The sequence below is a fragment of the Sorex araneus genome, chromosome 5 (assembly GCF_027595985.1).
Source record: "Sorex araneus isolate mSorAra2 chromosome 5, mSorAra2.pri, whole genome shotgun sequence".
NCBI lineage: Eukaryota > Metazoa > Chordata > Mammalia > Eulipotyphla > Soricidae > Sorex > Sorex araneus.
The window spans coordinates 193,439,472-193,511,560 of NC_073306.1; the positions used below are offsets into that span (position 1 = coordinate 193,439,472).

The window sequence follows — 72,089 nt, forward strand, 5'->3', positions numbered from 1 at the left end:
TGCTTGCCTTGCATGAGGCTAAGCCATGTACACATACACACAATGGATGTAGGAAAAGGAAATCATGCAACTTGCTACCCTGTGGATGGAATTGGAAGATATCATGCTGAGTAAATCAAGCCAAAAAGAGTGGGGCAGATAAAGAAGAAACGCTCCTGTCTTTGAGACGGCCTCCCAGAACCAAACCCAGCCAGTGTCGCCGCTGCCAGTAGAGGAGCCAGGCCCAGTTCAGCAGGAGCTGATGACCCTCCTGATGTTTGGTGACAAAGGCATTTTGCATTTACCGAGTCTGACAACCTTTTCAATTGGAAGGGAGATATCCATGGGACCTCCAGCATGGTCTCTGAGGACCTGAGGTCGAAGCTTTCCCAGAGTTCCCCGGCAGCTACCCCTACTTCGAGCCTGCGGTTTAGTGTCTCACACCCTGCGATGACCCCAAATGTTTACCCAAGGCAACATCTGCCTGGACACCCGGAAAGACAAGTGGCCCGCCCTTTATGCATCAGGACCATTCTGCCCTCCATCCAGAGCCTGCTTGGAGAGTCCAACATTGATGCCCCTTTGATCATGCATGCTGCTGAGCTCTGGAAAACTCCAGCCTTTAGGAAGTACCTGCAGAATTTCTTCTTTGAGGAAGTTCCTGTTCAATTATTTTCCCCATTTTTGATGGGGTTGAATATTTTATTCTTTTAAAGTTCTACCAGTGCCTTGTATATCTTTGATATTAACTCCTTATCAAATGGGTCACTGTCACTGTCATCCTGTTGCTCATTGATTTGCTCGAGTGGGCACCAGTAACGTCTCCATTGTGAGACTTGTTACTGTTTTTGGCATAACGCATACACCACGGATATCTTGCCAGTCTCTGCTCTGCGTGCGAGATACTCTCGATAGCTTGCTGGGCTCTCCAAAAGGGATGGAGGAATTAAACCCGGTCGGCCGCATGCAAGGCTAACACCCTACCTGCTACCCTATTGCTCCAGTCCTTGGATTAATAGTTTTCCCATTCCAGGGATGTCTTTATATCCTGGTTACTGCTTCTTTTGAGTTTCAGAAGCTTCTTAGTTTAATGTAGTCCTATTTGTTAATCTTTGCTTTCCCTTGCTTGGTCAGTGGTGTTTCACCCTTGAAGATGCCTTTAGCTTCAATGCCACAAAGTTTTGTCTACATTTTTTTCCATGTCTCTTATGGATCCAGTTTTGATGCTGAGGTCTTTTATCTATTTTGATCTGACTTTTGTGCATGATATTAGATATCACTAATCATCAGGGAGATGCAGATCAAAACCGATGAGATATCATCTCCCACCACAGAGACTGGCACACATAAAAATGAACAAGAAGAACTAGGGCTGGCACAGATGAAGTGAGAAAGGGGCCCACATTCATTGCTTGTGGGAATATCAACTGGTATAGCCTTTCTGGAAAATAATATGGACATTCCTCAACAACTAGAAATTGAACTTCCATTTGATGCAGATATATCACTTCTGGGAATATAACCAGGGGGCCAAAAACACACCTCAGAAACACCATCTCACTTCTATGTTCATTGCAGCACTACTCACAATAGCCAGAATCTGGAAACAACCTGACTGCCCAAGAACAGATGATTGGATAAGGAAACAATGGTACTTCTATACAATGAAATACTACACAGCTGTTAGCAAAAATGAGATCATGAAATTTGCCTATAAATGGATGGACTTGGAGAGTATCGATGCTGAGTGAAATGAGTCAGAAGGAGAGGGACAGAAATAAAATGACTGCATTCATTTTTGGGATATTAAAAAACAGTATGAAGCTAATATCCAAGGCTAGGGAAATCAGGCCAGGAAGATTGGACAATAGTTGGAAATTACCATAAGGGTGGAGGGTAGTTAATATAGGGGAGGATATGGAAACATTAGTTGATGATAACTCTGGACAAGAACAGAGGTTGAAAGTAGGTAAAGGGATATATATGATAACCCTTCAGCATCTGTATTGCAAACCATAGTGCCTAAAATGAGAGAAGGTTAAAGAGAGAGAAGGGGAAGAGAGAGAGAGAGAAAGAGAGAGAGAGAGAAAGAGAGAGAGAGAGAGAAAAGAGAGGTGTCTGCTATAGAGGCAGGATGGGGGAGGGGTGTGTATTATGGAGGGGTGGAAGAGGGAAATGGGACATTAGTTCTGAAAAATTACACTAGTGGTGGGATGGGTGTTGGAACTTGCATGACGGAAACCTAATCATGAACAACTTTGTAATGCTCTATCTCACAATGATTCAATAAAATAAATGATTTATATTAAATATAGAAGAAGTACTGGCAGGAAACCCACACCAAGCACATGTCCAGCCAAGAGCCTTGACCATTGATTCCACCCTGTTTCCTGTCAGAGTCTGGACTTGACCTTCAAAGGTCTGTTTGCCTCCTTCTCCTCTGTCTCTGTACAGGACAATATCTCTTAAACTATGATGTTCTTTGTGTTCAGTTTTGTTGTTGTTTTAAGTTATTTTGTTATTTTGTTATTCAGTGGGTAGGGCATTTGCCTTGCATGAGGTCGACCTAGGTTCAATTCTTCTATTCCTCTCGGAGAGCCTGGCAAGCTACAGAGGCTGGGCGAGGGGTGGGAAGTGGGGAGTTACTGGGGTTCTTGGTGGTGGAAGATGTGCAATGGTGGAGGGTCAGGTGATTGATCATTGTATGACTGAAACTCAAACAGGAAAGCTTTGTAACTGCATCTTATGGTGATTAAAAAAAATAAAAATTTAGCATTTTGAATAAAAATAAAAGTAATGTACGTTAAAATAAAAAAAATAAGTAGGCAGTAAAATGGTAAACCAGTTTGCCATCAAATTTAAATTTTTCTCAGTATAAAATTGGCAGGTATATCCATGAGAAGTTTTATATTAATCTCATGATAATCACAATGCAAAAACCTGTCAGATTTAGAAAATCTCAAAGCCAGAATATCAGAGCAATTCATCATTAAAAAGTAAGCAAGCTTCTTATGAAGTAAGGCAACAAAAGAGGGTACAAGGAATGAAAAAGAATTAGACATACACGAGAAGATGGCATTAGACTTGACATTATATGAAAATTAATTAGATATCTGATTAAATGTCATACAAAAGATTCTGTCTGACTAGATGATTACGAGTTAAAATTCTAGTATTAGCTAAACACTGCCTAAAAGAAACTTAATTAAAATATAAAGGCATACTAATCAACAGAGGAGGAATAGGAGGGGTCAGGGCGATATGAGTTTTTCCATAATAGAAGATTTGAGTCATTGATGAGGTCACCGGATAAGGCAGACTTGTTCTCCATTGGAGTATCATCACTGAAAGAGCTAGAAGTGATTTTATCCTGGAGGGATAAACCCAGCTAATTCAGGATATTACTTAAGTTTCACAGCCATGGAAGTGCTCAGGATAACTTGGTAAGTTCCTTCCAGTTAGGCAACAATTTATTTGAAGACGATCCGGCCTTCCAAGTTTTTCGGATGGCCCAGCTCCGAGGATGAATTTTATCTGGAGGTAATTCTTTATTTGGATGAGGCAGACCTCCATTCCCATATTCCTGAATTGCTTTGTGCACTTGTCCCAGAATAACAATATCCTTTGTTTGTTCAAAATTTTGAGTCCAATAAGAAAGCTATGGTTAAGAGGGCCTGCCATTTAGCAGGGCAATAACTGCTATGGGGGCCTGCACTGTCTCCAACAGTTTGTGAATTTCTTTCCCATATTTTATTTGAGAAGTATGGCTACTAAATATCTTCTGTTATTTCTAAATGACTGCATGTGCATCTAGAACTAAGAGAGGCATATTTACAACCAGTTTAGATTATAAAAAAAATCACTCTGGTTTACATCTCCATCTTTCTCTTTTCATTACCTACTGTAACTTCTGCAATGAGCCTTTAATCCCGTCAAGTTTCCAGGAAGCATTGCCACTGAATTCCCTGTCAAAGGAGCACTCTAAGTTGCAGGAGTGGATGCCACTCCTTAGCTTGACCGGGGTCTCTAAAAGTTGTCAGATCATCCATCAGAGATCTCTGCGTGCACCCCAGGTGTCCCTGGGGTCTTACCTGGCCTAGCTCATGTTCACAGCTGTGTGCTAAACCTAATCTAGAGTGCTGTGGCTTTGGAAGAATTTGCTTTTGAATGAGTAGATTAGGAACTAGTGCCGCACTAACTTTTTCTTTTCCTAGTTCTTTTTAAAACATCTGAAATGGGTTTAGACCAGAGCCCTCCAGCACTGAGAGCAGATAGAGGGGAAGGACTCGGCCTGTGGGTTTATGCCATAGACCCACAGAATCTTCAAGTTTTTTTTGCTAGTGGGTTTTCCTCGTGTCCCTTCCATTGTGGTTGGTGACACAGGAGACATAGAGGGAGTAGGGGCCTGCTCAGAGAGACATGCATTCACAGAGGTTAAATAGTACAGTTAACAGAATGAGAGATTTTCCCCAGAAGATGTAGCTGCTGATCCACTTTGGCCACAGGAAACAGCTGGGGAAACAGCTGGGGAAAAGTGTCCGATAAGAGACTTCCATGAGCCTTGCTCCTTGCAGAAAAGGGAAGTCAGCCCTAGACTTCACCCTCCCCTTGCCCTCACAGAAAAGAGTTTCAGGAGTAGATAAAAACTAAGTCAAAATAGGTTTTATTTTTTCACTTGGAAGTTTTGTGGGAGCGGGCGGGAGGGGAGACAGTGATAGATAGATAGATAGATAGGGAGAGAGAGAGAGAGAGAGACAGAGAGAGAGAGAGAGAGAGAGAGAGAGAGAGAGGAGAGTAAGAGAGAACAAGAGCCTTTACCGTGTGGAGAGAGAACCCCAGTACATATCCCAGCACTAGATGTAGAAGTATATGATTATTTGTTTGTAGAAATATCACTTTCAATCTATCACTGTCTTCCTGTTGTTCATTGATTTACTCAAGTGGGCACCAGTAACGTATCTACTCCTCCCAGGCCTGAGTTTTTACCAGCCTCTCCTTACTCGTCTTTCCCAATGATTGGAGGCTCATTCAGGGTCAGGGACTGAGACCTATCATTACTGCTTTTGGCATATCGAATACACCATGGGTAGCTTGCCAGGCTCTGCCATGTGGGTGGGATACCTTTGGTACCTTGCTGAGCTCTATGAGAAGTGTGTATATGTATATAGATATACATATATAAAATATATGTGTGTATATATATATATGTATATATATTTTATATATGTGTGAATGTATATATATACATACCCATATATTTTATATATATGTGAGGTCAGAGAGTTTCTTGCCCACATACCTGGCTGTCTTCCCTGAGGCCCCTTTTAGGGGATGGGGTCCAGCTTCTCTCCCCACCCCGAGCAGAGCTCTTGGTGGCAGAAAACCACCAGAACCTAGCCAGAGCCATGCTCAAGTCCCCTCTCCACACGTTTGGACAAGCCGAACACATGAAGGTACCAGCAGAGGAACCCAGGTGTGTATAATCCCATCAATGGCCAACATCCAGAGACTTAAAAGCAAGCTCCCAGAAGCGTGTGGCCGCCTTGCGGCCGCGCAATACCTTATAACCTACTTTTCCCTCTGGGAGTAACTCACAAGCTACTGAGAGCTTCCTGCCTACATGGGACAGCCTCGCAAGCTTCCCAAGGTGTATCTATATGTCAAAGCCAGTAACCAGCTGAATCTCATTCCCCAGACCCTGAAAGAGCCTCCAATGCGGCATCATTGGGAAGACCAAAAAGAGAGAGGCTTCTAAAATCTCAGGGATAGGACGAATGTAGAGGTTATAGAGACCACCCAAGAACTTGACGGTCAATGGGATTTTGTGATTCTTGATATATGTGAGACTATAATTTTTGCCTACTGTCTGAACTCCATCAAATATGGTGTGGAAATTATGGAGAATGGCTAGGAAGTGTCTTATAATGTGTTGGGTAGTGGAGGTCAACTGCTGGGGCTGGGTCCCTTGGGGTGAGGAGGGTTCTCACCTGGCCCCCTCTGGGGTGCCCCGAGTGAAAACAGCCTGATACAGAGTCTGGTTTATGAAATAATGAAAATTAATTCTGAAAAGTTAAAACAAATTGAATTATATAAATAACTCAATTCATATTACACGTAAAGTACATTTTATTTTCCTACTTGGAATGACATATTTAGAACTCTAATTGATAGTAAATTATTGATAAACAGATTTTAAAAATAAGAAAATAATTCTGAAGAGCAATTTTTGTCAGAGAAGAAACAAATCCAGACCCTTCAGCTTCTTTCTGGGAAAAAAACAGAGGGGTCCTGTCTATGAGAGAGAGCAGCTTTGGGCCTCACATGCAACTAGTGCCTCTTTTCCTTCTTCCCTGCTTTAGAAAACACCTGGCAACAGCACAGGCAGCATTTGGTGATGAGCCACAGGGCAGCTGCCACGCAGGCCAGCAGGAAGCCGATGACGTCCAGAGAGTGGTACTGGAGCAGGGTGAGGCCGTGGGAGGCGGGCCGCAGGTGTTTGGCTCCTTTGTGGCGCATGACGAACTCGATCCAGAAGGCCGCCCTGTCCAGAGGCTTCATTGGCTGATCTCGTTGAATTGCCCTTAGTTTCATGGCATTCTCCTTATACCTAAGGAAGAGCCCCAAAGGGCACATTGAGAGAAGTGAGATTGCTGAAGTGTTCCCTTGAGGGATTTTAAGTGTACCCCTATAATGAAGCTGATGTCATAGGATTATGGATGCAGCAGTGTATTGGGTGGCCTTCACTGGCAGTTTAGTGTTTAACAGGAATTTTTCAACCTACAACAATTTTACAATGAATAAGGAGTATAAAATAAATATTAAAACTCTCTTCGTAGAAGAAATTGTATACACTCTTATTGAAGCTAGATCTGCCACAGAGGAAATAAATTTTTAAGTAATCTTCTCGAAGTATACATTTAGAGGTGAATGATGTCAATATGCATGAGAAGACTCTTCACTAGACCTTATGTATTTACTTTTTTGTCCTTGCACATTTATTATCTGTCCTGGAACCAGTAATTACTTTGTTGTGGCTATTTAGTGAAGAGTGGAACTCACACCCTGTGTGCTTTGTGGTACTCTAGACTTGGTGCTGGGGCATCACTCCAAGTGGTACCCGGGATTCCATCTAGTGCTGGCATTGAACCCAGGGCCTCACCTTCACCCTTGTTCTCCTCTTTTGCAACACAAGTGCTTCTTTGTTTCTTTGTTCTACAGATTCACACATGAATATTCCAGGTATGAAAGATGAACAAAAGAACAAGTGCGCATATTCAATTAAAGGATGATAATCTCAAAGAGAGTTAGAAAGTTACTTGAAGTGACTATAATGCTAAAACTACGAGGTACTGTTAAGCACATCCTTATGTTGAAGCTTTTTAATCACTAATATTATAGGACTTGATTGTTCTAATAGCGTTTAACAGCATAGGTTTGCTTGTATTCTCTTGTTGATTCTATAGTACAAACTCAATTGTGCTCTTTGTATATACCATGCTCTTTATTTACTTTTATATTTCATTTTACTTGCATAAAATAGCATATATTTTCCTTTGTGACATGAACACTTAATTTTGTGCATCAAAAAGTGTTTTGTGTGTTTGAACCAAAGTTGTTAAATTTTATTCCACACAAGTTTAGGTTTACATTTATTTCTCTTGCCTATATGGCAAATAAAGGGAATTGCAGCATTGATATTCATGTGAGTAAAACTTCATTATTACCGTTGATGATATTTCCTAAACTTGTTATTATGCCCGTTGTCCCCACTTCACTCACTCCTATCCCTAGGTGTCCTCGAAAGTTTCAGTAGCAAGAGAAGCACTGAGGGCCATTTCTTGTTGATGAGCTTAGGCAGGTATATTTTAAGAGGGGTGCTGAGTAATTTCCCTCTGAGAAGTGGATGGTAAGCCACACGAGTTTGGGAACTTCTGATTTAAATGTACATATACTTGAATATATTGAGAAAATTAACTATTGCCCATTTATCAGTTTTAGAAACAAATTAGGTTCTCAACTACTTTATATCATATAGATTACATTCTCTATTTTGCAAAAATTTTAGGACAATTTCATGATTCTGGCAAATCTTATGCTACTGAGAATTCATTAAAGTTTTCTCTTATGACTAATGATTTTACGTTGATTTTATCTTTTGAGCAGTTTTTCTATTGTTACCAGATATAAGTGTATCTTCTGAAGTAGATTAGTTGCCATTATGAAATATTTGCATTTATTTTAGTAACTATTCCTGCTGGGCTGGTGCAATAGTACAGCGGGTAGGGCATTTGCCTTGCACCTGCTGACTCGAGTTGGATTCCTCCTTCCCTCTCAGATAGCCTGGCAATCTACCGAGAATATCCCTCCCGCACAGCAGAGCCTGGCAGGCTACCCGTGGTGTATTCGACATGCCAAAAACAGTAACAAGTCACACAATGGATTAGTTACTGGTGCCCGCTCCAGCAAATTGATGAGCAATGGGATTCCAGTGATTCAGTGATACAATAATTCTTGCCTAAGGTGTTCTAGATTTGTGTAGTGTAACATTGTTCTACAGTGATTCTGAAGTTGATAATTTTCCACTTTAGCTCTACTTTGAAATGCATCTTAAATTGATGGATACTCTACAGAAAGTACAAAACAATATTTTGTATGATTCTTTAAATATGTATGTGCTCATATTTAGAATATGTATTACCAATTGCATATAAGTGTATTTTAAGATTCCACTGTGGCAGTTTTGGAATTTTTATGGAATTTATTCTAGAAAGATTTAATGAAAGTATTTGCCGATTTAAACATACAATACGTTTGTAGTTCTCTTGGTATCGCCAATCTTCTTTATGTTTTTTAGTACTAGTCCTTGTTTCCTTAACATTTTAAATAATTAAAACTTTATTCCAGAAAATAAGTTTTCAAGAATTTTTCTGTTGCAGCAATAAGATGAGAATAGAAATACATTTCAAATTGATGGATATTGAATAAAAAAATTACAAATTCACCACATTATATTCCTTTAAGGTTAGAAAAACCTTAGCCTTTATGTTTTCATCCATAAAAGCACATCTGCGTTTATGGATACAGTATAATTATCAACTTGCTCACAATGGAAAAATTCTTTAAAATCATATATGGACTCTGTAATTACTTCATTGTATAGATCGAAGATTTTTTGTTTTGTTTTGTTTTTGTTTTTGGATTTTTGGGTCACAATCAGCGATGCTCAGGGATTACCCCTGGCTCTGCACTCAGGAATCACTCCTGGTGGTGCTGGGGGACCATATGGAATGCTGGGAATTGATTCCAGGTTGGCCACGTGCAAGGCAACCACTCTACTCCTGTGCTTTCGCTCCAGCCCCCAGATTCAAATTTTGATGCTCACTATTAAGAACAAATACTGGGTTTGAAGTTTGTAAAAATTTGGAATATGTATTTATTCTGAGGACAGTATATGATGCCTCAATCAAATGAAAAGACGTTTAGTAATATTTAGTAATATCTAGTAAATGATGTAAAAAATTGAATCAGTACTACAACTGGAGACCAATATATGCGTACTTGGATTATGCTAATATAAAGACCTATGAAGAAACACTGTGGTTACAGAGTGGAGAAATCTCAAACTAACGTTTAGAATGTCAGAAACACTCTGGATTTCCGATTGACATTTTGTTGTAAATGTTACCATATATCCAAGGAAAACTGCTCTCAGAAATATGCCCAGAGAAATTAAATCACTTATTGAACAAAAAATAAATGCACGAAAATGTTCATGAAATGGGCTTCCTATATGCAAACAATGAGACAGAGGAAAGGGACATGAAAAAAGCAATCCCATTCAAAATTGTGCCCCAGAAAATCAAATATCTTGGAATCAGCTTAACTAAAGAAGTAAAGGACCTCTACAAAGAAAACTATATAACTCTACTCCATGAAATAAAAGAGGACATGAGGAAATGGAAACATATCCCCTGCTCATGGATAGGGAGAATAAACATTGTCAAAACGGCAATACTCCCAAAAGCATTATACAGATTTAACGCGATCCCTATAGGGATACCCATGGCATTCTTCAAAGAAGCGGAGCAAGCAATCCTGAAATTTATATGGAACAATAAACGCCCACGGATAGCTAAAACAATTCTTGGGAAAAAGATGATGGGAGGCATCACCCTCCCCAACCTTAAACTCTACTACAAAGTGGTAACAATTAAAACAGCAGGGGACTGGAACAAAGGCAGAGCTGCAGACCAATGGAACAGGGTGGAATATCCCCACACACAACCTCAAATGTATGATCATCTAATCTTTGATAAAGGAGCAAGAGATGTGAAGTGGAGCAAGGAAAGTCTCTTTAACAAATGGTGCTGGCACAACTGGACAATCACATGCAAAACAATGGGCTTAGAACTCGACCTGACACCATGCACAAAAGTCAGATCAAAATGGATTAAAGACCTCAACATCAGACCACAAACCATAAGGTACATTGTAGACAAGGTTGGCAAAACCCTCCAGGATATTGAAGATAAAGGTATCTTCAAAGATGACAAGGAACTAAGCAATCTAGTAAAACCAGAGATCAACAAATGGGACTACATTAAACTAAAAAGCTTCTGCACCGCAAAAGATACAGTGACTAGAATACAAAGACTATCTACAGAATGGGAAAGGATATTTATATAATACCCATCAGATAAGGGGTTGATATCAAGGGTATATAAAGCACTGGTTGAACTCTACAAGAAGAAAACATCCAACCCCATCAAAAAATGGGGCGAAGAAATGAACAGAAACTTTACCAAGGAAGAGATACGAATGGCCAAAAGGTACATGAAAAAGTGCTCTACATCACTAGTCGTCAGAGAGATGCAGATCAAAACAACCATGAGATACCACCTCACACCACAGAGACTAGCACACATCCAAAAGAACAAAAGCAACCGCTGTTGGAGAGGATGTGCGGAGAAAGGGACCCTTCTACACTGCTGGTGGGAATGCCGGCTAGTTCAGCCCTTTTGGAAAACAGTATGGACGATTCTCAAAAAACTAGAAGTTGAGCTCCCATTTGACCCAAGCAATACCACTGCTGGGAATATATCCCAGAAAAGCCAAAAGGTATAGTCGAAGTGACATATGCACTTATATGTTCACCGCAGCACTGTTTACAATAGGCAGAATCTGGAAAAAACCCGAGTGCCCTAGAACAGATGACTGGTTGAAGAAACTCTGGTACATCTATACAATGGAATACTATGCATCTGTTAGAAAAAATGAGGTCATGACGTTTGCATATAAGTGGATCAACAAGGAAAGTATCATGCTAAGTGAAATGAGTCAGAAAGAGAGAGACAGACATAGAAAGATTGCACTCATCTGTGGAATATAGAATAATAGACTATAAGACTAACGCCCAATAATAGTAGAAATAAGTACCAGGAGATTGTTTCCATGGCTTGGAGGCTGGTCTCTCATTCTGGGTAACTCAGGGAAGGGACCACCAAGTAAAATGTGGTTGGAGGTCATGTGGGGGAAGGGTGAGGCGGGCGGAATACAGACTAGAGACTGAACACAATGGCCACTCAACACCTCTATTGCAAACCACAACACCTAATCAGAGAGAGAGAACAAAAGGGAATTCCCTGCCATAGTGGCAGGGTGGGGTGGGGGGAGACGGGACTGGGGAGGGGGGGAGGGATGTTGGGTTTACAGGTGGTGGAGAATGGGCACTGGTGAAGGGATGGGTTATTGAACTTTGTATGGGGGAAGCATGAGCACAAAGATGTATGGATCTGTAACTGTACCCTCACGATGACTCTCTAATTAAAAATAATCTAATAAAAAAAAAGAAAATGTTCATGAAAGTCATAGTGGAAGAAAAGAAAAGTTTGTGTACGATTAATGGATAAGTTATATGAGATAGCCAAGCCAAAGGCTACTTTTCAGCTGTACAAAATTATCACATGAATGAAGCAATAAGTAACAAGTAGCAAGTAGCACTGTTGTCCCATTGTTCATCAAATTGCTGGAGCGGGCACCAGTAACATCTCCATTGTGATAATTGTTACTGTTTTTTTGCATATTGAATAAACCACGAAGAGCTTGTCAGGCTCTATTATGCGGGCGAGATACTCTCGGTAGCTTGCCGGACTCTCAGAGAGGGATGGAGGAATCAAACCAGTGTTGGCCGCATGCAAGGCAAACGCCCCACCTGCTGTGCTATCACTCCAGAATGAAGCAATAAAGTATATTATGTTACATGAAGAAAGCTAGGTGTATGACTATATATGTGACATGATTTCATTCTTATGAAATGTTCATATTTGAATAACTGATAAACATAGACTATAGATTGATGTTTGATTAGAGTGGGATAGTGCTAAGTATCCTACAGTGTGTGTAAAATATTCTTTGTGTGTTTGTTTTGTTCATTTTTCAGACAGCCCGGAGTGCTCAGGGCTTACTCCTACTCTGAGCTTAGAAATGAATTGCTCTTGCCAACGCTCAGGGAACCATGTATGGGATTCTGGAGATTAGAACCAAGTCAGCTGTGTGCAAACAAGACTCCTACTCACCACGATTTCTTGCCGACCCCAAGTTTGGGAGAATTTTTTAATGTCTTACATTTTAATATTGTAAGGGTTTCAAAACCCTTTAACATGCTGCAGTTATTTAAAATATATACTTTAGGTAAATGTTATCAAGTAACTCTCTGTATTAGGAAAACACTATTATGTAAGCAAACCATTAGATGTTATTTATTATGATGGACCGTATATACATTTCAGAATTTGACTCTGACTAGAAGTAGTTATGGAAATTTAAGCTCTTCATTCTCAACTTCTGAGATTTCTAGGAATATTTTTCAATTTCTTATAAATCTTTACATGGCTTAAGCTGCAAGCTTTATGGTAATCTGTTGCATTATAACTTAATGGGTGAAAACTACTCTTAAGTAAATGGTTGAAATATTAATGAGATGGACTTAATCATCTTATTCATTGCACATCTAATCGTCTAAATGGCATCAAAATATACATTGACCAAAGTCCCTATGCATCGATATTTGTTAAAATATTGTGATACTCACGAAGGATCATTGATGACTGTCTTCAATGCATTGAGCAAATCTGAGCTTGACATTGTTTCAAAGTCCACCCTGACAGCTGCTCCCTTGGCCTGCATATGAGCGATGTTATCGGGCTGATCCGCAAACAGGGGAATGCCCACCATAGGCACCCCGTGGTAAATTGCCTCATAGATGCCGTTGGTCCCACCATGAGTGATGAAAGCTTTGGTTTTGGGATGACCTAAAATCAAGTAAATTTTAGGAAACTGATTTACTAAACTGAAGTGGCAAATTAAGGAACTGATATAATCATTATACTCTAGAAAACATAGTCTAATGAAAATAAATGTTTTTGGATCTCAGAACCAGTATACTTTAGTTCTTCTAGAGAAATAGGCAAAGAACACTGAGTATTTTGTATCAGAAATGAAAACAAATTTTCCTGATGAACTAATTAAGAGAAAACATTTTCTGTAACTGAAAACACCTAGAAATGATGATGACAGGAGAGTAAATTTAACTTCAGAGTAATAAAACAATGGAAAGAATGATGAGGTGAATTTCATGGTGAAGTTAATGCAGTCATGTCATCGCGATTTTCAGAAATGCACTAGGGAGACTTCTATATTGTAATATTCTATTCTATATTGTAATTATCATAATTATTGTATTTATTGTAATAATTTTAAAGCCTGTATTAGTGTTACTGGACCGGAACGATAGCACAGCGGGTAGGGCATTTGCCTTGTATATGGCCGACCCCGGTTTAATTCCTCTGTTCATCTTGGAGAGCTCGACAAGCTACCGATTATCCTCCCTGCATGTGAAAGCCTGGCAAGCTACCCGTGGCATATTTGATATGCCAAAAACAGTTAACAACAAGTCTCACAACCGCGATGTTACTGGTGCCTGCTCAAGCAAATCGATGAATAAACGGATTACAGTGCTACAGTTACAGTGCATTTTATATTGTAATATTTATAGTGTAATATCCACCCCATTCTGCCTCTGTGGCAGGGTATTCCCTTTTGCTCCCTCTATCCTTTTGGGTTTTGTGGTTAGCAATGGAGGTATTGAGTGGCCATCATGTTCTGTATATAGTCTACTTTCAGCCAGCATGACGCATCCCGAGTGGGGCCTCCTAGCACCCTTTACTTGGTGGCCCCATCTCTAACTCAACTGCCTTTTGCCCCAGCATGTGTGGCCAGCTTCTAAACTGTGGAGTAATCCTCATGGTGTACTTATCTCTGCTTTCTTTGATGTTAGTCTCCCATTTTATTACTTTATATTCCGCAAATGAATGCAATCTTTCTATGTCTGTCCTTCTCTTTCTGACTCATTTCACTTAACATGATACTTTCCATGTTGATCCACCTATAAGCAAATTTCATCTTTTCTAACAGCGGCATAGTATTCCATTATGTAGATGTACCAAAGTTCTTTACCCAGTCATCTGTTCTCTGGCACTTGTTTTTTTCCCCAGATTTTGGCTATTGTAACCTCATTTCTGCAAGTTTGAGTGACTTTTTAGCCAGATAAACTATTCTTGGCGAGGCCATCATTTCATTGAGTTTTTTCACTATATCCCACGATTGTCTTCGTGCTGGAGAGTTTCCTCTGATAGGTCTGCAGTAAGTCTAAGGGGTGCTCCTTTGTATGTGATTTCCTTCTTTCACCTTACTGTTTGCAATTTTGTGTCTCTATCTGTGGCATCCATCATGCTGAGTGTGCAATGTCTTTTTATTAGAGTCTTTTTATTAGGGTCTCTTTTAGCTGACACTCTTAGTGCTCATTGGATCTGGATGCCTGAATTTTTCAGCTCTGGGAGCTTTTCAGCCATGATATTTTTAACTCTGGTTTTTCCATTGGGATTATCTCCCTTTCCTTCTGGTACTCCGATGATTCTAGTGTTGTTCTTGAAATCATCCCTTAAGTCTATGATTCACTAAGAGCTATTTTGAGGTCTTTCCCCATTGCTTCTTGTTGCCTGTAAACTTCTGTCAAGCTCACTGATTCTGTGTTCGGCTGTAGCTATTCTATTATTGAGGGCGCCCACTGAGTTTTTAATTTCATCTCCAGAGTCCTTTATTCGTGACAGTTCGTTTTGTACCTTTTTTTCTACTCTAATTTTTTCTTGTATTTTCCTGACTGTGCCATTGTTTCTTTCATGTTCTTTTTTAATTTATTGAATGTCTATTGAAACATTTCTTTGAGTTCATTGAACATTTTCAACATTTCATCTCTGAGTTCTTTATTGGAAGAGATCGTATTTGTGGGTAATTCTTATTAAGGCATCTGGACCCTTTTCATGATCTCCTCGTGGTAGGGATTTTTGCTGTTTCTTCATGCTTTTGTAGTAGTAGGGTGGTGGGACCTTCCAGTTCACTATCATTCTTCCGCTCTAGTTGTGAGAAAGAGTACTGCATGAGCTTGGTCGATGGTGGCCACCTTTTCCTCCTTCTAGAGTTTCACCTTCCTCTCAGGGTACCTCAGTGGCTTATGTGAGGTCTCTAGTAAAGCTTGGAGGATGTGTTCTTTCATATTAGACTTGTAGAGTTTTTTGTGATGCCAGTACTATGGTGTGTAGGAATAGGCTACTGGACTATTGGCCTAACGTGTTTGAGATGGCCAGGATATTCTCCAGAGAATTAGGTGATGGAGATCAAGAGGTGAGTCCAGAGTGCCAGGAAAGGGGAAAATAACAGGGCCACAAAAAAGACCATGCCCACTGCAGAGGCCACGCCCCCTACTGCAGGTAGGTGGGGTGCTGGCTGTAGGGGGTCACACACTTGGGACGGGGAGCAAAGACAAGGCCCTGGAGAACAGTGGCATTGCCCATGGGCTCAGGAAGCAGAGGTGGGGAGGGCTCTGGGTTTGAAGGCTTGGGTGCAGGGAGGGGAGCTGGGGTCCTTGACCAACCTGGGATGGGAAGCAAAGATATGGTCATGGAGAATGGTGCACACCTGTGCGTGGGGCAGCAGCCCGAGAAATGGTAGCTACCTTTTATCGATTAAATTTTGTTGCTAGGCTTGGTAATTTTCATTTCTTGTGAATGGATGTCACTGGAGTAGGATATAATCTCATTTCGGTGTGCGTGTTCCAGAATCTTACCAAGAAGGTCGTTCTGGGGGATCCATTTGTACAACCGAGTATTGGCCCCTAAAGTTTCAGGCTTCTTGCCCTCAAACCTCCAGAGAACCTATAAACATTAAGAAAAACATGTCAATCTACTTGTTAAACTTTAAATGTTTTATTTGCATGTTTCATTGTTAAGACCACAAAAGATGATTTAGTTACATTTACAATTCTTCTACAGAAGGTACTTCAATAGACAAGCATTTAGAGTAAATGCTGCTAGAACACTATTATAATAGAAATGCATGCACAGTACTTACTTTATATTCCAAAAAATATATATATCATATGTTTTACATTGACACAATAAGCAATGTGATTAAAATAATCAACAATGCATTTATAAAATTTCAGACTTCCAAAATTTAATGAGGTAGTATAAAATTATTAAGGTACATATATATTTCTTTACAACTATTATAACTGACCATTCATTATTATTTGATATTTAAATTAATTTTTCAGATAAAATATTTTACTTATATCCAAGTGTCAGATCTGTTTTTTTATTATCAACATAAAATCAATTGCTCAATAGAATAAACAATATTTTTATCAATGATATATTATAAACACGCATATATAAATTTTAGAAACTATATTAGCTATCGGTTCTCCTCTAATATCAGACCCATAAAAATATTCAGGAAGTAATTTTTTATATATGCACACTGATACATTACAATTTTTAGAGTTGACAATTGTTGACATATTGAAATTGAGGAGTATTGGCTCAGAAAAAGTGGAGTGGATAGTGAAAGAAATGAAAGATTGTGATAATTGTTTTCCACTGACCGGTAGCACCACTGCAATGCAGCAGAAATGTTCACTGTGTGTTTCTGTCATATGTACAGAAACTTTCTCTGTAATGAGTACGAAATATTCGGATGTGGGCGTTTACCTAGTAACCCTCACTATTGAAATTAGAATGTAGAAATTGTTCATCTCTACTTTCTCTCTTATGTTCACTCCAGATCCTCAGCAATAAAATGAACAGAGAGATTAAAAAGAACTATATAAGTGAATATATACTGATTCTTAGCCAGATATTGTAGGTGCATTCTATCTGACAGAAATTAAGTTATTAGGAATTTTGATAATCTCGAGTGTATCATAATTTTCTCACACAAGCCTCATTTCTTGTTGGCTTCTTATTGTATCCACACTTCCTTTCTCTGGTTCAAAACCATTGTGCGTGTTTTTGGAGTTTGGAGGGAGTTTGCTAATCCAGATAGTACTTTGAACTGCATACTGAAAAGAAATTGAATAGCTTCATTTCAAAATCATAGACAAGGAGTTTATGTTACCATACAGGCACATATTATAGGAGGCCATTTTGCTTTATAGATTCCTGACTAAAGTTACCGTTCAATTATTTTCTGATAATATTTTCAGTGTTTACTCATATTTATATACTGTGCAAGAGTACCAATTCTACCCAGTACAAATGACAGGGTAGAAATTGGTCTTTATGTATCTACACAAATTACTAATATATTAATGATCATATTGTTTCCCTTAAGTATATTTTATTCTCTCTGGATGTTACTGCAGTGTTACTGGTCTTCAGCAGTACCCTTTGTTTTACTTTAGCAACTGACATATAAATTTTGTATTGAATTAATTGGATAAGACAGACGTTATCATTTATATTTACAGTTGTATGTATATATCTACAATCCCAATTCTAGGCCATATAAATTTATGAAACTTTTGTAAAACAGAAATTTGCAAACAATTACAAACTTAACAGACACATCATTAACACTTTTTCTTGATTCTAACCTTTTGTGGAACCTGTGCAAGGGCTGATGCAATCACATTGGCTCTCTCTTCAGGCATGTCACTGACCATTGACCCCAGAGTAAACACCACAATGCCATTTTCTCCAGAGCTCTGGACAAACTCTTCCATTTCCTAGGAAGAAAGAATTTTCTCCTTCATGGGTAGCAAGACCATGTCATACATTATTGGGCCAGAGTTGTGGCTCAGAGATAGAGCTCTTAGAATGAGGGTGTGAGCCTCTTTGTTCAAACCCGGCAACACACAAACACACACACACACACGATATTTAAATGTTTTCTACAGAAAAGTACACAAATAAAACATTTTAATGTTTTTATTAGAGCAAAAGGTATATTTAAAATTATTGCTAAATGCACACATGATTAACATTGTAGACATTTTCTTTCTGATTGATTTAGCATAATTACAGTACTGCATTTATGCTTTTAAGCATACAAGGCTGCTGCCCTTCCTCTTTTGTCAAAGTGCCTGAGACCTTCTACCACTTCCCCAGTGCCACATTAAGTTTGTTCCTCCATCCTCATTCACCAAACGAGAACCTCACTATGTTGACAATTTTCAAGGTTTTGTTGTCATCACACACTTTCCTGAACATGAGTATCATGAATAAAGTAGCTGTGAATATAGGCGTGCATATATATATTTTTAATGAATGAGATTTTTTTTGTTAGGTATGGGCACAGGAACAAAAATCACTGAGTCAAGAGAGTTAAAGTTTCCCCTTGTCAGGGCATGTTCTCTCAAGTGATGCTGAGGAGACCAGGATCTCTTCAGAATGATCTTTGGCCAATGTGGCCAACTGTTCAATGCAAGGGCGTCTGGAAGTGCTCTGCAGTGTGAAGAGTACATGAACCGCCCCAGCTGTGCTCATAAGGACTTCAGGGAATCAGCAGGAGATGCTCAGGATCCTCCAGGGCTGCCCCCAGAGATGTTTCAGAATTAAGTGTTGTCGGTGAGGGTCCGTGCATGCAAAGCATTCACCTCTGCCTCTGTGCTGCATCTCCTGCCCCTTCTGTTTTAATATTTAAAGACATATGTAGACCATTTTCATTAAGCAGGAATCACATAACATTTCTGGCTATAGGGAAGGCTGTAAATATATTCCATCTAGGGGTGCTAACTATATTCCCCTTTATTGTGCAAATAATATGTAGAACTTTATTTTATTTTTTAAAATTAAATGGAATTTTCTAAAATCTGTAAAACACAGAGCAATACTTTCATTTCACTCTTCCTATTCCCTGACCCTCCAGCTCAAATGAGAGGAAGAGATTTTAGGGGTATAAAGAATTTTGAATTTATTGATTGTAGAAATCCTGGTGAACTTCTTAAACCTTTTTTAAATGTTTCGTTCCAATGAAATTATTTACAGTAAGTAGCTGAACACAGCTCACCTATTCAAGAAAAATAGGTGAGCTGTCTTTGAAGTACGAGAAAAGTATTAAATTTCTGCTGTGTCTGGCAGAAAAGCAGATCAGCCTCTTCCAAAGATCATCTGACTACCATCACTGTCACTGTCACTGTCATTGTCATCCCATTGCTCATCTATTTGCTCGAGGGGGCACCAGTAATGTCTCCATCTTGAGACTTGTTACTGTTCTTGGCATATTGAGTACGTCATGGGGAGCTTGCCAGGCTCTGCTGTGCGGGCCCGATATCTGAGTAGCTTGCGGGGCTCTCTGAGAGGGGTGGTGGAATCAAACACAGGTCAGCCGAGTGTAAGCCGAATGCCCTAGCACTGTTCTATTGCTCCAGTCCATCATCTGACTAATAGCAAGTAAGTCCCAGTGTTAAGCACAAAACATTTCCTGCATTTCTCCTCCCTGAAGGATTCAGTAAAGGGCTCCTGTAGGGTAAAGGGGTTTTCTCTTTTCCACCTTGCCACAGGAAGTTTATTGGGTTACTCCCACCACAGTGCTCCCATTCCTCTGTATTTATTTGTAACGTCTTTCCTTGTGCTCTGTTAACTTGTAAATATTGTTTTTCTGTTCTCCTTAAGTCCTTTGCATAATTAATACAGAGCAATGTCCTTTTTGTATGGACACAAGAAAACAGTAAATGCTATGCGTTTGTAACTTGGGTGTTAATGAACTCTCAGTGATATTTACCTCCTGGGCATCTGTTCTCTCGACCTTAACCTAAGTTGTCCTTACTTCCTGCACCCTAGAGCAGGATCCCGATTAGGTATTGGATGGATCCAAGGAAGCAGTGAGCTATGTGTTATCCTGGCACTGAAATGGGCTGGCCAAAGTGCCATGATGCTTAACTATAAGTTAAGAGCTTGGTCATGGACAGATGGTATCATGATCCAAAAAGCAATAACTAGATTCGGACCCTGCTAAGGTTAGGAAAGATTAATCTGGCCTGAGCACTGTAGTCTGAGTCTGTGCAAAGATGTTCCCAGGAAAGCCACCCTACAAGCATCAGTATATCTCTTACTGTGTCCATACAAAATTAAAGAATATTAAGAAGTAGAATTAAGATGTTAATTAAGATGTTAATTCAGTTATTGGACTGAGGAAAGGCGAAAAACACCTTAAGTGGCGGTTTGCCATAGAGCAAAGGAAGGGCTTTCTTATGTTGATTTTGCTGCTGGACTGGGCAGAGCATCTACCCCCAGTGTGAGGGAGTCAGAGAGACAAGAGAGTTGGAGGGACAAGAGAGCAAGATGCAGTGTGGAGAGATGAGTGGGAGTAGACGGGAATGAGGCACAATGTGAGACTAGAACGGGGGCGGGGGGACTCAGAGAGACTGGAACTGGCGCATGATGAGAGATTGAATAAACGACAACTTATCAACAACCAGCTTGTCCCTGGGTGTTTCCTCCTCCATCTGCCCAATGGCCTGAGCCACCCTAAATGGGGGAGGAGCAAGGGACCACCCCCAACCTGGGCGGCAAGGGGGAGAGCTGTCAGGGCCTTTCCTGGCCACCTGGGGATTATACAGGTTCCCATTAAAATGTGTCCTCACATAGTTTCAGAGTTTGTGATTCTCTCTGTGTGCAAGTTTTGTAGTGCATTCAATTTTTACCAGACTGAAGCTCTAATTTCCTCTTACTGCTGCTGGATTTCTCTGCAACCATCGCCACCTAGTGGAAACGGAATACTCGTGCTCAAACCCCCCTCAGCCTGCTAACCTTGAAACACAGCTTCAGGAAGCTGTCCGTAAGCTCTCTAAGCACAGGAGTTGTGTGTGACTTCATCAAGACTGTTTGTGATTGGAGTCAGGGTCCTTGTCCAGACTCCACTGTGTTGGGTGAGACTTGGACTCTAGTTCGAGCTAGTAATAAAGTTCCTTTGCTTTTGCATTATCGTGTGTGAACTTAGTCTCTCCACAAAAGGGGATCTGAAATTCGGACCTAATACCGCCACCCCTGTATGTTTATGACAGTGAATTCTCGGTCATTTTCAAGACCAGATATATTCTCTTGTTGGCAAATGGCCAGCCCGACTTGCTTCTGCATGTTTGGCGTGGGCTTTTGAACCAATGCCAACCCCAACCAGTGGTGATCAGGGGTTTCATTCAGAGATTTCTGTTGGCTCTTTATTCAGAGCTATTCCAGACATTTCTCAGAAGATGATAATCAAATGTGGTCCAAGAGTTTGAAGCTAGACAAACAACTCATGCCTATCCTTGCTGTCTGCTCCCCCAGTGTTTTGTGCTTGTGCCTGAATGCATGCACCATCTAGAGACCCTTATCTCTTCAAGGTCCAAAATACACCATCTCTGGGTTCACAAAGAAGCAAACTAACAAATCAATGAGGCATGTGTTAGATAATTAAAAGAGAGAAACTTTCATGCAATATTTGACTCAAACCATCAGGAATATGCTTTAAGGCTAATAGAATTTTATATATTAACTCTTTTTTAAGGAAATAGTATTTTGAAGACTATCTTTAGTTTGATGTTGCTGTCAATATGATATAGACCATGTCTTAAAATATTATAAAATAATTTGGTAATGGATACTGATTTAAAATTATATCTTAAAGGAATAGTTTTAGGTCCGGAATGATAGTGCTGTGGGGAAACCATTTGCCTTGCATGTGGCTGACCCAGGTTCGATCCCCAGTATCCCATATGGTCCCCTGAGCACCACCAGGAGTAATTCCTGAGTGCAGAGCTGGGATTAACTCTTGAGCTTCACTGGTGTGACCCCAAAAGCCAGGAAATAAAAGGAATGATTTCACTTTAGACCATTTAGATTTTTTTTTCCATCAGAAATCATCTCATACTATGTGGTCACAAATTTATCTTCTTGCCATTATTATGTGATGAGCAGTTTTTGAACATAGAGAAATTATTAAACTTGTATATTATAACACAATGAAAAGTCTTTATACATATTTATATATATGTATTCATATATATTGTGTACTTTACCCCATGTATTCTTTTATATCCCATATAATGCTAAAAGGCATGTTATGGAAACATTGGTATGAGATTACTAAGATTTGGTGCATGACTGAAAATAGTCACCCAAATGGTTATAGGTAGCGTCAAATTCAGTTTTTTAAAAAAATATTAAAGAGAAAAGCAAAGTTTGCTTTGTGTTTCAATTAATTTAAGAATTTTTAAAAAATAAGCTCTCCTGCTAGCTTGATTTCTAATGATGAAATTCAAAGTGAGCAGGGCCAGGTTACCTTAGGCAAGGGCTTGGCAGGCTTGCAGTGCAGTCCTCCAACAAACTCAAAATTTGGTAAGATGGGGTGGGGAAACTGAAAATCCCAGTATGTTCTAATGAGCCAGAAATCAGCTTTCCCCATTAATTCGTATATCTTCACGGGTCTTCCTGAAAGATAACAAAACAAAGCAAAGTAATTCATAAATGTTTAGGTAATAAAAATAAGGAATGAATAGTCCAAGAAATTTTCTGCCATGGTTATATAATGGAGTCAAAGGTACAATATTACCTGTGGTTTGATAATGCAAATTTTCTTTTTTATCTTGTCATCTACCATCAAATGTATACTTGTGATGCAACTCTAAAGTATGTATATAACTTACGTGTTCTAAGCATGTGTTTTACACATCTTTAGATAGGATAAAACAGAAAAAAAGTTATTTCTTTTTTTTTTTAATTTATTTTATTGAATCACCAAGTGGAAAGTTACAAAGTTCTCAGGCTTATATCTCAGTTATACAATGCTCAAACACCCATCCCTTCATCAGTGCCCATATTCCACCACCAATAAAAACAAAAACAAAACAAAAACAAAAACAACAGTATACATCCCACACCTCACCCCCCAAACCCCCCCATGAGTGAATGATACTTTCACTTCCTTTTCTCATTACCTTGATTACATTCCAGATTCAACACTGAACTCACTATTGTTGTTGGAGTTTCCAAACAGACTCACTATTTTTATTGGAATTTATTCCCCAAGAATACAGCTCTATTAACAAGGAAATATTTGATAATAAGTTTTCCACTGATGAGAATGAAGAGATAAAATGTCACGTGGCCGCTACCGCGGTTTACAATTTCTGTATTATAGTAATTAAGTCCGCGAAGATTTAAGTTTGAAAATGAATCATTTCCCTTCCTGGAACAGCATGTAGCAAAAATTTAGTTCACAGGGTCCATACATGGGTGCAAGCACTTGCTGGAACCCCAAATCCTAAAGCTGTCTCTGGTTCCTGCTCGTTCCACATCCAGAGGGTGTGCAGAGGCATGGGCACCCGGGTCGAAACTCGGCCAGAGCCGAGCACCAGGCCCTGCTGGGACTGCGCCGGTATCCCGCGGCTGTTTCAAGTTCAAAGCACTTTTTTTTTTCTGCGCCAAAAGTTCATACCTGCTCAAAGGACCCACAAAATGTTGGACACCACGCCTTCTCCCGGAGGGGAGAGAGACCAAGAAGGAAGGATATTTCCTCCGTTAGCCGGCGTGGGGCAAAAGCTTAGTTCACAGTCTCCATACATGGTTGCAAGCACTTGCTGGAACCCCACATCCTAAAGCTGTCTCTGGTTCCCGCTCGTTCCACATCCACCGGCTGTGCAGAGGCATGGGCACCCGGGTCGAAACTCGGCCAGAGCCGAGCACCGGCCCTGGCTGGGACTCAGAAAAAAAGATATTTCAAAAGACTCTCAATAAATCTCCTTTTAAAAATGTTTATGAGTCAAGACCAGAGATATATAGCAGGTAAGGCACTTGTTTTGAACACACACAATCAATTCTATCCCTGCAATCCCATATATTTCAACCCCTTGAAAATCTCATGGAAAAATCCCTGGACCCGGGCTCAGGAATAAACCCTAGACACTGATGTTCGTGAACTCAAATCCAATAAATAAAATGTGCTCTTATGGGACTTGAAAGAGTATGCCCTGAAATTGTGAGCTAACAAAGAACAAGACTTAATGGGTCATGCATTCTTTAGGAGTTGATGATCTTTATCCTTCTCAAGATTGAGAGTCCGCTAAATTATATGAGGAGTTTCTAACCCAGATTCAGGAATGAGAATGTGGTTCTATCCAAGAATGCACTCTTCACTTTACTTTACTTTTGTTTCAAAATAAAATAGTTTTATTGCTGAAATGAGTTCTTAATTTTGCTGAAGCCTATATGTCTTTACTCAATATACTCAAGAGTCTGAAATGTCTAAATTGAAAAGCCTACTGCAAACAAATAGATAACAATGGACATTTAAATACTTTGACAGTTATAGGTTTTAAAGTTATTTTGTATGTTCATCTAGAAAGTTCTATAGTAACTCTAGGTCATAGAGGTCTAAAATTTATCTTAAGCTCTAAGTCTTTCTAAAATAATAGTGAGAATGACAGACATTTTATGACATGCAATTATTTGTAAAATCTAAATTTTTAAGTGCTTATAGTGATAAAAGTCATTTTCCCGTGTATTATGATATGTAAGACATCTTATAAGCAAGAGAAAACTGACTTACCTAGTACTTCGCTATAAAACTGATCCCATTTCTTCTCATTTAATGTCTGGCTCCAAAAGTCAAAATATAGCACATACATCATATTTTTCACTCTCTCCATGAATGTCATTCGGTCACTTAACTCTGACAAAGTAGCAGGCACATAGGAAGGTGGGAGTGGCAGTCCTCCGGCATACTTTTCAAATGTTGAGCCCATAGTGATGCGGAGACTGTACATTAAAGGAATTTTGAATATTTCTGCTAAAAGTTCCCCACAAGGTCCAGCGGCATCTGCAAGAACGACATCAAATCTTGATTCCTGTAGCTTTTTCATTAGTTTCTTGTTGAAAACTACATCTTTACAAAGCTTTTCAACTACATTCATAAATTCCAAAACCACATCTTGCATTTTTGAATAATATGCGAAAAATGATTGTTTTGGCATATCATATGTCCATAAATTAATGAGTTTCTTGAAAATACCCTCAAAATCATCCTTAGAGAGAGATGTTGGGTAAATCTCAAACTTCATAGTGGATGTTTTGTTGGGATCTACAAGAATGGAAGCTGAAGATGTCAGAACAACCACCTCATGACCTCTTTGGACGAGTTCTTCGAGGATCGTCTTTATGTTGATCCAGTGGCTGTATTCTGCGGGCCACACCAGCACTTTTCCACAACTCCCACAACCAAAGTAACAACCCAGCTCTAGCAGGAGAAGAGTTGATATCCATTTCATAGACATTATGGCAGAAAGAGACGTTTTTTTGAAAACTACTTTTTCCTGTCGCTTTGCTTATATTCTTGTCTGAGCAATAAATCAACAAGGAAGTTAATGTATAACTAATTTCGAAAGCAAGTACATAATTTTCTCAACCAGCACATTTCAAGTGAATAGAAAATTCAAAGTCGAGGTGACCTGGTTTGTGAGTAAATGTATTCAATATCTCTGAAGATTATAAAGAAATGAAGAAATGACCTAGTGTGCAATGTACTAACATTACATAATATTTTTGTGAGACTGTTAAAGGTAATGGTAGTGAGATGACACTGTACCATTTCAAGACACATTAATTTGTGCTGAAAGTAGACTAGAGACTCAACACAATGGCCACTCAACACCCCTATTGCAAACCACAACACCCAATTGGAAAGAGAACAAAAGGGAACACCCTACCACAGAGCCAGGTGGTGTGTGGGGAGATGAGATTCGGGGTTGGGAGGGATACTGGGCTATTGGTGGTGGGGAATGGGCACTGGTGGGGGGATGGGTTCTCAAACATTGTATGAAGAAACATAAGCACAAAAATGTGTAAATTTGTAACTGTACCTCACAGTGATTCACTAATTAATAAATAAGTAAATTTTAAAAACGATACATTAATTCAAGCAAAAGCTGTTTTCTACTTCAATCAGAATATCTGAAAAGTGATGCTTTGAGAACTTGTTTGCTTTGTTTTTATAAACACTGTAGAGGTGCCATGAGATATTGCAGTAGACAAGTGACTGGTCTTGCAAGAAACTGACTCGGGTTTGTTTCTTGGCACTACATCTAGTTGGCCAGGTGTTCTCTGGGGTTTTGTGTTTGTTCTTGTTTTGGGATGCACCTGAAGTTCTAAGGGGCCACTCCTAGATTGGCACTGAAAAGTTACTTTTGTCAATGCTAGGTGGACCAGAGGAGATGCTGTGGCTAGAACTCGGGTTGACTGCAAGAAAATCATATGTCCAATTTCACTGTATTATTCCTTTGGCTCTGGTTAACCTCAGGTACGATATAAGTCCCAGGACAAATCCATAAGAGTTCCCCGAACAACACAGTTTTCTTTTAACATGCCCCCTCCAAATTTGAGATATAAAAAGGTCAAAGTGCACAGAAAAATATTGCACATCAGATCTTATTATAAATGAAATGCAAGTTAAAGACTATGAAATCTCATCTCCCAATTAAGAACAGGCCTTTATGAGTAGTTTATATCAAAAGGACAGAGGAAAGAGATGTGGGCAATAGGAGCACATCTACTTTATTAATATGAATTGGACCTAAAGGGGTGAAAACTATGAAAGGTATAAATATTTCTAAATCACAGGATTCCACAGCTATGTATGCAATCAAAGTTTGCCAAGGACTGCTTTGGTATGTACACAAATATGTTTATTGTAATACTATTTACCTTACAAAAACCTGGAAGCAGCCAGGAGCCAACACAGAGTAGATGAAGAAGTTGTGGAGGCAGGGTCTTGATGGGAGAGAGGCTGTGAAGTGAGACTGTTTCTAATCCCTCAAATGAGAAAATCCCAACTGGGAAGAGAGTTTTGTCCGTTTCCTTGACCAAAGCCAGCTGGAGAGAGTGCTCAGCATCTCTGAGAGTGGAATGTCACTGAAAGGCAGCCAGGTCACAGCTCAGTCACACATTCCCAGGAGGCAGAGGGTAATTCGGATTCTTTAAGCCCCAGAGCTTTCTGGAACAAGGCTATAAGCCTCCTGATTTGACACACTCTGTCAAAGTCTGGGATTTATCCTTGACTGTCTTGCAAGTAGCAGAATATTTCAGTCCCCATCTCAAGTCGTGGGTACATAGTGGCTGGCTTTATCACTTCAGTGTAAAACCCCCAAAGGACTCTCTCCCCTCTGTATGGCTGCCATGTCAACTAGTACCACCTGAAGACACAAGTCTTTACTCTGGGTCGAGTGAGGAGAAAACAGCAGAGAAGCAGAGTGAGAATTACCAATTGTGGCTTCCCTGTACACATGAGAACACATATTGCAGATGAAAGAAACCAGACAGCAGGCAAGGTGTCTGTCATCCCCCAGCTCAGCTGAGTTTGACTCCTGGTTTCATTGAGGATCCTCAAATTTCTGCCAGAGCACAGGTTCAGTAACAACTCTTGAACAGAAGTGGTTTGCCCCCATGATAAAACAACACCCTGAATAAAAACATGTTCTTCAATGTTCATAAAATTCCTATGTGGATGCATTCAAATGATGAATGATGGATAAAGTCCGTATGAGTATAATGCACCAATCTTGTTTTTTCAGCTAAAAGGCCATTTCTAGAAAAATAAAAGACCTAGTTATCTGAAACAAGCTAAGATCAGAAGATTATGTTTTATAAAATTGTGTTATCAGAAATTATCATAATAAGGTAATAGCTTATGCGTGTCCTTGCTGTCTGCTCCCCTAAATGTCTGAATGCACGTACCACTGAGAGACTCTTACATTTTCAAGGTCAAAAGTCCACCACCCATGATGTTCAGAATAAGCTTACAAATCCATGATGTGTGTGTTAGGTAATTAGAAGAGAAGAGAGAAGGATCATGCAGTATTTCACTAAGGTCATCAGGATATATGCTTTAAGGCTATTAGAATTTTATATTTAAGCTCTTATTTTAAGGTAATAACATCTTGAATGCAATCTCAGTTTTATGTTGCTGCTAATCCAAAGTAGACCAATCTTAAAATTTATAAATTTTTTTAATGGATACTGATTTTAAATTATATCTTAACAGAATGTTTTTATAGCTGGAATGATAGGACAGCGGGTAGGGCATGTATTTTGCATGTGGCTGACCAGGTTCAATTCCCGGCATCCCATATGGTTCCCTGAGCACCACCAGGAGAAATTCCTGAGTGCAGAGTCAGGAGTAAACCTGAAGCATCATGGGGTGTGAGTCAAATAGTGAAGAAAAAAAATAATTGGTTTTATTTCAGACCATATTATGTTTTTTCTTTCCATCACAACTCATCTCATCCTTTGCATTCAAAAGTCATCTTCTTGCCATGATATATGATGGGCATTTTTTAAACATAGAAAAATTATAAGACTTTTCTATTACAACATGATTAAAATCTTTATATAAAAATCTATATATCTATATTTTTATCTATTTACCTCTATGTCCAGTAACTTAACCCTTGTATTGTCTTGTGTTCCATAAGATGTTAAAAGCCATGTTCTATAGGCTTGTTTTGAGGGTTGCTAAAGACTTCTTCCATGGCTGAAAATAGCCACTCAAAGGGTAATAGTGTGTGTAAAATCCTAGGGACTCAAATAAAGGGTTTTTTGAATAGGAAAGGGCAAATAAAGTTGATATTTTGTTTCAAATAATTTTGTTGTAGACTTATTTTTAACCGTGGCATAATTGATACGCTAAGATTAGTAACAACAAGTCTCACAAGGGAGACATTACTGGTGCCCTCTTGAGCAAATGACATTACTGGTGCCTGCTTAAGAAAATAGATGAACAAGGGAAGACACTGCTGCAGCGCTGACTTATTTCTTTAAAATAAACTTTCCTTTTTGCTTGATTTCTGTTTTGTTTTGTTTTTTTTTTTGTTTTTGGGTCACACCTGCAATGCTCAGGGGTTACTCCTGCTTTGCACTCAGGAATTACTCCTCGAAGTGCTCGAGGGACAATATGGTATGCTGGGAATTGAACCCATGCCAGCAGCGTGCAAGGCAAATGCCATACCCACTGTGCTATCACTCCAGCCCCTTTGCTTGATTTCTGAAGATGAAATTTAAAGTAAAAAGAAAAAACAGGACCAGGCTTACTTTGGGCAGGGGCTTGGCAGGCTTGCAGTGCAGTCCTCCAACAAACTCAAAATTTGGTAAGATTGGGTGAGGAAACTGAAAATCCCAGTATGTTCTAATGAGCCAGAAATCAGCTTTCCCCCTTAGCTCAGATAACGTAGAGGGTCTTCCTGAAAGATAACAAAACAAAACAACAACAACAAAAAAACACAAAATAAGTCATAAATGTAAAGGTAATGAAAAAAAGGAATGTGAATATCCCAAGAAATTTTCTGCCATGATCTTTCTACAACGGAGTCAAAGGTGCAATATCACTTGTGGTTTGTTGATGCAAATTATCTAGATACATTTAAGTTTTAATTTCATGTCAACTACCATAAAATGTATTGTAGATTATAGTTGCTTGTGATGCAACTGTAATCTATTCATAGAATTTAAATGTTCGAAGCATGTTGTCATATCTTTTAATATAAGATAAAATAGAAAAAAATTAAAAAAAATAATCAATAAATCTCCTTTTAAAATTGTTTATGAATCAGAATCAGGAACAGAGTTATAGGATAGGCACTTGTCTTGAATATAGACAACCAGTTTCTATTCATGCAGCCCCATATGGTCCCCGAGCACTTCAGAGTAATTCCTTAGTACAGACCCAGGAGTATCCTCTTGGCACTGCTCTGCATCAGAAGCAAGAAATCGAGTGTACTGTTTATGGCACTCAAAAGAGCATGTCCTGCAGTGGTGAACTAACAAAAACCAGGACAAAATGGACCATGCATTCTTTTAGGAGTTGGTGATCTTTATTTCTCTCTCCAAATTGAGAGAGCCCTCTAAATTATATGGGGAAGTTTTACCCAGGTCCAGGAGTGAGACTCTGGTTCTTTCCATGAATGCACTCTGCAGCTTTGCTTTTCCTTTGCATCTAAATGAAATAATTTTATTGTTGAAGTAAGTTTATAATTTTTCTTGAAGCTTATATGTCTCTATTCAACATCCCCAAGAGTCTCAAGTGTCTAAATTAAACGGCATCCAGCAAACAAATAATAACGTACATTTATATATTTTGACATGTACAATTATTAATCTTGTTTCGTATCACTCTGTGGAATGTGCTAGAAACTATGGGACATAATGCTCTAACATTCACACTAAATTTGAAATCTTTCCATAATAATTTGTGCATGACAGACATTTTATATGATATTACATTAGTATATAAAATCTAAATCTTTATGCATTTAGAATAGAAATGCATAATAAATCATCAAAACTTTCCCAGGTTTTATTCTATTTTAGAAATCTTATTAAGTGAAATCTGACTTACCTAGTACTTCACTGCAAAATTTATCCCATTTCTTTTCATTTAACTTGTGGCTCCAAAAGTCAAAATATAGCACATAAATCATATTTTTCACTCTCTCCATGAATGTCAGTTTGTCACTTAATTCTGACAAAACAACAGGCACATAGGAAGGTGGGAGTGGGAGTCCTCCAGCATACTTTTCAATTGTAGAGCCAAAGGAGAAACGGAGACTGTACACTAAAGGGGCTTTCAGTACTTCAGCTAGAAGCTCACCACAGGGTCCAACAGCATCTGCCAAAACGACATCAAATCTTGATTCCTGTAGCTTTTTCATCAGTTTCTTGTTGAAAACTACATCTTTACAAAGCTGTTGAAAACTATCAAAATATTCCCAAAGCGCATCTTGAATTTTTGAAAAATATGTAAAAAGTGATTGTTTTGGCATATCATCTGTCCATGAATTAGTGAGTTTATTGAAAATACCCTCAAAATACTCCTGAGATATAGATGTTGGGTAGACCTCAAATTTAATAGTGGATGTTTTGTTGGGATCTAGAAGAATGGAAGCTGAAGATGTCAGAACAATCACCTCAGGCCTCTTTGGATAAGTTCTTCAAGGATCGTCTTTATGTTGATCCAGTGGCTCTATTCCGAGGGCCACACCAGCACTTTTCCACAACTCCCACAACCGAAGTAATAACCGAGCTCTAGCAGGAGAAGAGTTGATATCCATTTCATAGACATTATGTCAGAAAGTGAGCTTTTTGGAAAACTACTTTTTCCTGTCACTTTGCTTATATTCTATTCTGAACAATAAATCAATAAGGAAGATAATATTTAACTTATTTCCAAAGCAAGTACATAATTTCTTCAATCAGCACATTTCAAGTGAATAGAAACTTTAAAGTCTAGATAACCTGGTTTGTGAGTAAATGTATTCAATATTTCTGAGGATTATGAAGAGATGAAGAAATGAAGAAATGACCTGGTGTGCAATTTATCATTACATGATATTTTTGTAAGTGTAATGGTAGTGAGATGACACTGTATCATTTCACGACACATTATTTCAAGCAAAAGCTGTTTTCTACTTTCAATTAAAATGTTTGAAAAGTGGTGCTTTGAGAATTTGTTCGCTTTGTTTTCATGAGCCCTGTAGAGTAGCTCTGAGATATTGTAGTAGGTAAGTGACATGTCTTGCAAGAAGCTAACCCGTGTTTGTTTCTTGGCACTACATGTGGTTGGCCAGGTATACTCTGGGATTTTGTGTTTGTTTTTATTTGGGATACACCTGAATTCTAAGGGGTCACTCCTAGATTGGCACTGAAAAGTTACTTTTGTCAGTTCTAGGAGGATCAGAGGGGATGCTGTGGATTGAACTTGGGTTGACTGCAAGCCAAGTGTCTGTGTGACTTCACTATATTATTCGTTTGGCTCTTATTCAGCTCAGGTACAATATGAATCTCAGGCCAACTCCATAAAAGTTCCTTGAACAATACAGTTTTCTTTCAACATGTCTCCTCTTAATTTGAGATAGACTAAAGGTCAAAGGGCACAGAAAATCAGGTCTTTGATTCTTGGCACTACATGTTGTTTTCCAGTATACTCTGGGATTTTGTGTTTGCTTGGTTTATTCATTTATTTTTTGGCTACAATTTGCATTGCTCCAGTTTCACACCTAGAGTGGCATTTAGAAGTTACTGCTGACAGTGCTAGGGGGACCAGAGGCCATGCTGGGGATAAAACTTGGGTTGACTGCATGCAACTAACCAGTTGACTGTTGACAATGGCCCGGTTTGGCTCAGGTGCCATATGATTCGCAGAGTAACTCCATAAATGTTCTCTGAACAACACAGTTTTCTTTAAATATGCAATCTCAAAAACTGAGATATATAGGTCAAAGGGCACAGAAAAATATTGCACATCAGGTCTTAATATAAGTGAAATGCAATTTAAAGACTATAAAATCTTATCTCACAATTAAGAACAAAACTTTTTGAGTGGTTTATGTTAAAAGGACAGAGGATAGATTTGAGGGCAATAGGAGCACCCCTACTTTATTAATATGAATTGGGTCTGAAGGGGTGAAATCTATGAAAGGTATCAGTATTTCTAAATCACAGAAATCAACTCCTATGTATGTAATCAAAGTTTGTGAAGGACTGCTTTGGTATGTACACAAGTATGTTTAGTGTAATACTATTTACCCTTGATTCCTCCGTTCCTCTTGGAGAGTCCAGCCAGCCACCCAGCAGGTCCTGCCCACATGGCAGAAACTGGCAAGCTACCCGTGGAGTATTCAATATGCCAAATACAGTAATAATAACAGGTCTCATTCCCCTAACCCTGATAGAGCCTCCAATCGTTGGGAAAGATGAGTAAAGAGAGGCTTCTAAAATCTCAGGTCTGGGACAAATGGAGTCGTTACTGGTTCCCGCTCAAGCAAGTTGATGAACAAAAGGATGGCAGTGACAGTGATACAGTGATACTTACCTTACAAAAACCTGGAAGCAGTCAAGTAGCCAAAACAGAAGTTGTGGAGGCAGGGTCTTGATGGGAGAAAAGCTGTGAAGTGAGAGTGTTTCTTAGCCCCTCAAATGTGAAAATATCAATTAGTAAGAGAGTTTTGTAAGTTTCCTTGACCGAGACAGTCTGGAGAGAGTGCTGAGCATCTCTGAGAGAGGAATGGGTGCTGATGGGCAGCCAGGACACAGCTCAGTCACATATCCCCAGAGGCAAAGCGTAACTCGGATTCTTTAAGCCCCAGAGCTTTCTGGAACAAGGCTATAAGCCTGAAATATCTGCAAGAGTACAGGTTCTGTAACAACTGGTGTGTCCCTATGATAACACAACACCAGTGAATAAAAACATGCTCTTAAATGTTCATAAATGTCATATGTGGCTGCATTCAAATTATGTTCATGGATAAAGGCAGTATGACTATAATGCACCGACCTTTTTTTTTATCAGCTATAAGGCCATTTCTAGAAAAATAAAAGACCGAGGTTATCTGAAAGAAGCTAAAATGAGACTATGTTTTATAAAATTGTGTTACCAGAAATTACCATAAGAAGGTAATAAGCTCAGATACAATATAGATTCAGGGCTTCCTAGTGAAAGAAATGGGAAATATTCTACATAAACATTTGAATTTCATTGCATATAGTCACTTTCATTTATTTTAGGGGGACTTACCTGAAGTTCTTAGGGCTCACTCTTGACTGTGCTCAGGGAGCAATCCTGATAGACTTGGGGATCATATGGGGTGCTGGGATTGAATTGGTTCAGCTTATGTGTAGTCAGCACCCCACCAACGTGTCTTTCTGGCCTCTATTAAAATTTGTTCTATAACTTCTAATTCTTTCTTACTATTTTCTGTGAATTTTGCCATAGGTGTTTAAAGTATCTTTATTTAAATTACCTAGGTAAAATTTTTATTAATTTGTAGAGAATTTTTGTTGTATGTAATTGTTCTCATCGTCAGTGCTGTAAGATGGATATTTGAAGTAGATATTTGCTTGGGAGAAAAGCTAGTTTAAAGATTTAAGTTGGGTTAAAACATATTAAATACAATCACTTTAATTTTATTTACTTATTTTTTATTGAATCACCATGTAGAAAGTTACAAGGCTTTCAGGCTTAAGTCTCAGTTACAGAATACTCAAACACCCATCCCTTCACCAGTGCCCATATTCAACCACCAAGAACCACAGTGAACCTCCTCCCCATCCCCCCGACCACCATCCCACCTGTGTAGCTGATAAATTTCATTTTCCTTTCTCCTTACTTTGATTGCATTCAATATTTCAACAAAAAACTCACTATAATTGTTTGGAGTCCCCCCGAAAGACAATGTATACCTTGTACTATTTAGAAGAATCATATATTTCATTTTTCAATATCTTTGGAGAATCATTTTTCTATTTTTTCTCTGCTTTATTAAATTTCTTTTATTTGTGAATCACCATGAGTTACACTTTCTTACAGGCTTACAAACTTTCATGCTCGCATTTCAGTCATACAATGATCTAGTACCCACACCTCCACCAGTGCCCATTTTCTACCACCAATGGTCTCAGCATCCCTTCCACCACCCCCACCATGTCACCAGCACCCCGCACTGCCTCTGTGGTAGAGCATTACCTTTGGCTCCCTCTCCTTTTGGGTGTCATAGTTTGCAATAGAGATATTGAGCGGCCATCATATTCGGTTACGGTCTACTTTTGGCACGCATCTTTCAGCCCCAATGGGTCCTCCCAACATCCTTTACTTGGTGTTCCCTTCTCTATCTGAGCTGCATTTTTTTCTCCAGCATGTGAGGCCGGTTTCCAAGCTGTGGAGCAGTCCTCTTGGTCCTTATTTCTACTACTCTCGGGTGGTAGTCTCCCATTCTGTTACTTTATATTCCACAGATGATTGCAATCTTTCTCTACCTGTCCCTCTGTTTCTGACTCATTTCACTTAACATGATACTTTCCATGTTGATCCACTTATATGCAAACTTCCTGACTTCATCTTTCCTAACAGCTGCATAATATTCCATTGTGTGGATGTACCAAATTTCTTTAGCCAGTCATCTGGCTAAAGCACTCCGGTGTTCTTTTCTAACAGCTGCATAATATTCCATTGTGTGGATGTACCAAATTTCTTTAGCCAGTCATCTGGCTAAAGCACTCCAGTGTTTTTCCAGATTTTGGCTATTGTAAACAGTGCAGCAATGAACATAAGAGTGCAGATCTGGAAAAAACCAGAGTGCCCCAAAACAGGTGACTGGGTAAAGAAACTTTGGTGCATCTACACAATGGAATACTATGCAGCTGTCAGAAAAGATGAAGTCCTGAAATATGCATATAAGTCGGTCAACATGGAAAGTATCATGTTGAGTGAAATGAGTCAGAAAGAAAGAGACATAGAAAGATTGCACTTATATGTGGAATATAAAGTAGCAGAGAGGTACAAGCTTGCAATGATGCAATTCTGGCAGAAATTTCTTTGGACTTAGTTACTAAAATACTAAAATACAGAAATCCAAAACCGTGCGGCAGCTATTGTGGCCGCTCAACCTCATATCTCTTCATTCTCAGCAATGGAAAACAAATTATCAAATGCTTCCTTCAGCAGGTCCGACTTTGGGGGGAGAAACTCCAAACAATAATAGTGAGTTTTGTATTTGAAATATTGAATGCAGTCAAAGTAAAGTGAAAGTTAAGTGAAATTTATCAGTAACACAGGCGAGGTGGGGGCCTGGGGTGGTAGGAGGTGGGGGGAGGTATACTGTGATTCTTGGTGGTGGAATATGTGCTCAGGTGAAGGGATGGGTGTTCAAGTATTGTATAACTGGGACTTAAACCTGAAAGCTTTGTAACTTTCCACATGGTGATTCAATGAAAAAAATAAATTAAAAACATGGTTATGTCAAGATATACAACAAAACAAAACAATAAGTATGATACTAATTTAAGAAATGAAAGGGAAGATGGAAGACTGATGTGATAGATTGCTTATTTTTTACTTTTTCATTGAATTAGACAATGGTTATAGAATGTATAGAATGTTAGGGTTCAACTTTGAAGCATACCACAAAGCTATAGTAATTTCAAAAATGTATGTCAGTGGAATAAACTGTTAGAACAGTGGAACTGTATTGAGAATCCGGATGTGAATCCTCAGGTTTATGAAGAACTAATCTTTGACAAAGCTGCTAACACAATGAAGCAGAGCAAGGAAAGGTACAATAAGCGATGCTGGAAAGACTGGTATGGAAAACTGCCACATGTTAAAAAGTAACTTAATTCAGACCCCTATCTCACACCATGCACTAAAGACAATTCAAGAAAGAAAACCCAAAAATGACCTACAGGAATTTATATGAGTCCTAAATCCAGAAATTAAATTGGACAAAACATAAGCAATTGAATCTAAAGACACCTTGAATCATATTGGCCAAGTAAATAGAAGCAAAGATAAATGTACGGACCTTCAAATTAAGAAGTTTATGCATGCAAAGAAATTCTGACTAGCATAAAAAGATATCGCACAGATTGGGAGAAAGTATTTGCCCATCACTTATCAGGGAAATGCAAATCAAAACAATATTGAGCTGTCACTTCACACCAGTAATGCTGGCACACACACACAAAAGAGCAAAAACAGCCAGTGTTGACATGAATCCAAAGAAATGATACCCTCTTCCACTTTTGGTAGCAACGGAGATTTGATTCAATTTCTTTGAAAAACAATATATATACTGATTTAAAAAATAAGAATTCAACTTTCATATGATCCAGCAATTCCACTTCTAGGCATCCAACTGAAAGGCTCAAAAACCCTATTTCTTTTTATTTTTTGGCCACACCTGGTGGTGCACAGGGGTTACTCGTGGCTCTGAGCTCAGGAATCACCCCTGGCGGTGCTCAGGGGACCATATGGAATGCTAGGAATCAAACCCGGGTCGGCCGTGTGCAAGGCAAATGCCCTACTCGCTGTGTTATCGCTCCAGCCCCTCAAAAACAATATTTCAAAAAGATATTTGCACTCATGGTCATTGCAGCAATATTCACAACAGCCAAGATGTGGAAATATCCCAAGTTTCCAAGTACAAATGACCTGATAAAGTATACTGGGAAGAGAGAAAATGCAGTGAGAAAGTGCTTGCCTTGCATGAGGCTAAGCCATGTACACATACACACAATGGATGTAGGAAAATGAAATCATGCAACTTGCTACCCTGTGGATGGAACTGGAGGATATCATGCTGAGTAAATCAAGCCAAAAGGAGTGGGGCAGATACAGACTAAACGCTCCTGTCTTCGAGACGGCCTCCCAGAACCAAACCCAGCCAGTGTCGCCGCTGCCAGTAGAGGAGCCAGGCCCAGTTCAGCAGGAGCTGATGACCCTCCTGATGTTTGGTGACAAAGGCATTTTTGCCTTTACCGAGTCTGACAACCTTTTCAAGTGGAAGGGAGATATCCATGGAGCCTCCAGCATGTTCTCTGAGGACCTGAGGTAGAAGCTTTCCCAGAGTTCCCCGGCAGCTACCCATACTTCGAGCCTGCGGTTTAGTGTCTCACACCCTGCGATGACCCCTAATGTTTACCCAAGGCAACATCTACCTGGACACCCGGAAAGACAAGTGACCCGCCCTTTATGCATCAGGACCATTCTGCCCTCCATCCAGAGCCTGCTAGGAGAGTCCAACATTGATGCCCCTTTGAACATGCATGCTGCTGAGCTCTAGAAAACTCCAGCCTTTAGGAAATACCTGCAGAATTTCTTCTTTGAGGAAGTTCCTGTTCAATTATTTTCCCCATTTTTGATGGGGTTGAATATTTTATTCTTTTAAAGTTCTACCAGTGCCTTGTATATCTTTGATATTAACTCCTTTTCAAATGGGTCACTGTCACTGTCATCCTGTTGCTCATTGACTTGCTCGAGTGGGCACCAGTAACGTCTCCATTGTGAGACTTGTTGTTACTGTTTTTGGCATAACGAATACACCACGGATATCTTGCCAGTCTCTGCTCTGCGTGCGAGATACTCTCGATAGCTTGCTGGGCTCTCCGAAAGGGATAGAGGAATTAAACCCGGTCGGCCGCATGCAAGGCTAACACCCTACCTGCTACCCTATTGCTCCAGTCCTTGGATTAATAGTTTTTCCCATTCCAGGGATGTCTTTATATCCTGGTTACTGCTTCTTTTGAGTTTTAGAAGCTTCTTAGTTTAATGTAGTCCTATTTGTTAATCTTTGCTTTCCCTTGCTTGGGCAGTGGTGTTTCACCCTTGAAGATGCCTTTAGCTTCAATGCCACAAAGTTTTGTCTACACTTTTTTCCATGTCTCTTATGGATCCAGTTTTGATGCTGAGGTCTTTTATCTATTTTGATCTGACGTTTGTGCATGATATTAGATATCACTAATCATCAGGGAGATGCAGATCAAAACCGATGAGATATCATCTCCCACCACAGAGACTGGCACACATAAAAATGAACAAGAAGAACTAGGGCTGGCACAGATGAAGTGAGAAAGGGGCCCACATTCATTGCTTGTGGGAATATCAACTGGTATAGCCTTTCTGGAAAATAATATGGACATTCCTCAACAACTAGAAATTGAACTTCCATTTGATGCAGATATATCACTTCTGGGAATATAACCAGGGGGCCAAAAACACACCTCAGAAACACCATCTCACTTCTATGTTCATTGCAGCACTACTCACAATAGCCAGAATCTGGAAACAACCTGACTGCCCAAGAACAGATGATTGGATAAGGAAACAATGGTACTTCTATACAATGAAATACTACACAGCTGTTAGCAAAAATGAGATCATGAAATTTGCCTATAAATGGATGGACTTGGAGAGTATCGATGCTGAGTGAAATGAGTCAGAAGGAGAGGGACAGAAATAAAATGACTGCATTCATTTTTGGGATATTAAAAAACAGTATGAAGCTAATATCCAAGTCTAGGGAAATCAGGCCAGGAAGATTGGACAATAGTTGGAAATTACCATAAGGGTGGAGGGTAGTTAATATAGGGGAGGATATGGAAACATTAGTTGATGATAACTCTGGACAAGAACAGAGGTTGAAAGTAGGTAAAGGGATATATATGATAACCCTTCAGCATCTGTATTGCAAACCATAGTGCCTAAAATGAGAGAAGGTTAAAGAGAGAGAAGGGGAAGAGAGAGAGAGAAAGAGAGAGAGAGAAAGAGAGAGAGAGAGAGAGAGAGAGAAAAGAGAGGTGTCTGCTATAGAGGCAGGATGGGGGAGGGGTGTGTATTATGGAGGGGTGGAAGAGGGAAATGGGACATTAGTTCTGAAAAATTACACTAGTGGTGGGATGGGTGTTGGAACTTGTATGACGGAAACCTAATCATGAACAACTTTGTAATGCTCTATCTCACAATGATTCAATAAAATAAATGATTTATATTAAATATAGAAGAAGTACTGGCAGGAAACCCACACCAAGCACATGTCCAGCCAAGAACCTTGACCATTGATTCCACCCTGTTTCCTGTCAGAGTCTGGACTTGACCTTCAAAGGTCTGTTTGCCTCCTTCTCCTCTGTCTCTGTACAGGACAATATCTCTTAAACTATGATGTTCTTTGTGTTCAGTTTTGTTGTTGTTTTAAGTTATTTTGTTATTTTGTTATTCAGTGGGTAGGGCATTTGCCTTGCATGAGGTCGACCTAGGTTCAATTCTTCTATTCCTCTCGGAGAGCCTGGCAAGCTACAGAGGCTGGGCGAGGGGTGGGAAGTGGGGAGTTACTGGGGTTCTTGGTGGTGGAAGATGTGCAATGGTGGAGGGTCAGGTGATTGATTATTGTATGACTGAAACTCAAACAGGAAAGCTTTGTAACTGCATCTTATGGTGATTAAAAAAAATAAAAATTTAGCATTTTGAATAAAAAATAAAAGTAATGTACGTTAAAATAAAAAAAATAAGTAGGCAGTAAAATGGTAAACCAGTTTGCCATCAAATTTAAATTTTTCTCAGTATAAAATTGGCAGGTATATCCATGAGAAGTTTTATATTAATCTCATGATAATCACAATGCAAAAACCTGTCAGATTTAGAAAATCTCAAAGCCAGAATATCAGAGCAATTCATCATTAAAAAGTAAGCAAGCTTCTTATGAAGTAAGGCAACAAAAGAGGGTACAAGGAATGAAAAAAAATTAGACATACATGAGAAGATGGCATTTAACTTGACATTATATGAAAATTAATTAGATATCTGATTAAAAGTCATACAAAAGATTCTGTCTGACTAGATGATGCGAGTTAAAATTCTAGTATTAGCTAAACACTGCCTAAAAGAAACTTAATTAAAATATAAAGGCATACTACTCAACAGAGGAGGAATAGGAGGGGTCAGGGCGATATGAGTTTTTCCATAATAGAAGATTTGAGTCATTGATGAGGTCACCGGATAAGGCAGACTTGTTCTCCATTGGAGTATCATCACTGAAAGAGCTAGAAGTGATTTTATCCTGGAGAGATAAACCCAGCTAATTCAGGATATTACTTAAGTTTCACAGCCATGGATGTGCTCAGGATAACTTGGTAAGTTCCTTCCAGTTAGGCAACAATTTATTTGAAGACGATCCGGCCTTCCAAGTTTTTCGGATGGCCCAGCTCCGAGGATGAATTTTATTCGGAGGTAATTCTTTATTTGGATGAGGCAGACCTCCATTCCCATATTCCTGAATTGCTTTGTGCACTTGTCCCAGAATAACAATATCCTTTGTTTGTTCAAAATTTTGAGTCCAATAAGAAAGCTATGGTTAAGAGGGCCTGCCATTTAGCAGGGCAATAACTGCTATGGGGGCCTGCACTGTCTCCAACAGTTTGTGAATTTCTTTCCCATATTTTATTTGAGAAGTATGGCTACTAAATATCTTCTGTTATTTCTAAATGACTGCATGTGCATCTAGAACTAAGAGAGGCATATTTACAACCAGTTTAGATTATAAAAAAAATCACTCTGGTTTACATCTCCATCTTTCTCTTTTCATTACCTACTGTAACTTCTGCAATGAGCCTTTAATCCCGTCAAGTTTCCAGGAAGCATTGCCACTGAATTCCCTGTCAAGGGAGCACTCTAAGTTGCAGGAGTGGACGCCACTCCTTAGCTTGACCGGGGTCTCTAAAAGTTGTCAGATCATCCATCAGAGATCTCTGCGTGCACCCCAGGTGTCCCTGGGGTCTTACCTGGCCTAGCTCATGTTCACAGCTGTGTGCTAAACCTAATCTAGAGTGCTGTGGCTTTGGAAGAATTTGCTTTTGAATGAGTAGATTAGGAACTAGTGCCGCACTAACTTTTTCTTTTCCTAGTTCTTTTTAACACATCTGAAATGGGTTTAGACCAGAGCCCTCCAGCACTGAGAGCAGATAGAGGGGAAGGACTCGGCCTGTGGGTTTATGCCATAGACCCACAGAATCTTCAATTTTTTTTTGCTAGTGGGTTTTCCTTGTGTCCCTTCCATTGTGGTTGGTGACACAGGAGACATAGAGGGAGTAGGGGCCTGCTCAGAGAGACCATGCATTCACAGAGGTAAAATAGTACAGTTAACAGAATGAGAGATTTTCCCCAGAAGATGTAGCTGCTGATCCACTTTGGCCACAGGAAACAGCTGGGGAAAAGTGTTCGATAAGAGACTTCCATGAGCCTTGCTCCTTGCAGAAAAGGGAAGTCAGCCCTAGACTTCACCCTCCCCTTGCCCTCACAGAAAAGAGTTTCAGGAGTAGATAAAAACTAAGTCAAAATAGGTTTTATTTTTTTACTTGGAAGTTTTGTGGGAGCGGGCAGGAGGGGAGACAGAGATAGATAGATAGTTAGGGAGAGAGAGTAAGAGAGAGAGAGAGAGAGAGAGAGAGGGAGAGAGAGAGAGGAGAGAGAGAGAGAGAACAAGAGCCTTTACCGTGTGGAGAGAGAACCCCAGTACATATCCCAGCACTAGATGTAGAAGTATATGATTATTTGTTTGTAGAAATATCACTTTCAATCTATCACTGTCTTCCTGTTGTTCATTGATTTACTCAAGTGGGCACCAGTAACGTATCTACTCCTCCCAGGCCTGAGTTTTTACCAGCCTCTCCTTACTCGTCTTTCCCAATGATTGGAGGCTCATTCAGGGTCAGGGACTGAGACCTATCATTACTGCTTTTGGCATATCGAATACACCATGGGTAGCTTGCCAGGCTCTGCCATGTGGGTGGGATACCTTTGGTAGCTTGCTGAGCTCTATGAGAAGTGTGTATATGTATATAGATATACATATATAAAATATATGTGTATATATATATGTATATATATTTTATATATGTGTGAATGTATATATATACATACACATTTATTTTATATATATGTGAGGTCAGAGAGTTTCTTGCCCACATACCTGGCTGTCTTCCCTGAGGCCCCTTTTAGGGGATGGGGTCCAGCTTCTCTCCTCACCCCGAGCAGAGCTCTTGGTGGCAGAAAACCACCAGAACCTAGCCAAAGCCATGCTCAAGTCCCCTCTCCACACTTTTGGACAAGCCGAACACATGAAGGTACCAGCAGAGGAACCCAGGTGTGTATAATCCCATCAATGGCCAACATCCAGAGACTTAAAAGCAAGCTCCCAGAAGCGTGTGGCCGCCTTGCGGCTGCGCAATACCTTATAACCTACTTTTCCCTCTGGGAGTAACTCACAAGCTACTGAGAGCTTCCTGCCCACATGGGACAGCCTCGCAAGCTTCCCAAGGTGTATCTATATGTCAAAGCCAGTAACCAGCTGAATCTCATTCCCCAGACCCTGAAAGAGCCTCCAATGCGGCATCATTGGGAAGACCAAAAAGAGAGAGGCTTCTAAAATCTCAGGGATAGGACGAATGTAGAGGTTATAGAGACCACCCAAGAACTTGACGGTCAATGGGATTTCGTGATTCTTGATATATGTGAGACTATAATTTTTGCCTACTGTCTGAACTCCATCAAATATGGTGTGGAAATTATGGAGAATGGCTAGGAAGTGTCTTATAATGTGTTGGGTAGTGGAGGTCAACTGCTGGGGCTGGGTCCCTTGGGGTGAGGAGGGTTCTCACCTGGCCCCCTCTGGGGTGCCCCGAGCGAACACAGCCTGATACAGAGTCTGGTATATGAAATAATGAAAATTAATTCTGAAAAGTTAAAACAAATTGAATTATATACATAACTCAATTCATATCACACGTAAAGTACATTTTATTTTCCTTTATTTTTCTACTTGGAATGACATATTTAGAACTCTAGCTGATAGTAAATTATTGATAAACAGATTTTAAAATAAGAAAATAATTCTGAAGAACAATTTTTGTCAGAGAAGAAACGAATCCAGACCCTTCATCTTCTTTCTGGGAAAAAAACCAGAGGGGTTCTGCATATGAGAGAGAGCAGCTTTGGGCCTCAATGCAACTAGTGCCTCTTTTCCTTCTTCCCTGCTTTAGAAAACAGCCGGCAACAGCACAGGCAGCATTTGGTGATGAGCCACAGGGCAGCTGCCACGCAGGCCAGCAGGAAGCCGATCACGTCCAGAGAGTGGTACTGGAGCAGGGTGAGGCCGTGGGAGGCGGGCCGCAGGTGTTTGGCTCCTTTGTGGCGCATGACGAACTCGATCCAGAAGGCCGCCCTGTCCAGAGGCTTCATTGGCTGATCTCGTTGAATTGCCCTTAGTTTCATGGCATTCTCCTTATACCTAAGGAAGAGCCCCAAAGGGCACATTGAGAGAAGTGAGATTGCTGAAGTGTTCCCTTGAGGGATTTTAAGTGTACCCCTATAATGAAGCTGATGTCATAGGATTATGGATGCAGCAGTGTATTGGGTGGCCTTCACTGGCAGTTTAGTGTTTAACAGGAATTTTTCAACCTACAACAATTTTACAATGAATAAGGAGTATAAAATAAATATTAAAACTCTCTTCGTAGAAGAAATTGTATACACTCTTATTGAAGCTAGATCTGCCACAGAGGAAATAAATTTTTAAGTAATCTTCTCGAAGTATACATTTAGAGGTGAATGATGTCAATATGCATGAGAAGACTCTTCACTAGACCTTATGTATTTACTTTTTTGTCCTTGCACATTTATTATCTGTCCTGGAACCAGTAATTACTTTGTTGTGGCTATTTAGTGAAGAGTGGAACTCACACCCTGTGTGCTTTGTGGTACTCTAGACTTGGTGCTGGGGCATCACTCCAAGTGGTACCCGGGATTCCATCTAGTGCTGGCATTGAACCCAGGGCCTCACCTTCACCCTTGTTCTCCTCTTTTGCAACACAAGTGCTTCTTTGTTTCTTTGTTCTACAGATTCACACATGAATATTCCAGGTATGAAAGATGAACAAAAGAACAAGTGCGCATGTTCTAATTAAAGGATGATAATCTCAAAGAGAGTTAGAAAGTTACTTGAAGTGACTATAATGCTAAAACTACGAGGTACTGTTAAGAACATCCTTATGTTGAACCTTTCTAATCACTAATATTTTAGGACTTGATTGTTCTAATAGCGTTTAACAGGATAGGTTTGCTTGTATTCTCTTGTAGATTCTATAGTACAAACTCAATTGTGCTCTTTGTATATACCTTGCTCTTTATTTACTTTTATTTTTCATTTTACTTGCATAAAATAGCATATATTTTCCTTTGTGACATGAACACTTAATTTTGTGCATCAAAAAGTGTTTTGTGTGTTTGAACCAAAGTTGTTAAATTTTATTCCACACAAGTTTAGGTTTACATTTATTTTTCTTGCCTATATGCCAAATAAAGGGAATTGCAGCATTGATATTCATGTGAGTAAAACTTCATTATTACCGTTGATGATATTTCCTAAACTTGTGATTATGCCCGTTGTCCCCACTTCACTCACTCCTATCCCTAGGTGTCCTTGAAAGTTTCAGTAGCAAGAGAAGCACTGAGGGCCATTTCCTGTTGATGAGCTTAGGCAGGTATATTTTAAGAGGGGTGCTGAGTAATTTCCCTCTGAGAAGTGGATGGTAAGCCACATGAGTTTGGGAACTTCTGATTTAAATGTACATATACTTGAATATATTGAGAAAATTAACTATTGCCCATGTATCAGTTTTTGAAACAAATTAGGTTCTCAACTACTTTATATCATATAGATTACATTCTCTATTTTGCAAAAATTTTAGGACAATTTCATGATTCTGGCAAATCTTATGCTACTGAGAATTCATTAAAGTTTTCTCTTATGACTAATGATTTTACGTTGATTTTATCTTTTGAGCAGTTTTTCTATTGTTACCAGATATAAGTGTATCTTATGAAGTAGATTAGTTGCCATTATGAAATATTTGCATTTATTTTAGTAACTATTCCTGCTGGGCTGGTGCAATAGTACAGCGGGTAGGGCGTTTGCCTTGCACCTGCTGACTCGAGTTGGATTCCTCCTTCCCTCTCAGATAGCCTGGCAATCTACCGAGAATATCCCTCCCGCACAGCAGAGCCTGGCAGGCTACCCGTGGTGTATTCGACATGCCCAAAACAGTAACAAGTCACACAATGGATTAGTTACTGGTGCCCGCTCCAGCAAATTGATGAGCAATGGGATTCCAGTGATTCAGTGATACAATAATTCTTGCCTAAGGTGTTCTAGATTTGTGTAGTGTAACATTTTTCTACAGTGATTCTGAAGTTGATAATTTTCCACTTTAGCTCTACTTTGAAATGCATCTTAAATTGATGGATACTCTACAGAAAGTACAAAACAATATTTTGTATGATTCTTTAAATATGTATGTGCTCATATTTAGAATATGTATTACCAATTGCATATAAGTGTATTTTAAGATTCCACTGTGGCAGTTTTGGAATTTTTATGGAATTTATTCTAGAAAGATTTAATGAAAGTACTTGCCGATTTAAACATACAATACGTTTGTAGTTCTCTTGGTATCGCCAATCTTCTTTATGTTTTTTAGTACTAGTCCTTGTTTCCTTAACATTTTAAATAATTAAAACTTTATTCCAGAAAATAAGTTTTCAAGAATTTTTCTGTTGCAGCAATAATATGAGAATAGAAATACATTTCAAATTGATGGATATTGAATAAAAAAATTACAAATTCACCACATTATATTCCTTTAAGGTTAGAAAAACCTTAGCCTTTATGTTTTCATCCATAAAAGCACATCTGCGTTTATGGATAGAGTATAATTATCAACTTGCTCACAATGGAAAAATTCTTTAAAATCATATATGGACTCTGTAATTACTTCATTGTATAGATCGAAGGTTTTTTGTTTTGTTTTGTTTTTGTTTTTGGCTTTTTGGGTCACAATCAGCGATGCTCAGGGATTACCCCTGGCTCTGCACTCAGGAATCACTCCTGGTGGTGCTGGGGGACCATATGGAATGCTGGGAATTGATTCCAGGTTGGCCACGTGCAAGGCAACCACTCTACTCCTGTGCTTTCGCTCCAGCCCCTAGATTCAAATTTTGATGCTCACTATTAAGAACAAATACTGGGTCTGAAGTTTGTAAAAATTTGGAATATGTATTTATTCTGAGGACAGTATATGATGCCTCAATCAAATGAAAAGACGTTTAGTAATATTTAGTAATATCTAGTAAATGATGTAAAAAATTGAATCAGTACTACAACTGGAGACCAATATATGCATACTTGGATTATGCTAATATAAAGACCTATGAAGAAACACTGTGGTTACAGAGTGGAGAAATCTCAAACTAACGTTTAGAATGTCAGAAACACTCTGGATTTCCGATTGACATTTTGTTGTAAATGTTACCATACATCCAAGGAAAACTGCTCTCAGAAATATGCCCAGAGAAATTAAATCACTTATTGAACAAAAAATAAATGCACGAAAATGTTCATGAAATGGGCTTCCTATATGCAAACAATGAGACAGAGGAAAGGGACATGAAAAAAGCAATCCCATTCAAAATTGTGCCCCAGAAAATCAAATATCTTGGAATCAGCTTAACTAAAGAAGTAAAGGACCTCTACAAAGAAAACTATATAACTCTACTCCATGAAATAAAAGAGGACATGAGGAAATGGAAACATATCCCCTGCTCATGGATAGGGAGAATAAACATTGTCAAAACGGCAATACTCCCAAAAGCATTATACAGATTTAACGCGATCCCTATAGGGATACCCATGGCATTCTTCAAAGAAGCGGAGCAAGCAATCCTGAAATTTATATGGAACAATAAACGCCCACGGATAGCTAAAACAATTCTTGGGAAAAAGATGATGGGAGGCATCACCCTCCCCAACCTTAAACTCTACTACAAAGCGGTAACAATTAAAACAGCATGGGACTGGAACAAAGGCAGAGCTGCAGACCAATGGAACAGGGTGGAATATCCCCACACACAACCTCAAATGTATGATCATCTAATCTTTGATAAAGGAGCAAGAGATGTGAAGTGGAGCAAGGAAAGTCTCTTTAACAAATGGTGCTGGCACAACTGGACAATCACATGCAAAACAATGGGCTTAGAACTCGACCTGACACCATGCACAAAAGTCAGATCAAAATGGATTAAAGACCTCAACATCAGACCACAAACCATAAGGTACATTGAAGACAAGGTCGGCAAAACCCTCCAGGATATTGAAGATAAAGTTATCTTCAAAGATGACACGGAACTAAGCAATCTAGTTAAAACAGAGATCAACAAATGGGACTACATTAAACTAAAAAGCTTCTGCACCGCAAAAGATACAGTGACCAGAATACAAAGACTATCTACAGAATGGGAAAGGATATTTATACAATACCCATCAGATAAGGGGTTGATATCAAGGGTATATAAAGCACTGGTTGAACTCTACAAGAAGAAAACATCCAACCCCATCAAAAAATGGGGCGAAGAAATGAACAGAAACTTTACCAAGGAAGAGATACGAATGGCCAAAAGGCACATGAAAAAGTGCTCTACATCACTAGTCGTCAGAGAGATGCAGATCAAAACAACCATGAGATACCACCTCACACCACAGAGACTAGCACACATCCAAAAGAACAAAAGCAACCGCTGTTGGAGAGGATGTGGGGAGAAAGGGACCCTTCTACACTGCTGGTGGGAATGCCGGCTAGTTCAGCCCATTTGGAAAACAGTATGGACGATTCTCAAAAAACTAGAGGTTGAGCTCCCATTTGACCCAGCAATACCACTGCTGGGAATATATCCCAGAAAAGCCAAAAAGTATAGTCGAAGTGACATATGCACTTATATGTTCACCGCAGCACTGTTTACAATAGGCAGAATCTTGGAAAAAACCCGAGTGCCCTAGAACAGATGACTGGTTGAAGAAACTCTGGTACATCTATACAATGGAATACTATGCAGCTGTTAGAAAAAATGAGGTCATGACGTTTGAATATAAGTGGATCAACAAGGAAAGTATCATGCTAAGTGAAATGAGTCAGAAAGAGAGAGACAGACATAGAAAGATTGCACTCATCTGTGGAATATAGAATAATAGACTATAAGACTAACGCCCAATAATAGTAGAAATAAGTACCAGGAGATTGTTTCCATGGCTTGGAGGCTGGTCTCTCATTCTGGGTAACTCAGGGAAGGGACCACCAAGTAAAATGTGGTTGGAGGTCATGTGGGGGAAGGGTGAGGCGGGCGGAATACAGACTAGAGACTGAACACAATGGCCACTCAACACCTCTATTGCAAACCACAACACCTAATCAGAGAGAGAGAACAAAAGGGAATTCCCTGCCATAGTGGCAGGGTGGGGTGGGGGGAGACGGGACTGGGGAGGGGGGGAGGGATGTTGGGTTTACGGGTGGTGGAGAATGGGCACTGGTGAAGGGATGGGTTATTGAACTTTGTATGGGGGAAGCATGAGCACAAAGATGTATGGATCTGTAACTGTACCCTCACGATGACTCTCTAATTAAAAATAATCTAATAAAAAAAAAAAGAAAATGTTCATGAAAGTCAGTGGAAGAAAAGAAAAGTTTGTGTACGATTAATGGATAAGTTATATGAGATAGCCAAGCCAAAGGCTACTTTTCAGCTGTACAAAATTATCACATGAATGAAGCAATAAGTAACAAGTAGCAAGTAGCACTGTTGTCCCATTGTTCATCAAATTGCTGGAGCGGGCACCAGTAACATCTCCATTGTGATAATTGTTACTGTTTTTTTGCATATTGAATAAACCACGAAGAGCTTGTCAGGCTCTATTATGCGAGCGAGATACTCTCGGTAGCTTGCTGGACTCTCAGAGAGGGATGGAGGATTCAAACCAGTGTTGGCCGCATGCAAGGCAAACGCCCCACCTGCTGTGCTATCACTCCAGAATGAAGCAATAAAGTATATTATGTTACATGAAGAAAGCTAGGTGTATGACTATATATGTGACATGATTTCATTCTTATGAAATGTTCATATTTGAATAACTGATAAACATAGACTATAGATTGATGTTTGATTAGAGTGGGATAGTGCTAAGTGTCCTACAGTGTGTGTAAAATATTCTTTGTGTGTTTGTTTTGTTCATTTTTCAGACAGCCCGGAGTGCTCAGGGCTTACTCCTACTCTGAGCTTGGAAATGAATTGCTCTTGCCAACGCTCAGGGAACCATGTATGGGATTCTGGAGATTAGAACCAAGTCAGCTGTGTGCAAACAAGACTCCTACTCACCACGATTTCTTGCCGACCCCAAGTTTGGGAGAATTTTTTAATGTCTTACATTTTAATATTGTAAGGGTTTCAAAACCTTTTAACATGCTGCAGTTATTTAAAATATATACTTTAGGTAAATGTTATCAAGTAACTCTCTGTATTAGGAAAACACTATTATGTAAGCAAACCATTAGATGTTATTTATTATGATGGACCGTATATACATTTCAGAATTTGACTCTGACTAGAAGTAGTTATGGAAATTTAAGCTCTTCATTCTCAACTTCTGAGATTTCTATGGCACTAGGAATATTTTTCAATTTCTTATAAATCTTTACATGGCTTAAGCTGCAAGCTTTATGGTAATCTGTTGCATTATAACTTAATGGGTGAAAACTACTATTAAGTAAATGGTTGATATATTAATGAGATGGACTTAATCATCTTATTCATTGCACATCTAATCGTCTAAATGGCATCAAAATATACATTGACCAAAGTCCCTATGCATCGATAATATTTGTTAAAATATTGTGATACTCACGAAGGATCATTGATGACTGTCTTCAATGCATTGAGCAAATCTGAGCTTGACATTGTTTCAAAGTCCACCCTGACAGCTGCTCCCTTGGCCTGCATATGAGCGATGTTATCGGGCTGATCCGCAAACAGGGGAATGCCCACCATAGGCACCCCGTGGTAAATTGCCTCATAGATGCCGTTGGTCCCACCATGAGTGATGAAAGCTTTGGTTTTGGGATGACCTAAAATCGAGTAAATTTTAGGAAACTGATTTACTAAACTGAAGTGGCAAATTAAGGAACTGATATAATCATTATACTCTAGAAAACATAGTCTAATGAAAATAAATGTTTTTGGATCTCAGAACCAGTATACTTTAGTTCTTCTAGAGAAATAGGCAAAGAACACTGAGTATTTTGTATCAGAAATGAAAACAAATTTTCCTGATGAACTAATTAAGAGAAAACATTTTCTGTAACTGAAAACACCTAGAAATGATGATAACAGGAGAGTAAATTTAACTTCAGAGTAATAAAACAATGGAAAGAATGATGAGGTGAATTTCATGGTGATGTTAATGCAGTCATGTCATCGCGATTTTCAGAAATGCACTAGGGAGACTTCTATATTTAATATTCTATTCTATATTGTAATTATCATAATTATTGTATTTATTGTAATAATTTTAAAGCCTGTATTAGTGTTACTGGACCAGAACGATAGCACAGCGGGTAGGGCATTTGCATTGTATATGGCCGACCCCGGTTTAATTCCTCTGTTCATCTTGGAGAGCTCGACAAGCTACCGATTATCCTCCCTGCATGTGAGAGCCTGGCAAGCTACCCATGGCATATTTGATATGCCAAAAACAGTTAACAACAAGTCTCACAACCGCGATGTTACTGGTGCCTGCTCAAGCAAATCGATGAATAAACGGATTACAGTGCTACAGTTACAGTGCATTTTATATTGTAATATTTATAGTGTAATATCCACCCCATTCTGCCTCTGTGGCAGGGTATTCCCTTTTGCTCCCTCTATCCTTTTGGGTTTTGTGGTTAGCAATGGAGGTATTGAGTGGCCATCATGTTCTGTATATAGTCTACTTTCAGCCAGCATGACGCATCCCGAGTAGGGCCTCCTAGCACCCTTTACTTGGTGGCCCCATCTCTAACTCAACTGCCTTTTGCCCCAGCATGTGAGGCCAGCTTCTAAACTGTGGAGTAATCCTCATGGTGTACTTATCTCTGCTTTCTTTGATGTTAGTCTCCCATTTTATTACTTTATATTCCGCAAATGAATGCAATCTTTCTATGTCTGTCCTTCTCTTTCTGACTCATTTCACTTAACATGATACTTTCCATGTTGATCCACCTATAAGCAAATTTCATCTTTTCTAACAGCGGCATAGTATTCCATTATGTAGATGTACCAAAGTTCTTTACCCAGTCATCTGTTCTCTGGCACTTGTTTTTTTCCCCAGATTTTGGCTATTGTAACCTCATTTCTGCAAGTTTGAGTGACTTTTTAGCCAGATAAACTATTCTTGGCGAGGCGATCATTTCATTGAGTTTTTTCACTATATCCCACGATTGTCTTCGTGCTGGAGAGTTTCCTCTGATAGGTCTGCAGTAAGTCTAAGGGGTGTTCCTTTGTATGTGATTTCCTTCTTTCACCTTGTTGTTTGCAATATTGTGTCTCTATCTGTGGCATCCTCATGCTGAGTGTGCAATGTCTTTTTATTAGAGTCTTTTTATTAGGGTCTCTTTTAGCTGACACTCTTAGTGCTCATTGGATCTGGATGCCTGAATTTTCCAGCTCTGGGAGCTTTTCAGCCATGATACTTTTAACTCTGGCTTTTCCATTGGGATTATCTCCCTTTCCTTCTGGTACTCCGATGATTCTAGTGTTGTTCTTGAAATCATCCCTTAAGTCTATGATTCACTAAGAGCTATTTTGAGGTCTTTCCCCATTGCTTCTTGTTGCCTGTAAACTTCCGTCAAGCTCACTGTTTCTGTGTTCGGCTGTAGCTATTCTATTATTGAGGGCGCCCACTGAGTTTTTAATTTCATCTCCAGAGTCCTTTATTCGTGACAGTTCGTTTTGTACCTTTTTTTCTACTCTAATTTTTTCTTGTATTTTCTTGACTGTGCCATTGTTTCTTTCATGTTCTTTTTTAATTTATTGAATGTCTATTGAAACATTTCTTTGAGTTCATTGAACATTTTCAACATTTCATCTCTGAGTTCTTTATTGGAAGAGATCGTATTTGTGGGTAATTCTTATTAAGGCATCTGGACCCTTTTCATGATCTCCTCGTGGTAGGGATTTTTGCTGTTTCTTCATGCTTTTGTAGTAGTAGGGTGGTGGGACCTTCCAGTTCACTATCAGTCTTCCGCTCTAGTTGTGAGAAAGAGTACTGGATGAGCTTGGTCGATGGTGGCCACCTTTTCCTCCTTCTAGAGTTTCACCTTCCTCTCAGGGTACCTCAGTGGCTTATGTGAGGTCTCTAGTAAAGCTTGGAGGATGTGTTCTTTCATATTAGACTTGTAGAGTTTTTTGTGATGCCAGTACTATGGTGTGTAGGAATAGGCTACTGGACTATTGGCCTAACGTGTTTGAGATGGCCAGGATATTCTCCAGAGAATTAGGTGATGGAGATCAAGAGGTGAGTCCAGAGTGCCAGGAAAGGGGAAAATAACAGGGCCACAAAAAAGACCATGCCCACTGCAGAGGCCACGCCCCCTACTGCAGGTAGGTGGGGTGCTGGCTGTAGGGGGTCACACACTTGGGACGGGTAGCAAAGAAAAGGCCCTGGAGAACAGTGGCATTGCCCATGGGCTCAGGAAGCAGAGGTGGGGAGGGCTCTGGGTTAGAAGGCTTGGGCGCAGGGAGGGGAGCTGGGGTCCTTGACCAACCTGGGATGGGAAGCAAAGATATGGCCATGGAGAATGGTGCACACCTCTGCGTGGGGCAGCAGCCCGAGAAATGGTAGCTACCTTTTATCGATTAAATTTTGTTGCTAGGCTTGGTAATTTTCATTTCTTGTGAATGGATGTCACTCGAGTAGGATGTAATCTCATTTCGGTGTGCGTGTTCCAGAATCTTACCAAGAAGGTCGTTCTGGGGGATCCATTTGTACAACCGAGTATTGGCCCCTAAAGTTTCAGGCTTCTTGCCCTCAAACCTCCAGAGAACCTATAAACATTAAGAAAAACATGTCAATCTACTTGTTAAACTTTAAATGTTTTATTTGCATGTTTCATTGTTAAGACCACAAAAGATGATTTAGTTACATTTACAATTCTTCTACAGAAGGTACTTCAATAGACAAGCATTTAGAGTAAATGCTGCTAGAACACTATTATAATAGAAATACATGCACAGTACTTACTTTATATTCCAAAAAATATATATATCATATGTTTTACATTGACACAATAAGCAATGTGATTAAAATAATCAACAATGCATTTATAAAATTTCAGACTTCCAAAATTTAATGAGGTAGTATAAAATTATTAAGGTACATATATATTTCTTTACAACTATTATAACTGACCATTCATTATTATTTGATATTTAAATTAATTTTTCAGATAAAATATTTTACTTATATCCAAGTGTCAGATCTGTTTTTTTATTATCAACATAAAATCAATTGCTCAATAGAATAAACAATATTTTTATCAATGATATATTATAAACACGCATATATAAATTTTAGAAACTATATTAGCTATCGGTTCTCCTCTAATATCAGACCCATAAAAATATTCAGGAAGTAATTTTTTATATATTCACACTGATACATTACAATTTTTAGAGTTGACAATTGTTGACATATTGAAATTGAGGAGTATTGGCTCAGAAAAAGTGGAGTGGATAGTGAAAGAAATGAAAGATTGTGATAATTGTTTTCCACTGACCGGTAGCACCACTGCAATGCAGCAGAAATGTTCACTGTGTGTTTCTGTCATATGTACAGAAACTTTCTCTGTAATGAGTACGAAATATTCGGATGTGGGCGTTTACCTAGTAACCCTCACTATTGAAATTAGAATGTAGAAATTGTTCATCTCTACTACTTTCTCTCTTATGTTCACTCCATCCTCAGCAATAAAATGAACAGAGAGATTAAAAAGAACTATATAAGTGAATATATACTGATTCTTAGCCAGATATTGTAGGTGCATTCTATCTGACAGAAATTAAGTTATTAGGAATTTTGATAATCTAGAGTGTATAATAATTTTCTCACACAAGCCTCATTTCTTGTTGGCTTCTTATTGTATCCACACTTCCTTTCTCTGGTTCAAAACCATTGTGCGTGTTTTTGGAGTTTGGAGGGAGTTTGCTAATCCAGATAGTACTTTGAACTGCATACTGAAAAGAAATTGAATAGCTTCATTTCAAAATCATAGACAAGGAGTTTATGTTACCATACAGGCACATATTATAGGAGGCCATTTTGCTTTATAGATTCCTGACTAAAGTTACCGTTCAATTATTTTCTGATAATATTTTCAGTGTTTACTCATATTTATATACTGTGCAAGAGTACCAATTCTACCCAGTACAAATGACAGGGTAGAATTTGGTCTTTATGTATCTACACAAATTACTAATATATTAATGATCATATTGTTTCCCTTAAGTATATTTTATTCTCTCTGGATGTTACTGCAGTGTTACTGGTCTTCAGCAGTACCCTTTGTTTTACTTTAGCAACTGACATATAAATTTTGTATTGAATTAATTGGATAAGACAGACGTTATCATTTATATTTACAGTTGTATGTATGTATCTACAATCCCAATTCTAGGCCATATAAATTTATGAAACTTTTGTAAAACAGAAATTTGCAAACAATTACAAACTTAACAGACACATCATTAACACTTTTTCTTGATTCTAACCTTTTGTGGAATCTGTGCAAGGGCTGATGCAATCACATTGGCTCTCTCTTCAGGCATGTCACTGACCATTGACCCCAGAGTAAACACCACAATGCCATTTTCTCCAGAGCTCTGGACAAACTCTTCCATTTCCTAGGAAGAAAGAATTTTCTCCTTCATGGGTAGCAAGACCATGTCATACATTATTGGGCCAGAGTTGTGGCTCAGGGATAGAGCTCTTAGAATGAGGGTGTGAGCCTCTTTGTTCAAACCCGGCAACACACAAACACACACACACACACACGATATTTAAAGGTTTTCTACAGAAAAGTACACAAATAAAACATTTTAATGTTTTTATTAGAGCAAAAGGTATATTTAAAATTATTGCTAAATGCACACATGATTAACATTGTAGACATTTTCTTTCTGATTGATTTAGCATAATTACAGTACTGCATTTATGCTTTTAAGCATACAAGGCTGCTGCCCTTCCTCTTTTGTCAAAGTGCCTGAGACCTTCTACCACTTCCCCAGTGCCACATTAAGTTTGTTCCTCCATCCTCATTCACCAAACGAGAACCTCACTATGTTGACAATTTTCAAGGTTTTGTTGTCATCACACACTTTCCTGAAAATGAGTATCATGAATAAAGTAGCTGTGAATATAGGCGTGCATATATATATTTTTAATGAATGAGATTTTTTTTGTTAGGTATGGGCACAGGAACAAAAATCACTGAGTCAAAGAGAGTTAAAGTTTCCCCTTGTCAGGGCATGTTCTCTCAAGTGATGCTGAGGAGACCAGGATCTCTTCAGAATGATCTTTGGCCAATGTGGCCAACTGTTCAATGCAAGGGCGTCTGGAAGTGCTCTGCAGTGTGAAGAGTACATGAACCGCCCCAGCTGTGCTCATAAGGACTTCAGGGAATCAGCAGGAGATGCTCAGGATCCTCCACGGCTGCCCCCAGAGATGTTTCAGAATTAAGTGTTGTCGGTGAGGGTCCGTGCATGCAAAGCATTCACCTCTGCCTCTGTGTTGCATCTCCTGCCCCTTCTGTTTTAATATTTAAAGACGTATGTAGACCATTTTCATTAAGCAGGAATCACATAACATTTCTGGCTATAGGGAAGGCTGTAAATATATTCCATCTAGGGGTGCTAACTATATTCCCCTTTATTGTGCAAATAATATGTAGAACTTTATTTTATTTTTTAAAATTAAATGGAATTTTCTAAAATCTGTAAAACACAGAGCAATACTTTCATTTCACTCTTCCTATTCCCTGACCCTCCAGCTCAAATGAGAGGAAGAGATTTTAGGGGTATAAAGAATTTTGAATTTATTGATTGTAGAAATCCTGATGAACTTCTTAAACCTTTTTTAAATGTTTCGTTACAATGAAATTATTTACAGTAAGTAGCTGAACACAGCTCACCTATTCAAGAAAAATAGGTGAGCTGTCTTTGAAGTACAAGAAAAGTATTAAATTTCTGCTGTGTCTGGCAGAAAAGCAGATCAGCCTCTTCCAAAGATCATCTGACTACCATCACTGTCACTGTCACTGTCATTGTCATCCCATTGCTCATCTATTTGCTCGAGGGGGCACCAGTAATGTCTCCATCTTGAGACTTGTTACTGTTCTTGGCATATTGAGTACGCCATGGGGAGCTTGCCAGGCTCTGCTGTGCGGGCCCAATACTCTGAGTAGCTTTCGGGGCTCTCTGAGAGGGGTGGTGGAATCAAACACAGGTCAGCCGAGTGTAAGCCGAATGCCCTAGCACTGTTCTATTGCTCCAGTCCATCATCTGACTAATAGCAAGTAAGTCCCAGTGTTAAGCACAAAACATTTCCTGCATTTCTCCTCCCTGAAGGATTCAGTAAAGGGCTCTTGTAGGGTAAAGGGGTTTTCTCTTTTCCACCTTGCCACAGGAAGTTTATTGGGTTACTCCCACCACAGTGCTCCCATTCCTCTGTATTTATTTGTAACGTCTTTCCTTGTGCTCTGTTAACTTGTAAATATTGTTTTTCTGTTCTCCTTAAGTCCTTTGCATAATTAATACAGAGCAATGTCCTTTTTGTATGGACACAAGAAAACAGTAAATGCTATGCGTTTGTAACTTGGGTGTTAATGAACTCTCAGTGATATTTACCTCCCGGGCATCTGTTCTCTCGACCTTAACCTAAGTTGTCCTTACTTCCTGCACCCTAGAGCAGGATCCCGATTAGGTATTGGATGGATCCAAGGAAGCAGTGAGCTATGTGTTATCCTGGCACTGAAATGGGCTCGCCAAAGTGCCATGATGCTTAACTATAAGTTAAGAGCTTGGTCATGGACAGATGGTATCATGATCCAAAAAGCAATAACTAGATTCGGACCCTGCTAAGGTTAGGAAAGATTAATCTGGCCTGAGCACTGTAGTCTGAGTCTGTGCAAAGATGTTCCCAGGAAAGCCACCCTACAAGCATCAATATATCTCTTACTGTGTCCATACAAAATTAAAGAATATGAAGAAGTAGAATTAAGATGTTAATTAAGATGTTAATTCAGTTATTGGACTGAGGAAAGGAGAAAAACACCTTAATGGTGTTTTGGCAGTGAGCAAAGGAAGGGCTTTCTTATGTTGATTTTGCTGTTGGACTGGGCATAGCATCTAGCTCCAGTGTGAGGGAGTCAGAGAGACAAGAGAGTTGGAGGGACGAGAGAGCAAGATGCAGTGTGGAGAGATGAGTGGGAGTAGACGGGAATGAGAGCAATGTGAGACTAGAACAGGGGACTCAGAGAGACTGGAACTGGCGCATGATTAGAGATTGAATAAACGACAACTTATCAAAAACCAGCTTGCCCCTGGTTGTTTCCTCCTCCATCTGCCCAATGGCCTGGGCCACCCTGGATGGGGGAGGAGCAAGGGACCACCCCCAACCTGGGCGGCAAGGGGGAGAGCTGTCAGGGCCTTTCCTGGCCACCTGGGGATTATACAGGTTCCCATTAAAATGTGTCCTCACATAGTTTCAGAGTTTGTGATTCTCTCTGTGTGCAAGTTTTGTAGTGCATTCAATTTTTATCAGACTGAAGCTCTAATTTCCTCTTACTGCTGCTGGATTTCTCTGCAACCATCGCCACCTAGTGGAAACGGAATACTCGTGCTCAAACCCCCCTCAGCCTGCTAACCTTGAAACACAGCTTCAGGAAGCTGCCCGTAAGCTCTCTAAGCACAGGAGTTGTGTGTGACTTCATCAAGACTGCTTGTGATTGGAGTCAGGGTCCTTGTCCAGTATCCACTGTGTTGGGTGAGACTTGGACCCTAGTTCGAGCTAGTAATAAAGTTCCTTTGCTTTTGCATTATCGTGTGTGAACTTAGTCTCTCCACAAAAGGGGATCTGAAATTCGGACCTAATACCGCCACCCCTGTATGTTTATGACAGTGAATTCTCGGTCATTTTCAAGACCAGGTGTATTCTCTTGTTGCCAAATGGCCAGCCTGACTTGCTTCTGCATGTTTGGCGTGGGCTTTTGAACCAATGCCAACCCCAACCAGTGGTGATCAGGGGTTTCATTCAGAGATTTCTGTTGGCTCTTTATTCAGAGCTATTCCAGACATTTCTCAGAAGATGATAATCAAATGTGGTCCAAGAGTTTGAAGCTAGACAAACAACTTATGCCTATCCTTGCTGTCTGCTCCCCCAGTGTTTTGTGCTCGTGCCTGAATGCATGCACCATCTAGAGACCCTTATCTCTTCAAGGTCCAAAATACACCATCTCTGGGTTCACAAAGAAGCAAACTAACAAATCAATGAGGCATGTGTTAGATAATTAAAAGAGAGAATCTTTCATGCAATATTTGACTCAAACCATCAGGAATATGCTTTAAGGCTAATAGAATTTTATATATTAACTCTTTTTTAAGGAAATAGTATTTTGAAGACTATCTTTAGTTTGATGTTGCTGTCAATATGATATAGACCATATCTTAAAATATTATAAAATAATTTGGTAATGGATACTGATTTAAAATTATATCTTAAAGGAATAGTTTTAGGTCCGGAATGATAGTGCTGTGGGGAAACCATTTGCCTTGCATGTGGCTGACCCAGGTTCGATCCCCAGTATCCCATATGGTCCCCTGAGCACCACCAGGAGTAATTCCTGAGTGCAGAGCTGGGATTAACTCTTGAGCTTCACTGGTGTGACCCCAAAAGCCAGGAAATAAAAGGAATGATTTCACTTTAGACCATTTAGATTTTTTTCTTTTCATCAGGAATCATCTCATACTATGTGGTCACAAATTTATCTTCTTGCCATTATTATGTGATGAGCAGTTTTTGAACATAGAGAAATTATTAAACTTGCATATTATAGCACAATGAAAAGTCTTTATACATATTTATATATATGTATTCATATATATTGTGTACTTTACCCCATGTATTCTTTTATATCCCATATAATGCTAAAAGTTATGTTATAGAAACATTGGTATGAGATTACTAAGATTTGGTGCATGACTGAAAATAGTCACCCAAATGGTTATAGGTAGCGTCAAATTCAGTTTTTTAAAAAAATATTAAAGAGAAAAGCAAAGTTTGCTTTGTGTTTCAATTAATTTAAGAATTTTTTAAAAATAAGCTCTCCTGCTAGCTTGATTTCTAATGATGAAATTCAAAGTAAACAGGGCCAGGTTACCTTGGGCAAGGGCTTGGCAGGTTTGCAGTGCAGTCCTCCAACAAACTCAAAATTTGGTAAGATTGGGTGAGGAAACTGAAAGTCCCAGTATGTTCTAATGAGCCAGAAATCAGCTTTCCCCATTAATTCGTATATCTTCACGGGTCTTCCTGAAAGATAACAAAACAAAGCAAAGTAATTCATAAATGTTTAGGTATTAAAAATAAGGAATGAATAGTCCAAGAAATTTTCTGGACTATTATATATAATGGAGTCAAAGGTACAACATTACCTGTGGTTTGATAATGCAAATTTTCTTTTTTATCTTGTCATCTACCATCAAATGTATACTTATGATGCAACTCTAAAGTATGTATATAACTTACGTGTTCTAAGCATGTGTTTTACACATCTTTAGATAGGATAAAACAGAAAAAAAGATATTTCTTTTTTTTTAATTTATTTTATTGAATCACCAAGTGAAAAATTACAAAGTTCTCAGGCTTATATCTCAGTTATACAATGCTCAAACACCCATCCCTTCATCAGTGCCCATATTCCACCACCAATAAAAACAAAAACAAAACAAAAACAAAAACAACATATACATCCCACACCTCACCCCCCAAACCTCCCCATGCGTGAGTGATACTTTCACTTCCTTTTCTCTTTACCTTGATTACATTCCAGATTTCAACACTGAACTCACTATTGTTGTCGGAGTTTCAAAACAGACTCACTATTTTTGTTGGAATTTATCCCCCAAGAATACAGCTCTATTAAAAAGGAAATATTTGATAATAAGTTTTCCACTGATGAGAATGAAGAGATAAAATGTCACGTGGCCGCTACCGCGGTTTACAATTTCTGTATTATAGTAATTAAGTCTGCGGAGATTTAAGTTGGAAAATGAATCATTTCCCTTCCTGGAACAGCATGTAGCAAAAATTTAGTTCACAGTCTCCATACATGGTTGCAAGCACTTTCTGGAACCCCAAATCCTAAAGCTGTCTCTGGTTCCCGCTCGTTCCACATCCACCGGCTGTGCAGAGGCATGGGCACACGGGTCGAAACTCGGCCAGAGCTGAGCACCGGCCCCGGCTGGGACTGCCCCGGTATCCCGCGGCTGTTTCAAGTTCAAAGCACATTTTATTTTTCCGCGTCAAAAGTTCATACCTGCTCAAAGGATCCACAAAATGTTGGACACCACGCCTTCTCCCGGAGGGGAGAGAGACCAAGAAGGAAGGATATTGCCTCCGTTAGCTGGCGTGGGACAAAAGCTTAGTTCACAGTCTCCATACATGGGTGCAAGCACTTGCTGGAACCCCACATCCTAAAGCTGTCTCTGGTTCCCGCTCGTTCCACATCCACGGGCTGTGCAGAGGCATGAGCACCCGGGTCGAAACTCGGCCAGAGCCGAGCACTGGCCCTGGCTGGGACTCAGAAAAAATGATATTTCAAAAGACTCTCAATAAATCTCCTTTTAAAAATGTTTATGAGTCAAGACCAGAGATATATAGCAGGTAAGGCACTTGTTTTGAACACACACAATCAATTCTATCCCTGCAATCCCATATATTTCAACCCCTTGAAAATCTCATGGAAAAATCCCTGGACCCATGCTCAGGAATAAACCCTAGACACTGATGTTCGTGAATTCAAATCCAATAAATAAAATGTGCTCTTATGGGACTTGAAAGAGTATGCCCTGAAATTGTGAGCTAACAAAGAGCAAGACTTAATGGGTCATGCATTCTTTAGGAGTTGATGATCTTTATCCTTCTCAAGATTGAGAGTCCGCTAAATTATATGAGGAGTTTCTAACCCAGATTCAGGAATGAGAATGTGGTTCTCTCCAACAATGCACACTTCACTTTACTTTACTTTTGTTTCAAAATAAAATAGTTTTATTGCTGAAATGAGTTCTTAATTTTGCTGAAGCCTATATGTCTTTACTCAATATACTCAAGAGTCTGAAATGTCTAAATTGAAAAGCCTACTGCAAACAAATAGATAACAATGGACATTTAAATACTTTGACAGTTATAGGTTTAAAAGTTATTTTGTATGTTCATCTAGAAAGTTCTATAGTAACTCTAGGTCATAGAGGTCTAAAATTTATCTTAAGCTCTAAGTCTTTCTAAAATAATAGTGAGAATGACAGACATTTTATGACATGCAATTATTTGTAAAATCTAAATTTTTAAGCGCTTATAGTGATAAAAGTCATTTTCCCATGTATTATGATATATAAGACATCTTATAAGCAAGAGAAAACTGACTTACCTAGTACTTCGCTATAAAACTGATCCCATTTCTTTTCATTTAATGTCTGGCTCCAAAAGTCAAAATATAGCACATACATCATATTTTTCACTCTCTCCATGAATGTCATTCGGTCACTTAACTCTGACAAAGTAGCAGGCACATAGGAAGGTGGGAGTGGAAGTCCTCCGGCATACTTTTCAAATGTTGAGCCCATAGAGATGCGGAGACTGTACATTAAAGGAATTTTGAATATTTCTGCTAAAAGTTCCCCACAAGGTCCAGCGGCATCTGCAAGAACGACATCAAATCTTGATTCCTGTAGCTTTTTCATTAGTTTCTTGTTGAAAACTGCATCTTTACAAAGCTTTTCAACTACATTCATAAATTCCAAAACCACATCTTGCATTTTTGAATAATATGCGAAAAATGATTGTTTTGGCATATCATATGTCCATAAATTAATGAGTTTCTTGAAAATACCCTCAAAATCATCCTTAGACAAAGATGTTGGGTAAATCTCAAACTTAATAGTGGATGTTTTGTTGGGATCTACAAGAATGGAAGCTGAAGATGTCAGAACAACCACCTCATGACCTCTTTGGACAAGTTCATCAAGGATCGTCTTTATGTTGATCCAGTGGCTGTATTCCGCGGGCCACACCAGCACTTTTCCACAACTCCCACAACCAAAGTAATAACCCAGCTCTAGCAGGAGAAGAGTTGATATCCATTTCATAGACATTATGGCAGAAAGAGATGTTTTTTTGAAAACTACTTTTTCCTGTCGCTTTGCTTATATTCTTGTCTGAGCAATAAATCAACAAGGAAGTTAATGTATAACTAATTTCGAAAGCAAGTACATAATTTTCTCAACCAGCACATTTCAAGTGAATAGAAAATTCAAAGTCGAGGTGACCTGGTTTGTGAGTAAATGTATTCAATATCTCTAAAGATTATAAAGAAATGAAGAAATGACCTAGTGTGCAATGTACTAACATTACATAATATTTTTGTGAGACTGTTAAAGGTAATGGTAGTGAGATGACACTGTACCATTTCAAGACACATTAATTTGTGCTGAAAGTAGACTAGAGACTCAACACAATGGCCACTCAACACCCCTATTGCAAACCACAACACCCAATTGGAGAGAGAACAAAAGGGAACACCCTACCACAGAGCCAGGTGGTGTGTGGGGAGATGAGATTCGGGGTTGGGAGGGATACTGGGCTATTGGTGGTGGGGAATGGGCACTGGTGGGGGGATGGGTTCTCAAACATTGTATGAAGAAACATAAGCACAAAAATGTGCAAATTTGTAACTGTACCTCACAGTGATTCACTAATTAATAAATAAGTAAATTTTAAAAACGATACATTAATTCAAGCAAAAGCTGTTTTCTACTACAATCAGAATGTCTGAAAAGTGATGCTTTGAGAACTTGTTTGCTTTGTTTTTATAAGCACTGTAGAGTTGCCATGAGATATTGCAGTAGACAAGTGACTGGTCTTGCAAGAAACTGACTCGGGTTTGTTTCTTGGCACTACATCTAGTTGGCCAGGTGTTCTCTGGAGTTTTGTGTTTGTTCTTGTTTTGGGATGCACCTGAAATTCTAAGGGGCCACTCCTAGATTGGCACTGAAAAGTTACTTTTGTCAATGCTAGGTGGACCAGAGGAGATGCTGTGGCTAGAACCCGGGTTGACTGCAAGAAAATCATATGTCCAATTTCACTGTATTATTCCTTTGGCTCTGGTTAACCTCAGGTACAATATAAGTCCCAGGACAAATCCATAAGAGTTCCCCGAACAACACAGTTTTCTTTTAACATGCCACCTCCAAATTTGAGATATAAAAAGGTCAAAGTGCACAGAAAAATATTGCACATCAGATCTTATTATAAATGAAATGCAAGTTAAAGACTATGAAACCTCATCTCTCAATTAAGAACAGGCCGTTATGAGTAGTTTATATCAAAAGGACAGAGGAAAGAGATGTGGGCAATAGGACCACCTCTATTTTATTAATATGAATTGGATCTAAAGGGGTGAAAACTATGAAAGGTATAAATATTTCTAAATCACAGGATTCCATAGCTATGTATGTAATCAAAGTTTGCCAAGGACTGCTTTGGTATGTACACAGATATATTTATTGTAATACTATTTACCTTACAAAAACCTGGAAGCAGCCAGGAGCCAACACAGAGTAGATGAAGAAGTTGTGGAGGCAGGGTCTTGATGGGAGAGAGGCTGTGAAGTGAGACTGTTTCTAATCCCTCAAATGAGAAAATCCCAACTGGGAAGAGAGTTTTGTCCGTTTCCTTGACTGAGACCAGCTGGAGAGAGTGCTCAGCATCTCTGAGAGTGGAAAGTCACTGAAAGGCAGCCAGGTCACAGCTCAGTCACACATTCCCAGGAGGCAGAGGGTAACTCCGATTCTTTAAGCTCCAAAGCTTTCTGGAACAAGGCTATAAGCCTCCTGATTCGACACACTGTGTCAAAGTCTGGGATTTATCCTTGACTGCCTTGCAAGTAGCAGAATATTTCAGTCCCCATCTCAAGTCATGGTTACATAGTGGCTGGCTTTATAACTTCAGTGTAAAACCCCCAAACTACTCTCTCCCCTCTGTATGGCTGCCATGTCAACTAGTACCACCTGAAGACACAAGTCTTTACTCTGGGTGGAGTGAGGAGAAAACAGCAGAGAAGCAGAGTGAGAATTACCAATTGTGGCTTCCCTGTACACATGAGAACACATATTGCAGATGAAAGAAACCAGACAGCAGGCAAGGTGTCTGTCATCCCCCAGCTCAGCTGAGTTTGACTCCTGGTTTCATTGAGGATCCTCAAATTTCTGCCAGAGCACAGGTTCAGTAACAACTCTTGAACAGAAGTGGTTTGCCCCCATGATAAAACAACACCCTGAATAAAAACATGTTCTTCAATGTTCATAAAATTCCTATGTGGATGCATTCAAATGATGAATGATGGATAAAGTCAGTATGAGTATAATGCACCAATCTTGTTTTTTCAGCTAAAAGGCCATTTCTAGAAAAATAAAAGACCTAGTTATCTGAAACAAGCTAAGATCAGAAGATTATGTTTTATAAAATTGTGTTATCAGAAATTATCATAATAAGGTAATAGCTTATGCGTGTCCTTGCTGTCTGCTCCCCTAAATGTCTGAATGCACATACCACTGAGAGACTCTTACATTTTCAAGGTCAAAAGTCCACCACCCATGATGTTCAGAATAAGCTTACAAATCCATGATGTGTGTGTTAGGTAATTAGAAGAGAAGAGAGAAGGATCATGCAGTATTTCACTAGGGTCATCAGGATATGTGCTTTAAGGCTATTAGAATTTTATATTTAAGCTCTTATTTTAAGGTAATAACATCTTGAATGCAATCTCAGTTTTATGTTGCTGCCAATCCAAAGTAGACCAATCTTAAAATTTATAATTTTTTTTAATGGATACTGATTTTAAATTATATCTTAACAGAATGTTTTTATAGCTGGAATGATAGCACAGCGGGTAGGGCATGTATCTTGCATGTGGCTGACCAGGTTCAATTCCTGGCATCCCATATGGTTCCCTGAGCACCACCAGGAGAAATTCCTGAGTGCAGAGTCAGGAGTAACCCTGAAGCATCATGGGGTGTGAGTCAAATAGTGAAGAAAAAAAATAATTGGTTTTATTTCAGACCATATTATGTTTTTTCTTTCCATCACAACTCATCTCATCCTTTGCATTCAAAAGTCATCTTCTTGCCATGATATATGATGGGCAGTTTTTAAACATAGAAAAATTATAAGACTTTTCTATTACAACATGATTAAAATCTTTATATAAAAATCTATATATCTATATTTTTATCTATTTACCTCTATGTCCAGTAAATTAACCCTTGTATTGTCTTGTATTCCATAAGATGTTAAAAGCCATGTTCTATAGGCTTGTTTTGAGGGTTGCTAAAGACTTCTTCCATGGCTAAAAATAGCCACTCAAAGGGTAATAGTCTGTGTAAAATCCTAGGGACTCAAATAAAGGGTTTTTTGAATAGGAAAGGGCAAATAAAGTTGATATTTTGTTTCAAATAATTTTGTTGTAGATTTATTTTTAACCGTGGCATAATTGATACGCTAAGATTAGTAACAACAAGTCTCACAAGGGAGACATTACTGGTGCCCACTTGAGCAAATGACATTACTGGTGCCTGCTTAAGAAAATAGACGAACAAGGGAAGACAGTGCTACAGCGCTGACTTATTTCTTTAAAATAAACTTTCCTTTTTGCTTGATTTCTGTTTTGTTTTGTTTTTTTTTTTGTTTTTGGGTCACACCTGCAATGCTCAGGGGTTACTCCTGCTTTGCACTCAGGAATTACTCCTCGAAGTGCTCGAGGGACAATATGGTATGCTGGGAATTGAACCCATGCCAGCAGCGTTCAAGGCAAATGCCATACCCACTGTGCTATCACTCCAGCCCCTTTGCTTGATTTCTGAAGATGAAATTTAAAGTAAAAAGAAAAAACAGGACCAGGTTACCTTAGGCAGGGGCTTGGCAGGCTTGCAGTGCAGTCCTCCAACAAACTCAAAATTTGGTAAGATTGGGTGAGGAAACTGAAAATCCCAGTATGTTCTAATGAGCCAGAACCCAGCATTCCGCCTTAGCTCAGATAACGTAGGGGGTCTTCCTGAAAGATAACAAAACAAAACAACACAAAATACAAAAAATAAGTCATAAATGTAAAGGTAATGAAAAAAAGGAATGTGAATATCCCAAGAAATTTTCTGCCATGATCTTTCTACAATGGAGTCAAAGGTGCAATATCACTTGTGGTTTGTTGATGCAAATTATCTAGATACATTTAAGTTTTAATTTCATGTCATCTACCATAAAATGTATTGTAGATTATAGTTGCTTGTGATGCAACTGTAATCCACGCATAGAATTTAAATGTTTGAAGCATGTTGTCACATCTTTTAATACAAGATAAAATAGAAAAAAATTTAAAAAATAATCAATAAATCTCCTTTTAAAACTGTTTATGAATCAGGAACAGAGTTATAGGATAGGCACTTGTCTTGAATATAGACAACCAGTTTCTATTCATGCAGCCCCATATGGTCCCCGAGCACTTCAGAGTAATTCCTTAGTACAGACCCAGGAGTATCCTCTTGGCACTGCTCTGCATCAGAAGCAAGAAATCAAGTGTACTGTTTATGGCACTCAAAAGAGCATGTCCTGCAGTGGTGAACTAACAAAAACCAGGACAAAATGGACCATGCATTCTTTTAGGAGTTGGTGATCTTTATTTCTCTCTCCAAATTGAGAGAGCCCTCTAAATTATATGGGGAAGTTTTACCCAGGTCCAGGAGTGAGACTCTGGTTCTTTCCATGAATGCACTCTGCAGCTTTGCTTTTCCTTTGCATCTAAATGAAATAATTTTATTGTTGAAGTAAGTTTATAATTTTTCTTGAAGCTTATATGTCTCTATTCAACATCCCCAAGAGTCTCAAGTGTCTAAATTAAAAGGCATCCAGCAAACAAATAATAACGTACATTTATATATTTTGACATGTACAATTATTAATCTTGTTTCGTATCACTCTGTGGAATGTTCTAGAAACTATGGGACATAATGCTCTAACATTCACACTAAATTTGAAATCTTTCCATAATAATTTGTGCATGACAGACATTTTATATGATATTACATTAGTGTATAAAATCTAAATCTTTATGCATTTAGAATAGAAATGCATAATAAATCATCAAAACTTTCCCAGGTTTTATTCTATTTTAGAAATCTTATTAAGTGAAATCTGACTTACCTAGTACTTCACTGCAAAATTTATCCCATTTCTTCTCATTTAACTTGTGGCTCCAAAAGTCAAAATACAGCACATATATGATATTTTTTACTCTCTCCATGAATGTCATACGGTCAGTTAATTGTGAAAAAAGAACAGGCACATAGGAAGGTGGGAGTGAGAGTCCTCCGGCACACTTTTCATGTTTAGAGCCAAAGGAGAAACGGAGACTGTACAGTAAAGGGGCTTTCAGTACTTCAGCTAGAAGCTCACCACAGGGTCCAACGGGATCTGCCAAAACGACATCAAATCTTGATTCCTGTAGCTTTTTCATCAGTTTCTTGTTGAAAACTACATTTTACAAAGCTGTTCAAAGCTATCAAAATATTCCCAAAGCGCATCTTGAATTTTTGAAAAATATGTAAAAAGTGATTGTTTTGGCATATCATATGTCCATGAATTAATGAGTTTATTGAAAATACCCTCAAAATACTCCTGAGATATAGATGTTGGGTAGACCTCAAATTTAATAGTGGATGTTTTGTTGGGATCTACAAGAATGGAAGCTGAAGATGTCAGAACAATCACCTCAGGACCTCTTTGGATAAGTTCTTCAAGGATCGTCTTTATGTTGATCCAGTGGCTGTATTCCGCGGGCCACACCAGCACTTTTCCACAACTCCCACAACCAAAGTAATAACCCAGCTCTAGCAGGAGAAGAGTTGATATCCATTTCATAGACATTATGGCAGAAAGTGAGCTTTTTGGAAAACTACTTTTTCCTGTCACTTTGCTTATATTCTAGTCTGAACAATAAATCAATAAGGAAGTTAATATATAACTTATTTCCAAAGCAAGTACATAATTTCCTCAATCAGCACATTTCAAGTGAATAGAAAATTTAAAGTCTAGATAACCTGGTTTGTGAGTAAGTGTATTCAATATTTCTGAGGATTATGAAGAGATGAAGAAATTAAGAAATGACCTAGTGTGCAATTTAACATTACATGATATTTTTGTAAGTGTAATGGTAGTGAGATGACACATTAATTCAAGCAAAAGCTGTTTTCTACTTTCAATTAAAATGTTTGAAAAGTGGTGCTTTGAGAATTTGTTCGCTTTGTTTTCATGAGCACTGTAGAGGAGCTCTGAGATATTGTAGTAGACAACTGACATGTCTTGCAAAAAGCTAACCCGTGTTTGTTTCTTGGCACTACATGTGGTTGGCCAGGTATACTCTGGGATTTTGTGTTTGTTTTTATTTGGGATACACCTGAATTCTAAGGGGTCACTCCTAGATTGGCACTGAAAAGTTTCTTTTGTCAGTGCTGGGAGGATCAGAGGGGATGCTGTGGATTGAACTTGGGTTGACTGCAAGCCAAGTGTCTGTGTGACTTCACTATATTATTCGTTTGGCTCTTGTTCAGCTCAGGTACAATATGAATCTCAGGGCAACTCCATAAAAGTTCCTTGAACAATACAGTTTTCTTTCAACATGTCTCCTCTTAATTTGAGATAGACTAAAGGTCAAAGGGCACAGAAAATCAGGTCTTTGATTCTTGGCACTACATGTTGTTTTCCAGTATACTCTGGGATTTTGTGTTTGCTTGGTTTATTCATTTATTTTTTGGCTACAATTTGCATTGCTCCAGTTTCACACCTAGAGTGGCATTTAGAAGTTACTGCTGACAGTGCCAGGGGGACCAGAGGCCATGCTGGGGATAAAACTTGGGTTGACTGCATGCAACTAACCACTTGACTGTTGACAATGTCCCGGTTTGTCTCAGGTGCCATATGATTCGCAGAGTAACTCCATAAATGTTCTCTGAACAACACAGTTTTCTTTAAATATGCAATCTCCAAAACTGAGATATATAGGTAAAAGGGCACAGAAAAATATTGCACATCAGGTCTTAATATAAGTGAAATGCAACTTAAAGACTATAAAATCTTATCTCACATTTAAGAACAAAACTTTTTGAGTGGTTTATGTTAAAAGGACAGAGGATAGATTTGAGGGCAATAGGAGCACCCCTACTTTATTAATATGAATTGGGTCTGAAGGGGTGAAATCTATGAAAGGTATCAGTATTTCTAAATCACAGAAATCAACTCCTATGTATGTAATCAAAGTTTGTGAAGGACTGCTTTGGTATGTACACAAGTATGTTTAGTGTAATACTATTTACCCTTGATTCCTCCGTTCCTCTTGGAGAGTCCAGCAAGCCACCCAGCAGGTCCTGCCCACATGGCAGAAACTGGCAAGCTACCCGTGGAGTATTCAATATGCCAAATACAGTAATAATAACAGGTCTCATTCCCCTAACCCTGATAGAGCCTCCAATTGTTGGGAAAGATGAGTAAAGAGAGGCTTCTAAAATCTCAGGTCTGGGACAAATGGAGTCGTTACTGGTTCCCGCTCAAGCAAGTTGATGAACAAAAGGATGGCAGTGACAGTGATACAGTGATACTTACCTTACAAAAACCTGGAAGCAGTCAAGTAGCCAAAATAGAAGTTGTGGAGGCAGGGTCTTGATGGGAGAAAAGCTGTGAAGTGAGAGTGTTTCTTAGCCCCTCAAATGTGAAAATATCAATTAGTAAGAGAGTTTTGTAAGTTTCCTTGACCGAGACAGTCTGGAGAGAGTGCTGAGCATCTCTGAGAGAGGAATGGGTGCTGATGGGCAGCCAGGACACAGCTCAGTCACATATCCCCAGAGGCAAAGCGTAACTCGGATTCTTTAAGCCCCAGAGCTTTCTGGAACAAGGCTATAAGCCTCAAATATCTGCCAGAGTACAGGTTCTGTAACAACTGGTGTGTCCCTATGATAATACAACACCAGTGAATAAAAACATGCTCTTAAATGTTCATAAATGTCATATGTGGCTGCATTCAAATTATGTTCATGGATAAAGGCAGTATGACTATAATGTACCGACCTTTTTTTTTTATCAGCTATAAGGCCATTTGTAGAAAAATAAAAGACCTAGGTTATCTGAAAGAAGATAAAATGAGACTATGTTTTATAAAATTGTGTTACCAGAAATTACCATAAGAAGGTAATAAGCTGAGATACAATATAGATTCAGGGCTTCCTAGTGAAAGAAATGGGAAATATTCTACATAAACATTTGAATTTCATTGCATATAGTCACTTTCATTTATTTTAGGGGGACTTACCTGAAGTTCTTAGGGCTCACTCCTGACTGTGCTCAGGGAGCAATCCTGATAGACTTGGGGATCATATGGGGTGCTGGGGTTGAATTGGTTCAGCTTATGTGTAGTCAGCACCCCACCAACGTGTCTTTCTGGCCTCTATTAAAATTCGTTCTATAACTTCTAATTCTTTCTTACTATTTTCTGTGAATTTTGCCATAGGTGTTTAAAGTATCTTTATTTAAATTACCTAGGTAAAATTTTTATTAATTTGTAGAGAATTTTTGTTGTATGTAATTGTTCTCATCGTCAGTGCTGTAAGATGGATATTTGAAGTAGATATTTGCTTGGGAGAAAAGCTAGTTTAAAGATTTAAGTTGGGTTAAAACATATTAAATACAATCACTTTAATTTTATTTACTTATTTTTTATTGAATCACCATGTAGAAAGTTACAAAGCTTTCAGGCTTAAGTCTCAGTTACAGAATACTCAAACACCCATCCCTTCACCAGTGCCCATATTCAACCACCAAGAACCACAGTGAACCTCCTCCCCATCCCCCCGACCACCATCCCACCTCTGTAGCTGATAAATTTCATTTTCCTTTCTCCTTACTTTGATTGCATTCAATATTTCAACAAAAAACTCACTATAATTGTTTGGAGTCCCCCCGAAAGACAATGTATAACTTGTACTATTTATAAGAATCATATATTTCATTTTTCAATATCTTTGGAGAATCATTTTTCTATTTTTTTCTCTGCTTTATTAAATTTCTTTTATTTGTGAATCACCATGAGTTACACTTTCTTACAGGCTTACAAACTTTCATGCTCGCATTTCAGTCATACAATTATCTAGTACCC

The 72,089-nt window shown here is 39.0% G+C and overlaps 2 protein-coding genes and 4 pseudogenes across 2 annotated transcripts; 2 read left to right on the forward strand and 4 right to left on the reverse strand.

Annotated features, from left to right (window-relative positions):
* The first annotated feature begins 241 nt into the window (after positions 1–241).
* On the forward strand, positions 242–1,203 carry LOC129405045 (ubiquitin-conjugating enzyme E2 C-like; annotated as a pseudogene).
* Positions 1,204–6,306: 5,103 nt separating this feature from the next.
* On the reverse strand, positions 6,307–25,624 carry LOC129405046 (UDP-glucuronosyltransferase 2B31-like). Its single transcript, XM_055140006.1, has 6 exons — positions 24,901–25,624; positions 22,636–22,784; positions 17,969–18,100; positions 16,160–16,247; positions 13,070–13,289; positions 6,307–6,586 (listed from the first exon to the last, which is right to left on the reverse strand). The coding sequence occupies exons 1-6, from the start codon at positions 25,622–25,624 to the stop codon at positions 6,307–6,309; spliced, it is 1,593 nt and encodes a 530-aa protein (XP_054995981.1).
* A 51-nt stretch (positions 25,625–25,675) lies between these two features.
* Positions 25,676–31,452, reverse strand: LOC129405047 (UDP-glucuronosyltransferase 2B31-like; annotated as a pseudogene).
* A 6,151-nt stretch (positions 31,453–37,603) lies between these two features.
* On the forward strand, positions 37,604–39,819 carry LOC129405048 (ubiquitin-conjugating enzyme E2 C-like; annotated as a pseudogene).
* A 3,846-nt stretch (positions 39,820–43,665) lies between these two features.
* Positions 43,666–62,991, reverse strand: LOC129405049 (UDP-glucuronosyltransferase 2B31-like). The gene is made up of 6 exons (XM_055140007.1): positions 62,268–62,991; positions 60,003–60,151; positions 55,339–55,470; positions 53,529–53,616; positions 50,441–50,660; positions 43,666–43,945 (listed from the first exon to the last, which is right to left on the reverse strand). The coding sequence occupies exons 1-6, from the start codon at positions 62,989–62,991 to the stop codon at positions 43,666–43,668; spliced, it is 1,593 nt and encodes a 530-aa protein (XP_054995982.1).
* A 51-nt stretch (positions 62,992–63,042) lies between these two features.
* Positions 63,043–68,812, reverse strand: LOC101554901 (UDP-glucuronosyltransferase 2B31-like; annotated as a pseudogene).
* Between the last annotated feature and the right edge of the window lie 3,277 nt (positions 68,813–72,089).

Bases quoted from the DNA above. Each gene is read 5' to 3' on its own strand.
- LOC129405046 (XM_055140006.1), bottom strand. From the start codon at position 25,624: ATGTCTATGAAATGGATATCAACTCTTCTCCTGCTAGAGCTGGGTTGT. The intron at 18,101-22,635 runs GTAACCTGGCCC...CTTTCTTCCTAG, and splicing joins CTGCCAAGCCCTTGCCTAAG to GAAATGGAAGAGTTTGTCCA. The intron at 13,290-16,159 runs GTAAGATTCTGG...ACTTGATTTTAG, and splicing joins CCCCCAGAACGACCTTCTTG to GTCATCCCAAAACCAAAGCT.
- LOC129405049 (XM_055140007.1), bottom strand. From the start codon at position 62,991: ATGTCTATGAAATGGATATCAACTCTTCTCCTGCTAGAGCTGGGTTAT. The intron at 55,471-60,002 runs GTAACCTGGCCC...CTTTCTTCCTAG, and splicing joins CTGCCAAGCCCTTGCCCAAG to GAAATGGAAGAGTTTGTCCA. The intron at 53,617-55,338 runs GTTAGAATCAAG...TAATGTTTATAG, and splicing joins TTGCACAGATTCCACAAAAG to GTTCTCTGGAGGTTTGAGGG.